Here is a 60,948-nt window from a genome sequence, read left to right on the forward strand (position 1 = left end):
TCACCTTTAAGAAGATTTGTCTCAATGCTATCCCGAACGAGTTTCCAGTGGACACCAGAGGGTTTGTACACACAAAACAGACCCTCTAACCCACGAAACATCCGAATAGCTGAAGTTGCCATTACGTCAGTGACATCAGGTCGTCCCTGATTCTTGAACAAGTGTAACGATATAAGGTTAGCGAGGTTACTTCTTTGATACTTCTCATGGGTTGGAGTTTGTTTTCGGTTGCATTTGCTCCACTTGAAAGCATGCACGGTAACCTTCGCGCATGCGTACGTCTTTGGTAGATTTACGTTTTGATGGTTACTTTTTTAACATACTGTCGCCTGCTGGCCTGGATGTATAAAGGCAACGCTACTACTACTACTACTGCACAACAAACCACATACAAGCAATCACCGGGATAACAATTAGCGGAAATATGTGTTTGGTTGGAATAGGAGAGGAATTTAATTGACTAATTTTGGGGAGGGTTGCTAGGAGAATAAACTGTGGAAATGACACTGAAAGAGCTAAAACTCCAGACCACTGCAGACGACGGTAACAGCTGCCGTAAAGAAAACCAGCGAAGAAGAAGACAACAGGCTCGCGAGGAAGCTGGTTTACGACACAACCGTTGACAGTTCTGAAGATTTGACTTCGGTAACTTTAACGCTACGTATTAACCCTCAAAACCTTCGTAGTGTTGTTTGCTTGAATAATGTTACCTTTCTGACAGCTTTCTCTGCAGGAAAGGCCGACAAGTAGCTACAATGCCTCCCGTAACGAATACAATGTGAGCTAGTCAAGTCAATCAAGTCGTAGCACCAGTGTGTGTAACAATGAACCTGTGACGTCCTGTCACGTCTGCATAGCTCAGGGTTGCATGGTTCACTGTCAGTTCAGTCACAACAGCAAGACATTTCCATTTAAACCAGAGCACCAAGTGTCGTGAATGGCCGGTAGGGGTCAAAGACTGTAGTAAAACACCACAGGTGTAAATGATATGTATGGTGGCTGAATTACTTGCAGCTGCTTCATTTTCAGGGTGTTGGTTTACCGTCAGACTAATATTACTAGGACACCTGGGTTAAACAGACATCCTTAAAACCACTAAAAAGGAATGGTCCAGACACGCAGGTGTTTTCACTTAATGTGCAACTCTAGATCCGAGCCTATCTCGCTCACAGGTAAATGGGGAAAAGAATAAAGGGCTAAGACGAGGTGTGGAGTTTCTCAGTGACATCTCCTGACCTTTTATTACATGTTATGACATGCATAAGTCCCAACCGGTCAACTCTATCTCAGCTTTGGCCATGTAAGGTTCAAGGTTAATTTAAAACAGCAGATGGCGTGTTGAGCCATTTTCAACCCATGAAATGCCGATTTATCCAATGAATTTGGTTAGAATTGTCAATATTAACACCAGCATTGATGTTTCATCACAGTACAGTCATATAATTAAGCTTACAGTTGGATCATTTTGTTCAGTGTCACTTTAAGATACCTGATTATATAGCACTTTTTATAGAAGGACAATTTACACCGTTATTTGTATTGGTACTTAATGTAGTATCAGCTTTGCTTTTCCTAGTTGGCCTTGAAAAAGGTCTCTTGTTAAATTGTGATAATTTGACTTCACTATGTAGAATTTGATTAACACTAGAAAGTTGGACAACATTTAAAATGACAATTACAGATATTTGATACTATATAGTGACCAATCAACAATTTTACACACAGGCTTTTATCTAAATCACTTCCATCGAAATAACCCAGTGAGGAATAATTTGATTTGTTTTTGCTTTGACACTAATCTGGTCTGTGGTCTGTGGTGTTACCTCCAGGTGTAATGCGAGCTACTCTGCGCTGGGTGATATGGGATGTGAAAGACACACTGCTGAAGGTGCGTGCATCTGTGGGAGAGCAGTATTGCAAAGAGGCTGAACGAGTGGGCTTGAACCTCAGCCCTGTGGAGGTTGAAGCTGCTTTCCTCCAGGCATATCGACATCATTCCAGCAGATACCCAAACTATGGCATCACTCAGGGCCTGGATGGACGGTCTTGGTGGATGATGGTGGTGCGGGACACTTTCTGCCAGTGCAGGGTAAAGGACCCAGCCCTGCTAAATACAATGGCTCACAACCTGTATCATAACTTCTGCAGTGCAGAGAACTGGGAGGTAAATTACAGATGGCATGCAGCATACACACAAAATAAATAATAATTAATGAATAAGTAATTACTTTTGAAACTAACAACTTATTTACGATTACAGTAATTGTCAAACGATTCGTTGGTTGTGTTTTAAAATTGTCTTTTTGTAAAGCATTTTGTTGTGCATTACTACCAATGTTTGCTTTTTATATTAATGTTTACTGCAGTGAATGAAGAAGCACAGAAAATGTAAATTTACAATTGTTTGTCGCTTTGTTTTAGGTATTTCCAGACTCAAAGAAGACCCTGGAGAGATGTTCTTCTCTAGGACTGAAGCTGGGTGTGGTATCAAACTTTGACAGCCGCTTAGAAGAGATTTTACGCGTTTGTGGGCTGCTGTCTCACTTCAGGTTTTTGATTACATCAGAGGAAGCAGGAGTAGCAAAGCCGAGTCCAGCCATCTTTGATCAGGCACTGCAGAAATGTGGAGTAGTAGCAGCTAATGTAGCTCATATTGGGGACCACTATGTGAACGATTACCTCGCCTCTAGGTCTATGGGCATCCACGGGTTTCTTTTAGACAGACACAACAAGCATAACCAACCTGACGTTCCTCAAGAGCATCGGCTCCGCTCCCTGGAGGAGCTGCCGTCACTGCTTCAGCAGCACATGCACTAATGCCAAACAGTCATTGGCTCAATGCCAATCTCCACCCTCAGGGACTCACAGACTTTGACAAAGTCCGTGTGGGTTTAGGGCTGTCCCACTGTCAAATTGTCGAGTGTTTGAGGGCTCTCTGGCAGACATGTTGAGCCCTTTATGAACCCTTTCCTTAAATCAGCATTAGATGCTGACAAGGGAATTACCCACATTTCAGACGTTAAACACAGTTACCAGTGGAAGCATGGAGATGTAAAAAAAACAAAGAGGACGGCACGTGGGTTTTCAGCCTTAACAACATTAAGGATTAAAGATGGAATTATAAAAACACATAAAATGAGAGGAATGCAAGCAGAGATTATATTACACAGATTTACATTCATCAAACATTTAAATTCAGACATTAACATTTGACAAAAACGAGTAAGTAGATTATTTGAAACTACCTCTCCTCTCGTGAGGAAAGAGCCTGGAAGACGTTCAAATTAGGGAGTAAAACGTATAAAATAAATACCCACAATTGGACACAATATGCAAAGTGCTGTCCCACTTATATTTACAGCATTTCAAGTCCTTCCAGCCTGTCAACCTCTTAACGGGTGACGTCGGTGAGTCCCCGATGGTTCAGGGTTTGAGGCCGGAGGGGGGACACTGGGATTGGGCCATGGACTCAAAAGCTACTTAGCCTGACTGGTTTAGTTACTGAACTCATTTCTGGGATGTAGTCATGTTGACCTGAGTGGGCTGTCAACCACTTTAGAGCTTTATTTAAATACTCCTGGCTACTGTTGTCAAGAATATGGATTTAGCGATATTTAAAATGTCATTGTCACAATATAGATTTGTTATATTGATCTAAAACTCCTTGCTCTCAATGTTGTTGATATTGACAATAAAATGCAATCAAATATGGATTTTTTTCAGGTATTGTATCAAAGTTAGAAATTATAGTATTCTGACAATGATATAAAAACTGTGTAATTATAATGCTCTTTTACTGTAAATAAATTGGGAGTAACGCATATCAATTGTTGAGTTTGTCTTAGAACTGCACCTTTCAATGTTTTCATTTGATGGCAACATTAAAGGGTTTTGAGACAAAGTGGATATTTAAAAACACTACAATATTCAGTGCTAATACATTTCAAGCACTAACAGAAGATTTGTTAAAAAAAACACCTTTTACAAAAAGCGCAAAAATCTGAATCACAGCCGTGTAGTGTAAAACATTAGGCAAGAGTTGAGATTTGGTGGCTCCTGAGGTCATAGCATATGATTCACATACTTGTCCTACTCATCAAATCATTCAGTCACCCCCGGTGCTACATGGATGGGTGCTACCCTGAAAAGAGACGACTCATCAGGATAGACATGTTTCAACATAGATCACTCTGAACAGTGTTGTATTGCTTTGTGGTGACGCCTTAGTTTAAGGGAACAGATGAAACTTCCGGTGTGGAGGCATTTGTTTGATGGTCTTCTAATTTATTCAGGACCTTTGGTTGTTATTCTTCAATAGTTTTGTGGTATTTTATACTTCCAGTACAAGTGGATAGTAGAGAGGTAACAGCAAATGAGGGGGTAGAGAGATGGGGAAACCATGGCTGTTGTAATTTCATGATTAGCACTTAATTTGTCACCAATCTGTCTTTTTCCAGCCTTTCATTCAATTAATATTGACTGGTGCAGTTAATGAGACATTTGTGGCTGCAGACCTGTCCACGTTTTCACAAAAGGTCTCCAGAAATTATTATTTTGCACTTTTTATCAAAAGGTCAAATGACTATATATATTTTTTTAAATCAATGAGATTAAATATCTCTACCCTGTTTGCTTGTACATTCCTTATCCCAGCTCAAAGGAACAGGGAGGTTGTCATAATTAGTGGTTTAAAACTATAATATAAATTCAACTTTTAAGGACAAGATCACTTGATTTTTTTTTTAATCTGTCTTAAAATAATATAGTATTATTATTGGCTAATTTAATTGTTCATCCATACTGGCCCTGAAAAGGTCCCCTCGACAATGGTCGACAACGTTCAGTCCTCGTTCTTTATACAAAATAATAAAATACAGGTCAGCTCTCGCTAAATAAGGCTTTAGTTGCCTGAGGTAGTCAAACTAGTTTTTTTTAGAATGAAATTCCTCTCAACAGCAACTCAGCAAGTAAACACTGTCCAGCGGAAACACAAAGAGGGAAGATTGTCCTCCTAAAGCTGTTACTGGACGATATCAACTGCTGAAGCCTCATATTGTCGAGAAAATATAATGGATGTAAAACTCTGTAAACATATGCAAACTTAAGTCATCAATTTGCAAATAATGAATACAAATATGACATCACATTCCTGCTGCATGTACTGAAGTAAGTTGAGCTGCCCTTGAGGATCAGCTCCCAATGTAAAATGACCTTTCCATGCGATTTGGGTGAACTGACCCTTTAACTGAAGTTCTGAGCTTTCGTCGTGATTCGTGTCAGTGCTTAGCAGCAAAGAGAACAAGGCAGGGTTGCTTAGCCCTAATACCTTTGTAAATACTCTTATTTCAAACCATCTGGTCAGAGGCAGATACTGGGAATGTTGGGCTGAGGATCAAAAGGGACAGAAGAGGAAGCCGAGGAAAAAGACCAGAATGTCATTGCAATTCAAAGCGGAGTTCCAGCCACTTATGGGAAATAGGGATTGACGCGTGTCCAAATCAGATTTAAAGAGTTCAAGAGAATTTCCTGATGTTGACAACACATCCTTCCACTTTGTGTCACAACATGTGAATCAACAAAGAGTTTTACACGTTTTGATTGAAAGTCTTTGATTTTTCTTTACTTTTCTTTCCCGGTTGATTTAATTTGTTTCCCCTTGCTCTGCTTTGTATGTTAAAGGCTATTGTGCATCTTTAGGGCAGCGCCCACAAGAGCTGCTTAATTCAAAGCTGGTTTAGTAGCTCAGCCAGACGGCTCTGAAGAGCTCCACAGAAATCCTATTGCAGACATAATGGGATTGTAAATCAAAACGAAGCTCCTCGTGCAGAGAGCAAAAGGGAAAGCGCAGAAGGAGATGCAGCATGTCCAGAGGGAAGACCTCAACCAAATGACATACAATGGACATTTTAAATAACAAGATGTATGTTGCGCAGTCCTGCACATTGAACAAAGGCTTTAACATGAATAGGTGTAGATTCTGTTAACTCAAAAAGACAAATACATAAACTGAATGGCAATATGGAAGACATAAAAACAGTTCCTTCAGCTATAAAAGCACTCAAGAGTTCGGCTCTTTGTTGCAGTTGTGCCCCAGGATCAGAGTTGCCATTTCTGTGTCTTGAAATATTCAGTGAAAGAGAAAAATAGAGGAGCAGAGAGACAGAAAATCGGGGTATTTGAAGAGAGAGAAAGAAAAAAAGAAAAGAGCTTCAGAAGTGAAAAGAAGGTCACGCAATGAATCTGGTAACGGACTCAAAAGACAGAGAAGCAGTTAATAAGCACATAAATAAATACAAAATATGCACACCTACGCACTTTCATTTTTAATTTATCATTGGAAAACAAACACAAATTGTAAAGGCTTTCCACCTGTGAAAACATAAATCTGGCAAAGTAAAAGTTAATGCATGAGAAGGTCACCCTTTTTAGAGGATTTCATATTGCCACCATAATTTATATACACATTTAATATTTCAGCTTCTTCAAGATATTTACATAAGATACATACACATAAGAGCAAACAAAAACATATCCTGAATGTAAATATCTTCACATACTGTAAACAAAGACAAGTGTATCATCCCTCCGAGTCTTTTTGGCATATAAATACCATCACAATCATTTTACATCTTTTTTTGTTCAATCTTATCTCAAAAAACACATGCACACTTTATATCCCAGTCAATTTGCATTCATTATTTTGTATTCCCTCACCGATTATTATTAAGATTATTCATTATTATTAAATATTATGTTTTAAATTAACCCTCAGAGGTGTTTTCTCTCTTTAAAAAGTGTTTAAATTCAAAGCGGACGCAATGCTATAACACACCACTCTTGACATTTAAAGTGTTTTGTGTTCTTTAAAAATATAAATTGTGATTTTAGAGCATGCATGCTTCGGTGGATGTGTACAAACTGCGTGCCTCTTCCCTTCAGTGCTCATTCAGGCAAAGTTAGAAAGTGTATTTGGCATCTCTCATTATGTGGTCACTTTTCAAGTGTCTACATTATACAATAAGTGCAGTTGTTGTATGAACAGTGAGCGTAGCTTGCAGAAAAGTGAAACAATACAATAGGACTGTGGAATAATGTGTATGTGTCAATACAGTTATAGCTTGCAAATCAAAACACCTCTGATGCATGAACACGTTCAAATACAGCTCAGGAATAAAACAATTAAACTGACACATATTTCAGCTTCAGTAGCAACACTGGAGACATCAAATCATCAAAACCATATTGGATCAATTTGAAGTTGTGTGTGTTCAATTATTGATTGAGTCCATGGATTGTAATCCAGTCCGTCCATATAACAATTCCTACTCCTATCGCGTGAAGTGAGTTCCTTCTTTAAAAACAGACACTAAAACTTGTTTATAGCATCAGTTTACCCCCACCATCATTTCTTAGAAATGTCATGTGTGCTTGTAGAGTTCTGATGAAAAGTGTTCAAAGTTACTAAAAGACAAAATAGGAATTGGGGTCTTCCGACTTAAATGAACGATTGTTGTCCCGCAGATCCCGCAGGATGATTAATGGCCTCAGATAGAATTTCTTGTGTCTTCCAGGTTAGCCATAACCAATAATCAGGACACACACCGCTCTTCCTGTGGAGGATTTGGAGGCAGCTTCATTCTCAGAGCTTCAGACCAACTGTTCTGTGTGCGTTTCCACAGAATCACAGAGTGAAGTAAATAAGTCCCCACAGTGCTTTTGGTCCAAAGTCCCAAGTTGGTGGACCATAATGTTTCTTTGCCATTTGCCAGGGCTGCTTGATCTGAACACGTGTACCTCTTTGGATGCAATCCTGACGAGTTTTTCCAGCAAGATGTCTTTTCAAACCACTGAAAGAGAAATAATAAACAGGTACGTTTGTGGTTTTCCGTAAGAACCACAAAGCCTTTTAAGAACAGAGCTAACAATATTATAGATTTCTATTATTGTCAACAAAAATCATCTGTCTCTGTGTAGCCAACACATAGAGCTTCATTTGTTCTCCAACACATTATGAAGAAAACTCATAAATTAGATCCACAATTACACGAGCATTGTTATACATTCCTTCCTTATGATTATAAAAAATGTGCAGTGTAGTTTATTTTGAATAAATCCCACATTCATCGCCCTGCTGCTGTAAATACTCACTAGCGCATTACATATGGATTAATCCGCAGCTAAAAATAGTCCCCAACACATGCACTATTTACTCCCGTTTAAGTAACGTTTAGAGTAAGTCTGTTTTTAAATAATGAAACAATATATTTGTAACCTGTTTCTTGAGAGTTACATCTCCATTGGGATCAAATGGTCTTGGCACTGAGAGAAAGACCAGGGAAGTTGGAAAGTATTGAGAAATACTTTTAGATTTTTCCTGCGAGATTTTCTGACAACCAGTAAATTATAAACTAGCCTTACACCTTAATGTGTATATCATAAATATAGTACCACTCTCAGAAGGATGGCAGGATGCTCCGTGCTTCTCTGGGATGTAGTGATGTCTGTGGTTCCGCCGGCGACAGTCCTGCCTCCACCAGCAGCTGCACAAGAGAAGACTCACGCACTTCATCACTTCATCCTTTAGATGAACAATGTACTTGTCTCATATTGTTGCATGACTGTTCCTGCATGGATTATATTTGGTAAAATATAAAGATATGCCATAATCTGTTACTCACTGTAAAAGTGTACACAACAGCATGATGAGAACACACCCAATCACACACAACACCAGCAGTGTGGCAAGTGTATGTTGTCTGTGATTAGTTGCTACGACAGCAAGCAAGTCTGCATGCTCACACCTCATCCCAATAAAGCCTGCATGACACCTGTAACAAGGAGGGAAAATAACATTTGGCCAGCAAAGTATTAGAAAAAATGTAAAATTAGCAATTCATATATTTTAGTAGCTCAAACCACAGTAGTATTGTTTGAGAAGGGAAGTCCCAACACTTCTGGTTTGTTTGTAAACATGCAATGTTATTATATTCTCTCTAATATCAGTCTAACTATGTTGATGTCATGTATCTGAGAAATAGAACTGCTTTAATTTGAGTTTACTTTTCCAGTTGATTAAATAAAAGATCCACAGATAAAAGAGTCCAGTGAAAAACCAAGGGGAGCCGTTTCACTCAAGCACACTGCAAATTAACTTGGGCCAAGAATGTCTAGATATGCATTATATATTTATGACAACAGTCATCTGTTTATATTGAAGACTAAATATATTGCAATGATTTAAGGAGTCAGTTGAACCTACTCAAACATGGATGTGATGTCACACGGTTCCTGATTTCTGTATGAATCATTTAGAAAATAAAACAATGACTTGTGAAAGAAGGTGTCCATGATTAATTTTTCTCCTTGCTTGTATGCGGCTTCTCCAGAAACACGGAGATCGCAATTACAACAATTCCAGCCTTCTGGCACTGGTTACTGTCAAAAATAGCTTTAGATTATAAAATCTCACTAATGTCTCTTTTGGAGGATTGCTCAGCAAAATCCAGTCCAAAATAAAAGGACAGAGTCCTTTAAAATGTAAAAATTACAAAAAGATAATTGTAGTGCAAATGATAAAATGGGTGAAAAATATTCTTTCACGTATGTGAAATGGTGCCATTACTATAACTTTACAGTGCAGTCTCTTCGATTTCATTATGAGAACAGCTTCACCTATAGCAGCTGCTTAGTTTAATCTATCAGCTTTCATGTCAAGTGAATGACAACACTCAACACTGTTGGTATTTTATATTTAAGACAGTAACGACTTACACACATGCAGGCGTCTCCTCTAATATCAGGAAGCGGCATGTGCCGTGGAAGCAGAAATGGCGGTGGGAGTCTGGACAGTCATCAAAATGAGACCGAACAGCCGCGGCCACAAACTCTGTGAGGTTGGAAGACGAAATATTGTTGACATGTCAGAGACGTACGTAGGTTTTTAAAAGACCATAAATCACTAATAGTTCCCACTGAAACCATCGACTAATGTGTAGGTGGGTTACATGAAATGACAGTACAGTTGTTAACTACAAGTAGAACACTTTATAAACCATCAACCAAGTCCTTCTTCAGAGCATGAATTCTACCATGTATTACATTATCAAATATAATCCAAGTGCACTTAGTCAGAAAACAAAATATGACACAGGTGAATATCATCTAAAAATAACCTAAGCCTGCAGAGACCTGAAACAACGACATGTACTAAATCCTAAAGCTGACACCCACGCCACCAGCGGTAGACTGAAGCCTTGTGTTACCAGTTGCGTGTGGGTTTGTGGTAGCTTTCATCTATACTGTACCTGGGAGGGACAATTACAGTCAAGAAAAGTGCTGGTGAGACGCTACAAACAAAAACCTCTGTCAATCAACCCTGAATATTATGCAGGTCCCTTTGACAGAAATTAAAACCTGACTCTCTTTTTTTAAGCAGCTATCTCAGTTTTCACTCTGACAAAACAACAGAACAATCATTTCCGATTAAAGAACCCCCCCCCACGCTCCCCTCAAAAAAACAGGACATTTCTTCCACGTAAGTTGTACAGTCAGACAAATTCCTGCATAAGTGACTCAAAATAAAGTCAGTGTTCCTCGAGCAGTGGAAACAGATGCACAGTGTTGCATTCAGGGTGGGAAGGAGGATGAACATGCAGACAGATCGCTGCATTACAGCCTTCGTCACACACTCCATTCCAACGGTAAATGGCCTTTTGGATTGCAGCCTACATGTATTGTCTCCTTCTTTCAGGCTCTGTGAAAGCCCTCTGTTGTCCCTGAGGCATCTGTCTACCAAGCCCTCTCCCTTTCCATGTGATTTTGGCAGTGGAACGAGAGGAACATTGAGACAGAAACCAGCTTTTAAGGGCGTGTAAAATGCTTTTCAGGTCATAATTCAATCGGCACATCTTTTGTGATATTGCAGAGTAGACTGCCCATCATTTTTAATTTACCGCAATTTCTGCCCTAACTCACGCTCAGAGGATCAATTATCAATAAGTGCCACACTGTCTACATGTGTTGATGCACTGCAGCTCAACTGGAAGCTTCACAGTGTTGAGAACTCCTGTTGTGCCAAGGCTGAAGTGAGAGCGCCCGCTCTCACTTCAGCAATGAGGACACGTTTTTATCTAATATTTGTTTTATGGTGACTGTGCTGAGACTTACTTTTAACTGGATGGATAGTAGTTGTTGTAGTAGTCGTTGTAGTTGTGCTTCTGCTGCTGGTCGTTGTAGAGCTGCTTGTTGAAACGTTCGAAGCACCGGTAGAGTTTGTATCAATGGATGGCATCAAGCTCGGTCCTGCTCCAAATGTAAAGAGGAAACCTGGAGAGAGTAGAATGAACAGCTCTTAACATATGATATGGTCCCAATTTAAACAAACATAAAAATAAAAACAAGTCGCTGGAGGAACCTAACATCAGATTAAGAAGCAACACAGCAGTGAGAGTAGATGAGCAGTGAGTAGGGAATATGAAATACAGGCTATTTGTTTTTGCTGGAGATGGCTTGACAATGAGCTCTGACCTTCACTTGCTTTTTGACATAACATGACAGTATGATAATTACTTTTAACTGAAGAGATGGTGGTTGTTGTAGTGGGTGCAATAGTTGTGGTAGTCGCGCTTCTGCTGCTGGTTGTCGCAGGGCTGCTTGAGTTCGGTGCATCAGTGGAGTTTGTATCAATTGAAATGCTGGTTTCAATAATCGTTGAATTGCTTGGTCCTGCTCCAAATGTAAAGAGGGAACCTGCAGAGTGGGAAATAAACAGTTGTTATTTATAGAAATAAATCCCTGCAGGAATATAATAACAAAAGTACCAAAGAGCTCACTGAACTCACCATTGAGTACCACAGACATACTAAAAGTACCTATAGGAATATAAAAAATATATATTATTGGATTGTAACTTTCTTACAACATAAGGACAACCAGGTGTCACATATTCTGCGATATGATGAACAACCTGAGGGTTAGTCCCAGTAATCTGCCCCAGTGCAGCTATCATGGGACTTGTTTGATATTGATGCCTCATTGAGTAACTACTAGCCGACAATAGTAACAGGGTCAAGCATTCACTAAAAGGATGAGACCAAAGCTCTATAAATACACACAGCAGGTCCTGTGAAGACACGCAATCACAACCAGAGATTGAAACCTGCTCATAGACACAGGAAGGGTGGTTTGTTGTCAAAGAGGGAGGTACACAAATTACATTTTAAGAAATATGGTGATTTTTTCCTCGGTTTTTCACACCATAATAATATAACACATAACTCAAAATAACACTTTAGTTTAATTATGTAGAGGATACATAAAACACCATCAAGCACAGTAAGGCTAATACATCTAATCAAACTAATATGGAGTACCATCGATTAAATAAATACATTTAGGAGTATTGTACCAATTGTTATTGCAAATCAAGAAGTGATCCAGTGAATTGATAAATCAAACAGGGGACAATACTGAGGAATTGTAATAATAATCAACACAATTTATAGAAATGTTTCAGAATATGGCATCAACAAAAAAATTAAAAAGCGTTTTTTTCCTGCAAAAGGAGTTACTCACCGCTTATGAGAAAAATTGTATCCCAGAAAATCCGAGTCATCATGATGATTTGCGGTCTAAACTAATGTAAATTGACGGGCAGCTTCTCCGAAATGCGGGCGTGTGTTCAGAAACCACATTAGTGTTGCAGCGGCCATCCGCGCAGAAAACATTTAATCCTGTGATCACAGCACAGACCTTTCGACTAAAGTCATTTACACACATTTGATTGTGGTCGAGTTTTTTTTTTTTTTTGTATCTTTCTTTTTTTGGGCCGAAAGCAGGAGAGTCTTTAACAGGATGTCCGAGCTAATTCACTGTGTTCAATTGAGGAAACCCGTGTAATCCTGTCAGACGCTGACCAATTAGAGACAGGGAGGGAGGGGTGAGAGGAGGGGGTGTCATCTCATTATGGTTTTTATTTATGAGGTGATTTAATTCAAGGATAGTTTAATCTGAAAGCGAGTGTGTGTCCTCCTGCTCAATAACTTGTTTTTATCCATTTACAGGACATATTGCAACACACTGACTTATTAAAAAAAAAAATATATATATATATATATATATATATATATATATATATATATATATATATATATATATATATATATATTTATGCAGTGCAGTTTTTATGTCTCGAAAAAAATAGCAAAATTAAATGAAATACTTTAACATAATGTATAACCGCATGGAAATAATACATCTATTGTTATAATAATAATAATGTAATCAGTATAATCAGTATTTGTATGGTCAAATTATATTTATTTTTGCGAAGGTTTTACTTAGAAGATTACCTTCTCGGGTTTATTGAAACAATGTACCTAATTTAATTAACGGTTACTACGTGTATGGACATTGCATTCTGTTCCTTTAATTAGATAGATAACTATGATGCACCTTGCCTATAGTACATGCCATGTGAAAGGTTGTTGGAGTGATGAGGAGGTGATGTGTAACATTTATTGCCAGTGTTCAGTTGACTGACTGTGGAGGCATTAAAGTAGCCACAATTATCCAGAAGACGCTGCATGCTCTTTCTTTATTGACTTCTCAAACATAGTTTTAATCCAGCAACTAACACTACAAATTGCTATTTCATAAAAAGAGTAACCCGGTGGCAGCGGGTTTGTGGTTTTGAGTATTAACTTCCTGTGCTACGGCGTTACGTTTGTTCTCTCCTCGCTGTGGACTGCTGCAAGCTAAAGGCTAAACTAGTGACTCAGTCTTTCTACTAGTGTAACAAAACAAACTCTGTCAGGCATTTTAATCATCAAGATAACAAAAGGACAACACAAGAGTTACAGAGATTAGCAAAGTGGACATATTTTTTATTTGTGTTGCTTGTGAAGCTGTCTGTGTTGGACGGTCGGAAGAAAAAGCTGTTAGTCTGGATGCTATAACAGGCAGAATTAGCAAAAGCCCATCTTGAACTTCAAATTTACCCTTTGCTAAGCCCCGCTTCCTCCCCACAGCTACTCCTTGGAGTTAGCGTGGAGCCTACATTGCTACTAATTGCACTGATATATACTGTCTATTTCTTTTGAAAAATGGATAACATCGATTCTAGAGAGATCCAGGATGTCAAACTGATTGAGCAGCTAAGACAGGTTACAAAGATAAAGATAGAAGCTGAAGAAGCAGAACATCACAGTGTAAAAATGAACCACCACATCACCTGGCGATCTGGTTCCCGTAACAACAGGTGAGTCTTAATTCGGTACAATCATTAACAAGTAAAAGCATTATGTTTACCGTCAGGAGCTTAAGATAAGATAAGATAATCCTTTATTAGTCCAGCAGCGGGGACATTTACGGATTTGCAGCAACAGAAGGTAAAGTGCAAACAAGAGACATAGTAAAAAAGAAACAAGATCAAAACAAGTATTATAAATAAGCAATACAAAAACAGTAATACAAAACTGTATAGAATCCACAATAACTGAAATTGTATACAAACAGAATGATGATCACTATAATTGCACAGTGTATTTATATTGCGCAGGTTTTAAGTGTTTTGTGGTCTACTGGGAGCAGAGCTGGTTGTGCAGCCTGACAGCAGCAGGAAGGGAAGGGCTTGCGGTACCTCTCCTTCACACATCTGGGATGAATCAGCCGGTGGCTGAAGGAGCTGTACAGAGCTGCCAGAGTGTCCATCAGGGATGAAAGCTTTGCCATCATCCTCCTGTCTCCCACCACCTCCACCATATCCAGTGGACACCCCAGCACGCTGCTGACCTTCCTGACGAGTTTGTTCAGTCTCTTCCAGTCAGCTGTCGAGATGCTGCTGCTCCAGAAGATCACTCCATAGAAGATGGCTGATGCCAACATAGAGTCAAAGAAGGTCCTCACCAAAAGACCTCAGTGTCCTCAGCAGAAAGAGTCTGCTCTGTTCCTTTATATAGAGTGCATGAGTGTGATCAGTCCAGTCCAGTTTATTGTTCAAGCGGACACCCAGGCAGCCAAACAAATTGATCAGGAGGCACACTTTATTTTATCACTTTCAGCTGTGAGTGAGAACATTGTTGTTTATGCTTGTATTGTGTGAATTGTCTCCAACAGCAAACTCCACAAAAACTGTATTATAGTCACAATGTTGGTATAGTGACAAAACTGAAGCGCAATTCAAAATGGGAAAGAAGGGATGCTAATCTTTTTTTTATTTCTGATTGATAGCTGGCCCTGGTTAACCATTAACAGACAAGATGATGTCCCTGCATGAATTGCTTGGGGCCTGACAATAAACAGGATTTGAGTTGAAGATCGAAGTGTGGCCTCCCTTTTTGTTGCCAGCCGTGAGCCAGGCGGTAACAAATGGGGGCTCGTCCGGGATATGGCATCAGCCACTGTATTTTCCGTGCCTTTTACATGACGTATATTTAAATGATATGGCTAAAGGAAAAGACACCAGCGCATCAGCCTCTGGTTTGGGTTCTGGAGTGAGTGGAGAAAGGTTATGGGGTTGTGATCAGTATATACCACCAAAGGTCTTACCCCACCACCCACATAAACCTCAAAATGCTTCAGCGTCCAGATCAGTGCCAGTGCTTCTTTCTCGATGATGGAGTAATTTAACTGGTGAGAGTTGAACTTCTTGGAAAAGAAACTCACCGGGCAGTCAACCCCACTTCCATTATCCTGCATCAATACAGCCCCAGCTCCCACCTTGCTAGCATCCGCATACAGGGAAAACGGCTGGTCCATCTGGGGGGTTGCTAAGACAGGTGCAGAACACAACATCAACTTGACAGTCTCAAAGGCTTTTTGACAAGCGAGAGACCACCCAAACTTGACCTTTTGGCTGAGAAGCGAAGTCAGTGGGGCAACTACTGTGGAAAAGTCCCTGCAGAACCCACGATAGTACCCCACCATGCCCAAGAAACGAGACAGTTCCTTCTTGGTAGTAGGAACAGGAAACTGATCCACCGCCAACACCTTTGCTCTCACTGGGCACACTCGCCCTTGTCCCACAACCTTCCCCAGGTAAGTTACTGTTGCCTTAGCAAACTCGCACTTAGCTAGATGGTAATGGGTAGACAAGCCCAGGCAAGACGGTCAAACAACGCTCTGACGCGCTGTAGATGATTCTCCCAAGTGTCACTGTAAATCACCACATCATCCAAGTACACAGCACACCTAACCAACCCCGACACAACCTTGTTCATTAGGCGCTGGAACGTGGCCGGAGCATTACGTAACCCAAACGGCATAACTGTGTAGGAATACAACCCACTGGCCGTGACGAAACTGGCCATCTCCCTAACTCTGGCCGTTAATGGAACTTGCCAGTAACCTTTAAGAAGGTCAAACTTACTGACGAACTTAGCAGAGCCAACCTGGTCCACACAGTCTTCCATCCGTGGGAGTGGAAAAGAGTCTGGCTTAGTCACCCGATTTACCTTCCAGAAATCAGTGCATGGTCTAAATGTTCCGTCTGGCTTCTTAACAAGTAGACATGGGGAGGACCAACTAGATGAACATGGCTCAGCAATGTTGTTTTTCAGCATATAGTTGACCTCTTCCTCTAAACGTTCACGTTTGTCTGGAGACATACGATTAAAGTGTTGCCTCACTGGCTGGGCATCCCCCACGTCAATATCATGCTCCAGAAGATGAGTATGAGAAGGGGTGTCAGAAAACAAGCGGGGATAACCTTTAACCAGATTCACCTGTTCTGTTCGGTTCAGGTAAATGGTCCAATGTTACCTCTAGATTGGCAAGTGATTCAGAGTTGTTAAGACGTCCTTTCAACATGACATCATCTGGCATATAACACTCTTCCTCAAATTCCTCTGTTGGGTCAGGAGGTGGAGATGACTGACCAACTGGAACCACTGTAGCAACAGAGGCAACCCCAGACCCGGGACCTGGCACAAGGGGACGAGTAACGTAGGGCTTAACAAATTAATGTGACAGAGCTGCACAGACTTTCTTCGATCAGGGGTTGAAATTAAGTAGTTTAGGTCTGACACTTTTCTGGTCACGATATAAGGGCCAGAGAACTTAGCCTAGAAAGGTGACCCAATCAAAGGCAAAAGTGCCAGAACTTGATCACCAGCACTAAACTCCCGGCGTTCTGCCCGTCGATCATACAGACTCTTCGTTTTATGTTGAACTGCATGTAGGTTACAGCCGCTGCGTAAGGAAGTCCCTTACCCAGGGTTTGAGTTGAAGATCGAAGTGTGGCCTCCCTTTTTGTTGCCAGCCGTGAGCCAGGCGGTAACAGTATGCACTGCTGTTGTCTTCCACCAACACTTTTTCTTCCTTGCTTCTTTGACTATTGAGCTGCTGTAGCAATTCAGTTTCCCCAGTGTGGAATCAATAAAGGTGTTATCTTATTTATCAATAAACGGATGCACAAAATGATGGAGATTTTAGGATTTTAAACTCAACACTTACAGTAACTTGCACGACTCCATACATTAATATAGTACTGGCTTTTAATTGTGGATTGTTATTATTTTCAAATCAGCACACTCCTATTAACCTTTCTCACTCTGAAACCTTATTTACGTTCCAAATCAGTTGTTTAATTTTCACATTAGGTATGAATTGTGATGTTAAAAATATAGTTATTAATTAAATTTGAAGTAGACGCAGAATAATTCACAACTGATGTCACATTTATTGACTAGAGCTGTAAAAAGTTACAAAATGTTTCCATGTTCAGACATTTACTTAAAAGTAGGATTCAATTTTGAAGTAGCCTTCTTGTCATGATGCTTTATATTTCTACAGTCCAAAATAGGAAAATATTGTACTTTTTGCTTCATTTATTTCATAACTTAAGTCAGAATAAAAACATACATGTGTAGTTTTAGTATTTAAATTACCATTACATTATCTGGTTCTTGGTTTGTGCCACTGGTTCTTTCCATACAGCTGAATACTGGGGGAACAACTGGGATTTTGAGCTGGGAGTAACATGCTGACTAAAACAGGAGAGCAACAAAGTGGCTGAACAACATTGATCAAGCCTGTTCGGCCCCACCTGTAAGAAAATAAAGTCCAGTTTGCTTTTTATTAATTATTTCAGGGCAACATTTGAGTAAATAATATGACATATCTCCATCTCTAAATTCTTGTTCTTCTTGTTCTTCTTCTTGTTCTTCTTGTTCTTCTTTGTTTATTTGGTGGTGGGTGGCAACTGTCGTTAAAGGTGTATTACTGCCATCTACTGGGGTGTAGGCCAGAGTTCTCTACTCCATCAGTATTAAACGGAATTATCTTTATTAATCCAGTTTCTTTGAAAAACTCAACCAAGGCTTTATATTGTCCTTCCTCAATGCTAAATAAATACAATATTTCTTCCATACAATTATTTAATTACTTCTTTAACTTTCCTATGTGTTATACTTCTTGCAGTGACAGATAACAAGTTCAACCTTTTCTTCTTCTAAGTTGCATTTGCACAGACCTGATGCCTATATCTATCAAATACAATTGTTATCTACAGAATTTTTTTCTGGTTATTCCCTTTTTATCTAATTTAATCATATACATCCCTCTTCCCATATCATGCTTTCTCCACATTAAAGAACACTGACATATTTTATTCGTTATTAATTGGGCCATTTCTAATTTCTGTCTCCAAACAAATGAATGGATCCATTGTTCCTTTCCCTTTCCTAAATCCACTCTTGTCAGGAAAAAACAATCCTCTTCTTTTTATATAGAATTTCATCCTCTCTATAATCATCTTTTCCATTATTTTCCTAAGGCGCATGGTAGGCGCTGGACTTAGAATGTTTAACCCGTAACTGCCCCAACACCTCTGCGAACAACTTTGAACAGAAGTTAGACCCCTGATCAGACTGAATTACCTTTGGGATGCCAACAATAGATATAAACTGAGTCAGCGCCTTTACCACAGACTTTGTTGTAATATTCCTGAGAGGATATGCAGCAGGATAGTGTGTAGCCTGATGCATCACTGTGAACAAAAAGTTACTACCAGCTTTAGAGCGTGGCAGGGGACCAACACAGTCAATGATCAGATGTTCAAACGGTTGGTCAGCAATGGGAATTGGATACAGAGGCGCAGGCTTTAATGTCTTATTTGGTTTTCCAGTCCGCTGACATACGTGGCAGGTCTTAATGAAAGCTGAAATGCCTCTTTTCATAAGAGGCCAGTAAAAGTGTCGCTTCACCCGGTCATAGGTTTTTCTTCTTAGCCCTGAGCTGCACTGTCCACGTCCTCCTCTTGCAGAACCTACTTGTACAGGGCCTGCAGTGTGGGATCCTGTTTTTCTCTATAATCATCTTTTCCATTATTTTCCTAACATTTTCCTTGCTCTGTAACTCTCTGGGTCCTCTTCCCATACTTAATTACGTATTCCTAATAGTTTGCTTTCTATCTGAGCTCCTCCTATATGTTTTAACATTACATATCACATTTCGTCTTTCCCTGGAGATGTTTACATAGATTTCGCCATCAGGTGCAACCATTCCACCACCACCTTCTCTGTAAAATCGCATGCTCTGGTTCTCTATGTTTCCCTCTCTCATATGCAGTCCTTGTTGTGACATTTATCGAAAGCTTGTAAGACGTCAGCTCAAAGTTTGTCCATTTGTGCGTTGATTTCTCAACTGTAGCCAATCATAAGAGGCCGCCACGCGCACGCGTTAAGCGCGTGCTCGCGCTAGCGTTATAGGGGATGGTTGTTTAGGTAGTGAGTTGAGCTGTGTGGTGGCTAGTTATCTGATATCATCAAGTCGCTTCTTTCTTTCTTTTTTACCATTTAACTACGTCCTTTAAATGACAATGTCGTCTGCAGGTGCACAGAAGGTAAATAAGCATATTCTACTTTTCAATAAGGAATCTACTTTAGAGTTTAATCCCGGATGCTTGTTTGGTTTGTGGACTCGATAGCAAGTAGGGAATTCTTGAAGAAAATCTGGATTACTTGGTAGCTGTGTAATTCCTAAAAATTGCCGTGCTGTTTGAAGATCTATTGATTTTGTAATATTATACACATGTCAGACAAAGTGACATTAAAACAACCATCAGTGGTAAAAGTACATTTACTCAAGTACTTGTACCTTACTTGAATATGCTAATTTCATGTTTACATGTTTTATACTTTACTTTTCACTCCACTTAATTTATCTGACAGCTAAAGTTAATCAGCAGATATTATTAATGAACAATATAAGTAAACTAATAACTGTTGATGCTTTATTGTATGTTAAATACCTAGCAATACATACAGTAATGAACATGCTCTGCTTTTAAGAGCATAGCATTAAATTACACATCAATGCATCACTAATTATAATCAAGTAATTGAAGATATATTATTTTGAAATGGGTTATTCTGCATCATGAATACTTTAAGTTAATTTAATGCTTCAACTTTTGTATTTTTACTTGAGTACGAATTTAGTGCAGGACTGTTACTTGTTAAGTTTTTTACACTATAATGTTGTTACTTCATCAGAGTGATGATGAAAACATGTGCCCAACAACAGAAAATTAATTGTGCAGATTACATTTTGTGTAGAAATATCAGGAAACCTTTGCAAATGTCATATTGTCATATATTGTTGATGTCATTCTGACATGATCTCTCCTGCGTTTTGGATTAGGTTACAGTAAATCAACAAATCAAATAGAGGAAATGCTGTGATTTTAGAAAATGTATAGGCAACTTGATAAGACAAATGTGTACAATCTAATATGTATCTATCTGTTTGTATAAACAGAGCAGTTCTTTGACATTGGTGCTAATGGTTGCTTCTGCAGCCTGTGGAGGAACTCTTCAATATGGCTACAACCTTGCAATAATGAATGCTCCCACAACTGTACGTTTTTGAGTCTAATTTGCAATTTAAATTCATGTATGTATGTTCAAGCAGTGTTCAGGTGTGAAATATAGGTACATATAGTATATTTACTTATTGACAGAGCTGATAATGTCTTGCATGGTGTGAGAAAGTGTTTTAAAAGTTACATCTACAAGTGTGAACATACATTAACATTGTGTTAAATTGATATTCATGTTTTTATCTAAGAGTGTATTGTGTGAGTGGGCTCACTTTTGCACTGCGCTGTGTTGACCAGCATTACGTTTTTTTCACATTTTTGTCAGAATCCGAATCAGAGTTGGTTTATTGCCAAGTACATGTGCACATACAAGGAATTTGGCTGGGTAATGGTGCGTAACAATAAGCACAGTGCAATAATTCACAGTGTAAATTGGCACCAACAAGAATTAGGCTACTTGTGTCTGTGATTAGTCATTCTCATTGTAACACATTCCATTTATTTATTTATAGAAACTAATTATGAAGGCAGGATCCTCATTGTTTCATAAAAGCAGCTGCACTCACAAATAAAGAGCACAAACTTACATCATCAACAAACAATTCCTGCAAATCAGGATTTAAAGTTGACCCTCCAAGCTTTAAAATCCAGCTTCCCACCACCAAAGACAAACACAAAGATAAATAAGCTGAGGTAATAAGTGTCAGCTTTAACCACCCCGTGGTTCTCTATCTCAGTGAAGCTTTAAAGGTTGACCGTCTTGTCTTTTCACACAGTTTATTCAGACCTTTGTTAATGAGACATTCTTGGAGCGGTGGGACATCCAGTTGGAGGACTACCAGGTGACTCTGGTCTGGACAATTATTGTCTCCATCTTCTCGTTTGGGGGCTTTGCCGGGTCTATTATCGCAGGACCAATGACCATACGCTTCGGGAGGTAATATAAGACGCTGCATCATGCTGATTTGTCTTAATATCTTGATGCACGAGTACAGAGGATGTTCATTGAACATGCAAAGAGTGAATGATTGACCTGTTGATATAGATGGACATATAAATATATGAAGATATTGATCCTTTACTTTCTTCTATCACAGGTGTACATGTATATGACCATGGGATGAATTGTAAACCTCAGAGAAACACATGCATCAATCCTGCTGGCATACTACATCTATAACTGTATAATCGACTTTGAAGCATTCAGTTGGAGTTGTTATTCTTATTGTTGCTGTGAATAATTCCAATCCAAAAGTCCATGTCATACTGAAGATGTATCTTTTAAAAAATGGGGCACAAAAGCAATAATTCCTTTAAAAAAAAAAAAAAAAAAAGGTAAATAATGTCCTAAAACAGCTGGGTAGTGTGTTTTTTTCACACATTTTAATCAAACAAGAGTCAAAAGTGCATTTACCTGGCGGTATTTTAGATGAACACACATTTGATGCTCCATTGAGTTTTTACAGCAGCAGTAATTTGTGTGTGGGAGTGACTCTAAATAAATTAAAGCTTGTTTGTTCACACACTGAAGGAAAATGTCACCCAGTGCAACAGCCATTGATGTGTTTTTTAAATAGTTTTCAGAAAACAATGGAGCTCTATGATACAGATAAATACAATATATCAGACTTTAACTACATAGATAATGCTATACAGACCATTTGATTAATGATTTGGGGATTATATAAACCATTTCCATACAATTAGACGTCTACCAACATGATATCGCTGCCATTTGGCCAAACGGTCCATCAGTCGATAATTCGTAAGACTGAAACTCTCACCAAGAGTTGTGAGCAATCTATTCATTTTGTCCTCTTTTCCATTTCCAAGGAAGAAATGCCTGTTGTTGAACAACATTTTCCTCATGACTGGAGCACTCTTAGCTGTGACAAGTAGAGCTGCCAAGTCTTTTGAGATGATCATAATCTCACGTGTCCTAGTGGGGATAAATGCTGGTATGTAATTTATGTCACTAAATGTCCATGTTTGCATTCAAATACCTGCTAAACTGCGGTAATAATAATTTAAAAAAAAAACTGTGCAACAGATACTTTATTAACTTCAAAGAAAGCCACTGTGTGCTTTTCAGGGATCAGCATGAATGTGCAACCCATGTATTTTGGAGAAAGTGCACCAAAGCACTTACGAGGTGCTATCTCCTTGTCATCAGCTGTTTTCACAGCCTTTGGTGTTGTGTTAGGACAGGTGGTCGGACTCAGGTATGGACGCTGTCAGACTTTTTTTTATTTGTCAAAAAAGACTAATATTTTACTGCAACAAAAATATTTGCTGTAGACTTCAATTATATTCACACTAACACCCTGGATTATTTATTTATAGAGAGATTCTGGGCAGTGAGTCGTGTTGGCAGTATCTTCTTGCCAGTAATGCCATTCCTGGCCTCGTGCAGCTCCTTACCCTGCCGTGGTTCCCTGAGAGCCCCAGATACCTGCTCATCGACAGGGGGGACAAGGAGGCATGTATTAATGGTGGGTATGTAATAATAATAAGTACATTTACAAAATACTGCCCTAAAGTACAATTTGAATGTAGTATTTCCATTGTATGCTTCTTTATACTTCTATACTAGCCAGAAAGACAGAACTACAACTTCTCAAGTCAGTTAAATTGTGTGTTTTTGTGTTTTCTTGGTCAGCTTTGAGACGGCTGCGAGGCTGTGAGGTCCAGAGCAGCGAGCTGGATGAGATCCTGCAGGAACAGGCTGAAACCAAAGGCATGAGGGCCCGTCGACCCTGGGAGCTTTTTGCTGACCGCTCAGTGCGCTGGCAGCTCATCTCTGTCATGGTCCTCAGCAGTACCATGCAACTTTGTGGTAATGACTCGGTAAGAAAAGATAGAAGGTCAGTGTTACAGGATACCGAGCAACGGTATCAAATGTTCTTTTAGCCTCTGCAATGACAGAAGGTTGATTAGAAAATTGAGAGGATCCATCAGTGGTGTGTGTCATGTGTAGTTTTCTTTATGTTCCTGCAGATCGTATTAATAATGTAAAGCGGTGATGAAGCACCATCCCTTGCTGTAATGTGCATGGAATAATTAAGACAACTTATTGTTTTGACAAAAAGGCTTTGTCGTCTCTTTGTCATTTTTATTTTTTATATATGAGAGTTAATAATGAGTCTAAACTTATTTTCAGAGCTGCAACAAGTTGCCTTCTCATTAGAAAATGCTGAGTAAACACTTTCAAGGCTTTTAGCCACATGCTTGGCAGTGGGGCAGGGTGTTAACATAGTTGCTCTTTGTACAAGAAGCTGGTTTAATCCTTTTCTTATGTACTTTTTCTTTCAGATTTACTTCTATGCATCATACATATTCAAAGAGGCCGGAGTATCTGATGATAAAATCCAATATATCACAATTGGCACTGGTACTTGTGAATTCACTGCGTGTATATTGTGTGTAAGTATCCATCATTAAAGCACATGTTATGTAAGCGGCTAAAGGCAGAGAGACTGCTGTTTGTATTCCCCTGAAGGCTTTAACAGAGACTAAGGACTTAACTAAGAACAGTCCAATGTACATACAACAGCTTTTATATTTGATTTCACAATTGAAAACACTTAGACATACTGTAGGATGTTACGCTAACACAATGTGAACAATTTACAATAGGATACACAAATTCCTGAAGAAATGAGAGAAAAAAGGAACAGAAACTAACTGCTTTTTATATCTTTGAATGGACTATGTTTTCTCACTTAGAAGAAGATATTATGTTCAAGGTGCAGTCTGACATTTTGGTAAATATGCTTTCCTGATGACAGTTAGCTGATTAATACCATTTTTGTGTTTGTCTGTTAAATATAAATCTGCATGTAGCTGGTTAACTTAGCTTTACACAAAGATGAAGGCTGCTTAAATGTGTTTTTAACTCGAGGTGCTCGGTAATGCAAACGCAGTGGTAGGCTGCTGCAACACGCTCTGATCAGGCCTAAGAAACAGCTAGCCTGGCTCTGTCCAAAAGCAACTAAATCATAATACTCCCTCTATTAAAAAGTGTTCAAAATTGCATACTAATATACTGCCCCCTACATACTCAATCAGTACTGCATACCGCCTACTAAATGAGCAGTTAATACCTGCATATTGAAGTATTCTCAAGCAAGACCATCATGTGACCTCATCACATGGCTGCATCGCAGACAGCCGGTCTCATGACGACGGCTTTCACATTTCCGAAAACGTTGTGAAAACAGTTGTTAGTTGGATAAACTGTACACATATTGGGAATCCGAATGGATTCTATATTTCCCCAGATAATATATTGAAACTTGATTAAGTGACATATTAGCAGCTTTGGTTGACATTTCACAGTCTGAAGAGATGCAATGCAATTCTTGCTAATCTAGTAATTTCCTGACATTTCTTGCGCGGACAAAAGCCACAAACTATTCAGTTGGAACACACTTTATACTCAATTTGACGTCATACTTAGTATTAATAGTATTATATTATTATTATTATCATTATTATGAAGAGTTATTGATTCCGTTCAAAGCCTACAGGATTAATTATATGTTTTTTGTCTACAGAAACAGAACTATAAGAAATTGGAGTCTCCACTGGTTGCCTGGTAATCAAGGAGTTCCTGCACCTAGCCAAGAAATAGTCCGGTACAACACCCATCAGTGTTTGTGCAGATTAAACAATCAAGATTGAATATGTTAATTAGCTAATCAAAGAGGTGGATCTGAGGTGGATCTGGTCGGTAGATTTTGGTACCCTCGGACAGAGCTGTGCTAGCTGTTTCCCCCTGTTTCCAGGCTTTATGCTAAGCTGCTATAGCTCCAGCTTCATATTTACTGCACAGAGATTGGAGTCAACCTTCTAATCTAACTCTGCACGTAAGTGAATACAAATATTTCCCAATATGTCAAAATCCTATTTTAATAAAGACAGTGTCTAATTATTAGTCTAATGATATCTCTGACTCAACTAACTGAACAGAAAAACTGACAGTAGACCAAGCTACTGTGTTTTTACTGGAAGATAACCTTACATACATACATTATTTGCGTACATTATATGCGAGTCATTCACCAACAGAAAGTTCCTGATTTGTATTTGTTCAGTGTCCATGTACCTTTCTAAAAAGTCTTAGATATGAATTGTTATAATTATAGAAAAACAGAGTCTGATGTCCATGTTTTTATGTTTTTCAGAACCTGCTGGTAGAGCGCAAAGGCCGGAGGTTCATGCTGATGGGAGGGTACATCCTCATGACCGTCTGGGCCGTTGTCTTCACAATTGCTCTGTTGTTTGAGGTGTCATGAATCACTTAATTGACCTACATAATAACCTCCACATTTACATTTTCCAAAGACAAATCATGCATGCGTCTTTGATTTGCAAGGTAACAATGAAACGTAAAGTAATAATTGTGATTATTATGTGAAATTTCTACGGTGAACTTTTAGTAATTACTGAGCATTACAAGTCAATGGTCAATCTATGAAATATAAAAGTGATCTGGTTTATTTTTCTTCTCGCTGCAAACAGCACAATATATCCTGGATGCCATACATAAGCATGGCCTGCATCTTCACCTACATTCTCAGCTTTGGCTTGGGACCAGGTAAGTTTAATGTTTTTAGAGACACAATAAAAAATGTCTGTGAGACTAACATTTTCTTCTAGATTAATCAGTTAAATAGTTATATTTCAGTAATACATATTTAATACAGTGTCAATCATTTTCTCTTTTTTGTCTTTGCTGCACATCAGCACAACAGCTGTTTCTATTCGCATGACAACTCAAATTGTTTCTTCGGTGCATATTTCAGATGATAAACAGGTAAATCAGCTAAAACTAATTCAGTCTAATACAACAATAAATAAATACTACTTCATGAAGATACAAATGTCTAGTTGTTGTTGAAACAGTTTAAGAGGTGTTGATTCAACTGTTTGATGATTTTGGAGGAAGACAGAATAACGCACAAGTAATCATCTTTCCTGTCGGTGTCTTCAAACCTAAACTACTGAAAATCTCAAGGTGAAGTGATTGTGTACTTGTGTTTCACTGTGATAAGTGTGTTTTTGAACTATTACAGAAACACATTGTTTGAAAAGTTTGTTAGCTTTAATACATTTTGATAATGTTTTCATGAATGTCTATTGAACAACTTATTGCTTATTAGGTATTACCAAATATAACAAATCCAGTAGGTCAAGCTATAATAGCTCATGTTTATATTTCTACTGATGAAGCTAACTCAATTAGATGTTTTGTTATTGTTTTCTCAGCTGGAGTGACTGGCATTCTGCCCACAGAGATCTTCAATCAGACGGCTCGGCCAGCAGCGTACACGATCGCTGGCTCCATGATGTGGCTCAACCTTTTCATCATTGGGATGATCTTTCCATTTCTAGTGGTCAGTCTGTCGCTTCATCCACTCCTCCGTTTTACAAACGTACAAACAATGAACAAGCATAAATACGCTTACACCTTGTTAAAACTGTACATTCACCTACCAAATTATTAATAAAACAAAACTAAGGCACTATTTAATTAAAACATACTGTTTTTCTTGGTACTCTTGCAGTGGATTACTGCTGCATACTGCACTCCCTCTTTCATGTCTCCAACTCTACCACATCTAATAATGTTAAAAAGAAGAAAAAAATATTGGTACATTTATTTTTAATCCAACATAACATCTTTCAACAACCTGTCATGAGAAGGGGAACTACAAGCTAACAGGCAGATTGAAACGCAACATAAAAAACTCCTTAAAATAGGAAACGTCGCCCTCTAGCGCCTCCCAGAGTTCAGAGTCTGAAAGTGGGGGAATACAGGACTCTGTCAGGATGCTCATGGCTTTATCGCTGACTCATTACTGATCTTTCTATGATATGGAATTAGAGGTGATGGTTTTAGTTCATTCATTCCAGTTATTTAAATCATTTTGTAAATCTGCACATGTATATGCGTATACAAGAATAGAAAACCCTCAGCCAGGCCTGGAGTCTGATAGCTTTCTGTTGCCTTTCTTTTACAGAGTGAGTTGAGCGAGTACTGCTTCGTGCCTTTCGGAACGGTCAGCTTGCTGTCTGCGTGGTTTGTCGGCCTGATTCTGCCTGAGACCAAAGGGAAGTCTCTGTCAGCCATCACAAGTGAATTCAACAAGCTCAACTTTAAAAGCCAGGATGAAAAGTGTACATCGCAAGCTAAAACTCAGTATCAACTGGGTGAAGTGAGTCATTCTACGGCCTTGTAGACAGTCTTTTCCCCTCAAAACCCATACGGACATGACCACTATAAGCCTCACTGTTCTGTTTGAGCAGGAAACGTCGGGAACAAAGGAACGTTCACTTTCACATCACCGAAAGCAACTTGGATTTATTATCACTCCTTTATTTTGAGAGTGTTTTCTATCAAGAGGATTTAAAGGAATTACCTTTGACATCTTACACTTGCTACTTTGTGTCACTGATTGGCATAAGACAACAGTAATTAAAACTACTATATATTGACAGAAGATAAGTGATCTGCTGCCTCTGAAAACACATCAGCACAGCCTTGCTTTATCCTACCATTTTGGAGGTCAAAGGTCAGAGAAAGCTTCACATGAGGCCTTTCAGTTAAACAACCTTCAGAGTACTAAAGTCTTTGCTGTGTGGTAAATGGTGAACCAAATCACGGAGAATGTATTTAGATGGACAGTGATGTTAATTTGCACCGTATCAAATATCAACTTCATGCATCAGTGTGCACACCTCATTCATGAAAAAAGGTATCATGATATTGAGTATTTATACATTTGGTAGCAACTGAAATCTATAGTTTTTACAGAGTAAGTGCAATTTTTTATGTTGAATATTGATTTTGTTTTTATGCTCTAACACTGCGGCAATAAAATATATTGTATGGACATCCCTTTTCAGAGTGGAGTTTTCAATGTGACCATCAAAATGTGTTTTCTATACATACAACATAAATAGTTTGGAGTCAAAAGTGTCAAAAGAAAGTTATTTTATTCACTGTTTGTTTGGTGAGCACAAATGCTCCTTTTCACCATCAGACACACATTTACTCTGACTACAACATACAACAATAATTAATCTTTCTATTAATTGTATTTAATTTTTTACAATTGACTTAAAAAAAATAATTATAAACATGACAACATATAACATTGTGTATAATATATATCTATATAGATATATATATATCTATATAGATATATATATATTGTCATATGGTGTGGAAAATAATCGGGAAATCTCTAAACCCTAGCTGCGATAACCCTGATGACATCACTAAAACATCATAAGGGTTATTTTCCTGTCCACAGTTGGTGCAGAATGCAGCAGAAAGACTTCTCAGAAACGCTCAACGTCTGCTCAATCTGCTCTGACCCCTCAGATCTCAGATAAGCCCAGGTTTAAAACAAAGTGGAATAATGCTATGACTATTTTAGTTGCAAACTCCTCATCAATATCAGAGCCTCAGTTTAAAAACCGTTGAAATACAATCTATTTAGACTGGCAATATTTATAATACTTCTTTATTTTTTCTCTCTCTATGTTTGACCACTATTGAAATCACTGCATGTTTAATTACATTTTCGAATGTTCTTTCCATTTTTGTTTGTTTTTGAAAAGCACTATAGAAATAAGTTTATTATTTTCTCATGCTCCTCTAGAGCATGAGGGTACATGCAACTTTTTAACTAGATGAGTTGTACTTCGCTCAATGAGTAACCTGATCTTAATGTAAAATCAGTGGGTGTCTTTTTTCTATATGTACGTCGTTTATATTGAATTTACATAAGATTACTAATAATGTACAAATTGAACATGGACTTAAGTATGCTGCATATAATCCTCTCATCTACACACGTTTTAAGACACCTCCCTACCAGTAATGTCTAACTTTACTGGCAGCACTTACTCAGAACAATCACAGAAATCTATGAGGCAGACCAGGTTGGTCATCCCTTTTACACACATTATGATCTTCAAAAACATGAATTTACAACCAAAGTTTCTTGATGTGTAACTCTGGCACCCTTTAAATAAAAGTGTCCTCTCCTGCTCCGTTCTGCAGGCAGCACCCAGAGAGCCAGCATCAAAAAAATGGAATCAAGAAAGGTAGGTGAACATTGTTACAAGAAAAAAGATTCTCTTTATTTGTGATTTTTTTTTAGATACCGGCAAGTCAATTTGTATTTATAAAACGTATTTCAGTTAGGTATACTAAATGTATGTTACTAATGACCTGTCCATACATGCAGTAGTAGAGGAGGTATTCTTCTTTACTCAAGTAAAAAGATACAAAATAAAAATACTCCATTACAAGTAGAAATCCTGCTGTAAACATTGTTTTTGTGTATCCTGATTTAATTGCCTGCTTAACTCTGTTTTGAGCTACATTATTTTACATTGATTAACAGCTTTTTTGTAATTTGAAGAGATCCCCTGCCAGCCCTGTAAACCGATTGTCTCCTCAACTTGTGAACTTGTGTCTCCACTGGAAAGTAAAATAAAACTCATTTAAGCCACAGAATTGGACCTGAAATAAAATAAAGCCCTTCATTATTAGCAAAATGTACTGAAACTATCAAAAATAAAAGTACTTGTAAATCTGACAAAAGGCAGAGTGTTTATAATTATATAGTATATCACTAATACCATTTTATAATCTCATCATGTTATTTATATGTCTTACATATAATTTAAAAAGAAACAAAACAATATACACACTGTGTATATGATGTCCACTTGACATTCCAGCTGCAGTACTGGAGGCTTTACTTGCTGTCTCTGGTCTTGGGAATTGGGGGGTCGTTCCAGTATGGGATTCAAGTTTCTCTCATCGCTTCTCCAGCAGTGGTAAGATTATATTAGTTAGATGCAAAGAATGAATAGAAGTATGGTTTGCTTTGTGAACTGAAACACAACCCTCTCACGTCACAGTTTGTTTCTCTTCTTCATTATGTCCTGTGGTGTCTGCACACAGTTAGGGTAGATAGAGGTATCAGGTCGTATTTTCTTTCCTTCAGAAGAAGCTATGTGCTGTCATTATTCTAACAGGCCTGAGCAGATCATTTTACATAGTCAATATTACGTTTTACTGTGATTCTGTCAAATTCCTATTTCATTGCAACTACATACTGTTGAAGATAATGCCTGACATATGTTTCTTATTTCTATAAATAACTGTAAATAATTCCTTGAAAATGTGCCACCTTTTTGATATAGTTGATGCTTTTATTCTCACTTCAATGGCATTTCAATTGTATTATATTTATTATATGATGCAGTACAAATGGGGTGTGATGTGACACTTGTTATCATTAGTAGTAGTTGCAATAGTATTTTTTTATGAATGCATTATTGGTTTGGCTGGCCAATTACATTATACTTTTTATTTGAGGTCTTTTGTTGTTTGTACAGCTGATAAGTCATTATCATTTTAAGTAAGACTGTGACATTGTTTTTTGCAGCATGTTCAGAGTTTTTGTGAACCACACATGGCTGTTGAGGTACGGAGCTCCAGTGCATGGTGCCACCAAGCAGCTCATTTGGTCCTTCTCACACACACACACACACACACACACACACACACACACACACGCACACACACACACACACACACACACACACACACACACACACACACACAGAGTTGTAAATTATTAGCAAACACCCAACAATTACTTGCTGACATCTCTGATTTTCTGACCTGAAACCAGAAAAACATGAATGTTCACTTTTAGTACATAAATCTGGTCTATTTTCTATTGCAAGCATTTTCACACAATGAAAACCGCCCAGAATCCAGGGACTTTTTCAGCTACAAAAGTTTAAAATATAATAACGTAAAAACGAAAAGCTAATTGTTTCAAGAGCAAAAAAGCAAATATATCATTGTTGGAACTACTAATATAATATTTAACCAATTAAATAGTTTCAGGTTTTGGTACACTCGTTTGCTGTGTTGCTGAGAGTTTAATGAGAAGATGAATACTGCTTACATGTCTATGTGATAAACCAGAATTAACAGCTAGGAGACGTAAAAACGTGCATTTCCTAAAATGTCCAACTATTATTTTAATAGAAAGCAGATGTCGCAGTTTGACATCAACATAAAAAGTATTTGCGTCAACAGTGCGGAAAAATATTTGGTGTTTCTTTTGATTTTGCAGGAAAAAAGCTCTCTTGTTCAATAACGTTGTGGCGATTGTCGCTGCTCTCATCATGCTCTTCAGTCGCATGGCCCAGTCCTTTGAGATGATCTTGCTGGGAAGATTTCTCTATGGATATAATGTTGGTATGTTCTGATAATGTGAAGTGTGTATATTAGCTTTTTTTAAATATTTTTTAAAATATGTTTAATTCTAATTTCTTTTCATCTTGTTTTCCCTCACAGGTCTAGGCTTAAGTGTACACCTCATGTATCTCGGGGAGTGTTCTCCAAAGAACCTCAGAGGTGTCATGACGCTCACAGGCTCAATCTTCATCGGATTTGGAAAAGTCATGGGTCAAATAATTGGCATCAAGTAAGAACTGACTGTTCCTAGTATTCACATAGGTATTTATAACAACAAAAATCCAAGACAAACTGGGCAATACCATGTTTGTCTTACTTATTAGTCAGGCTGAACAGCACAGCGTGCTGTATAAAGCGATCTTAATTACTGTATATTAAGTGCAAATTTGCTCCTGCCACTTATCAGATTTTTTTTTTTTTGCACTCTGTTTAGGGAGCTGATGGGAACAGAAGAAATGTGGCCATACCTCTTGGCTATTAGTGGTATTCCGGCCATCCTGCAGTTTGTGACTCTGCTTTTCTTCCCTGAGACGCCTCGATACCTTTACATCGACAAAGGAGACACTGAAAGCAGCAAAAAAGGTGAGTGGACACAGCAGACTCTGAATCTACATATCCACACTAGATCATAAAGTGTAAAGTAATTTTAGTAATTCTAGATACAATTTGTCCTTAACATTACCTTCCAGGAAAAAATAAAAACAAAACAAATAGTGGCCTGGCCGAGTGTAGTCTCTAATAATGACTAATTCTTGCAACTTGATGATTTGCACCATATTGTTTTATGTGGTAGTGTGGTAGGTCGCTTCAGGCTAAGCATCAACAGGTTTAAAAAAAAAAAAAAAACTCTCACTTCCAGTATGATCCAGGATATGTATGTATATGCATGTAAAAGCCTTGCAGTGGCAGGAAGACAACTTAAAGTTGGAGCTGGACGACATGCAGAAAGAGAGAGAGAGAGAGAGAGAGAGAGGGAGAGAGAGAGAGAGAGAGCGAGAGAGAGAGAGAGAGAGAGAGAGAGCACACAGGGAGAGAATGCAAAGACTGTGAAGGATGTCCTCAGCTCTTGCTGTGTGAGGTGGCAGCTACTGACTCTGATCATCCCCTGTGCTGGAGTTCAGCTCTGTGGCATCAACGCTGTATGTTCATCTCAGCTTTCCCCTTCATAAAATATATTAATACATATTAGCAACTGAGTTTTGTTTCACACAACATGTTTAATGTGTTCGGCTTCATACAGTTTAATGGCTCCTAATATTTAATTCTCTCATCCAGCTGTATTTCTACGCCTTTGACATCTTCCGTGAGTCTGGTGTGCCAGAGGACCAGAGGCACTACTTGTCCATTGGTCTTGGAGCAACAGAGCTCATCACCGTAACACTGTGTGTAAGTGTCTCTTCAAAGTAGCATGCAACGGTATCATGAAATTACACACCTGGGCCCTGTTTCTCGTACCTGGCTAAACAAAGTCAAGCAAACGTCCTAATCTCCATTTTAAATTAGCGAGATGATTGACATCAGGCTATCTGGGTTTCTTTACGGCTGATCCGCGCTGAAACGGTCTCGTTAATTCTAGCCAGACGTCAGTCATCTGGATAAATGCGCGCGCCCGCTCCTCTTCAGAAGGGATAATAATGGAGCACTGACACCATGATGTTCTAACAGTACAGTGGCAAATAAACTCAGAGCAACCTCTTTTTATTTCTCTATTGAGAAGCAGGAGATGATCATGAAGGCATATGAGGAAGTCAATACCGTAATCATTCACAGCAAACGCGTTGGGAATATTCCAACGTTTTTGCAACATTGTTGCCGTGAACGCAACTTTAACAGCGCCCCCGCTGCGAGACATAAGCGTCGCAAATATATCAGACAAGTTAAATGCGTCAGTGTTGAGAAAATGTATCGGCTAATTTGAAGTGCTTCATCACCCAAATCAATCAGATTATATTTACGAGTAAATATATACTTATGAGGATATATGTACTGTATGCATTTATGAATCATGTACTATATATGTGTATATGAGCTTGAATATGTGTATGGGCGGATCAGTATGTATGCATTATTCATAATCAGAAATTCAATCAATTGAAGCAGTGAAAATAAATGATGTGTGATTCTCTGTATTCTCATCACGATCACCTTAATCATGTTCTACAATAATGATATGTATGGTGTACTAATAGCACTGTCATATAATTATGAGTGCTTTCAACACATCCATACGTTTCTTAAGCGCTAAATAAACGGTGGATGTGTTGCTATGGTGATTTATCTAAGCCTGCTTCGAGAAACCGAGAAAGCCTGACCTACGTCATCTTATCCTGACAATTAGCCTGCTAACTCAGTAAGCCAGGTACGAGAAATAGGGCCCTGGTATTTCACACACATCATGTTCAGGTCCTACATGCACAAACACAGGTGAGGGTCATTTGTCTGATGACCTGCAGCAGTTTGCGTCTCTGTTTCTGAATGATCTTTCTAACAGTTAAGGATGTCTTACTTCCCTTTTTACTTTACAGTTTCAACCGTGACATGACACTTTGGGCAAGTCATGTGAATCATAGCTACCCAGACAGGGGTTTAATATATACATGAATATAATGTTTGAGGTAAATGTGAATTAATGATTCATTAACTGTATGTAGACTGTTTGTCTACATATTTCATGTTTTAGTTAAGCTTCACCACCAACACGAAAAGTTGTAATAACTCCCGATATCAAGTCTGGGCCAAGATGGAATAATCGTTTCATCATCCACAAGTAATAACTTCAAGAGAAAAATTGGGAGCTTTTCAATTGCAATTTATTTGATTCTCATCTCTGTACCAACAAGAATGGTGAGACTCAATGACAGAGTACAAAAACAAATATCTATAGAAAAGTATGCTTATATTGAAATATGTCCAAAGACGTTATAACAAAACATGTAGCTCATATTTCTTAAGAGCAATCTTGTTGAGTACGATGATAAAATACCAAGTTAACATATTGTACATTTTCTGTGTGTTTTCATACAAAAGTGTCAATGCAAGTCACTCTGTACAATTCTTAACCTTTAGAAAAGAGGACCTTTTTTAATCCACTGCTGTGCACAATCAGTATTTGGAAGGCACTTTGCAACGGACCAAAAGCAGAAAGCAAACACATTTAGGCCTAAATAGTCAATGAAAACACCTTTTGCACTCGAGTACCAACATGAGTGAGACAAAAACATACATCTCGGTGAAGAACACAAACAAAGGAACATTATTTCCTTACAGCATCTTCCACTCGTTTTCAAATAAACAACAACAAAAAAAACCCTTATCACTTTTAAGGAGTAAATACTAGTGCAGAGTGGATCAAAAAAGGAGAAGAAAAAAAACTTGGTCAAGACGTGGGTTTTGCAGCTGGCAGTGTGAGCGCTACCAGAGCAGAGTGACAGTACGGTGAACAGTGAAACCATTACTGCCAGCAACCAGTGATCGACATTCAGCCCCCAGCTCAGCTCGCAGGCCAGAACATCCAGTTTACACTTTCAATCAAATGGCCATAACTTAACATCCCTCTACATGATAGACAAGACAGAAAATCTATATATGTACAGGACCACCCTTGACAAACACTGATCATATTGGTTGGTTCATATATATTTATATATATATATATTTATATATATTTATAGAATGTGTATATGAATGGTATATACACTTGTTACAATCACAACATAACCATAAATAATACAGGAATGTACTGAATTTAACAGCCTAAATTACACACAAATAATAATTAAACAGAAAGCAAGAAACACAGGTCAAAAACACAGAAACAGACACACAGGCGGCACACATATACACTCTTTACAAACCATCACCACACATACACACACGCTCACACACACGCTCACACACACACACACAGCTAGCCCCTTCACTGCTGGACTGGGATTGATTTGCATCATGATACAGGTTTTACAACACAAGAAGAAAAACCACCAACCTATTAAAACGATGTGAATCAACCGATGTGTGAGGATTTAAGATGATTACATTTAAATGTATCTTTGCACAAGCCAATTGTCTAACAGTTATTGCTTATTTTGTGTTTCAGTATATACAAGAATAAGGGGAAGTACGTCATGATTGTGAAAATGGTCCGTTTTACTTTTTAATTGTTTTAACCAAAATCAAATTAATCTTAACTGACAGGGAATTGATCTTCACACACATTTGTTTTTCCTAAAATCAGTGACCTCTTGTTTACTATTTCAAGATGCAAAACTAATCAGCAGCGTAGAAATGTTTTGGCGTGAAAATGGAGCAAGATTTTAAATGAAGCAAAGCAATGCAGAAAAGTGGATGAGAAGCTCCCATTGTGTACTGATTTGAGGGAGCTTTTCAATTTAGCCTGCCGTCATCACAGGAATGTCTTGGTTCAACATTTTGGATAAACACATTTTCACTGCAAGACACTCGGATGGATAGCTTACGCCTTAACCTCGCGACCATTAGTGCAAACACAAGACATGTCATCTACCATCAGCACAAGCACATCTGACAGGAGGTTGGTGAGCAATACAAGTGCAGGTGATGAAGTGGAAAGAACACTGCAGAAATAAAGTGAGCTTAATTACTCAAGTCTGTAAAAGTAGCATTTCTTTTGGTAGGTCCAGAGGCTGGTGGATCAGGGTGTGACCCCTTCTTCAAAACACCCCCTAACTTTTGCACAACACGCACACAACCACTAAATTTAACATAATTTAGAGTGAAAAAATTATCAAAACGAGAAAATCACTAGATTCTTTTGTTTGACAATTCTTTTTAAAAAGTACACAAAACTGAGGGCATGAATAAGTTAATAAAATATAATCTACATTTCTCAAAATACATACTGAAAATATGCCTTACCTTGGTCCCTGTTAAATGTACACAGCGGATTTAACACCAAACAAACAAGGCTTGGGAACATTGTCATTGTGTGTGAGGGCGAGGGGTCTCATTCCTAACGAGCTCAAGGCATGTTTCAAGGCTAAAAGAACATTATCCTGGGAAAAATCTTTTTCAAAAGTATTCCTGGACACACTATTCATTTTAGTTATAATGGCTTCCCCTCCTTACTTTTTTTTTGCATAAATAATTTACAAATAATCAAATGAAAACATTATTCAGAACTTTTCCCATCACAAATGAGCTATAAAGTAGATTTGCTTCATTTCGAACATAAATCCCTCCGTGTATTACATCAGGGTACCAACTCTGCTCCCTGATTAAGATTCACAACCGCTCAGGAAAATGGTGAATGACAACACTCAGAGGCTTTGTTCAAATACAAAAAAAAGCTCTGTATCTGAAAAACTAACTAAAAATAAGAACATTGTGGTGCTAATGGAGCTTTAAACACAGTTCCTCTTTCAACTTTTTATCATTTAAATCGAACAAAGTTGGCGTAATAACTAATTTAGCAGTGATTCACAATCACTATTTTCTTCAGTGATGAAGCATAATTATTTTTTTTGTTGAATCTGAAATTATTTTCTGGCCAGGTTTTCTGGTGTCAGATGAGTTTTGTGTGTATGCTGTAACCATTCATATTTAAAGTCGTATCAAAACATGATTTAAAAGTGCTTCTTCACTGTAATTCTGACAATAATTATTCATTAAGGTCCTTGACAGCTATCAGTGCTACTCAGAGGTCAGCAGCAAACTGATAGAAAACAGTTTGATAAATGTGTAATGAAATATGCCATGGGCCTGTTAGGAATGTTTCTCAGAAAACTTGCAGTCAAAAATAAAGCCAAAACAAGATCCATTGTAAAAGAAGCAGAGCAAAACATGATCACAGAATTCAGCCCTCTTGTTGCTCTGAGTTAAAGACATCTGTTTTTTTAAGGGAAGGAGGATTATGAAGCATTAAATTCATTGAAACGGCCAAGGGTTGATTTACCAGTTACATCAGAGCCATTAAAGTGGGCGAACAGACAATAAGTAATTACTTTTTTAAAGGCTGCTGTAAATAATTCATCTCGTGTGAAGAAATGTTTGTGCAGCTAAGAAAGCTCAAAAACACACAAGCCAAAAACAAATGAAAGAATACCAAACATAACTTTAACAGATCCACATCAGATAAAGGAAATAGAACCTTCATGTTGTTTCTTTAGAAAGGAAATTTAAACACTGTGCACTCACTTTTTATGCTCTGGAAAAGTAGAAAAAGTAGGAATCGTATGGCAGTCTGTGACAAAAATATTGGATACACATTAAGTCACGTAACAAAGAAAAAGTAGCCTTGAGGCAAAGTGACTCCCAAATACAGAGCATTGTCTGTGGGCGACCCAGCTTTGTCCTAAGAATTAGAGGATTTGCTAAAACTTTAGCAAATATGTCACTTCCCTCCGAAGTCTATTCCACTTTGACCGGCCTCAGGATCCACCAGTGAAGAGGCAAAAGCAGACTGGACTATCTGAAAGCCAAAAGACTCGAGAAGGGACATGTTTTGTTGAGGGGAGAAGGGAGAGGTTAGGGAGGGGGAAAGCTCATTTAAGCCCGACCCTGAAACCCCCTGGGCCTTCTGGGCTTTGTGAACTCTGTGCTGGTGCTTGTTGAGGTAGGACTTTGTGCGAAAGGCCTGACCGCAGATGCCACAGGTAAACTTCTTCTCAGGATCCGTCTTGGCTTTAGATCCCTCTGGGGAGCCCAAAGCCTCCGCAGAGGCTCCATTGCAGGCTAAAGAGGGCATCTCGAGCTCCGGCCCGTCAGCTTTGTGTGGAGATTTAAGCTCGTCACTGTTGGACAAATCCCCAAAGGAAGGATCTGATTCTTCTGATTCCAGGTGAGGACATTTCCCATCATTTTCCTGCCCGTCTGTGGTAAGCACAGCATGTTGGAAGGAAGAGAGCGAGACAGAGAGAAAAAAGTGGAAATGGGAGGAAAGGTAGGCATGAATTAGGACAAATGGTTAGTCAAATGACAACTTTAATCCAGTAGTTGGTTGGCACCTGCAAAAACTTAAAACATTTAACTTGAGTACTTTAGTGAAAAGGCATCAAGTACAAGTAGAACAAATTCTTGCAATTAATTAAAAAAAAAAAAACTTCACTATAATATGGTAAAAACACATGTTGCTACAGCATTAAACTATACAGTCATCTAACTCAGTCCATGTGCCCGGTGTCCACTGACAGTTCAGCTGTGCTCTTCCAACCAGTGGGCGGCGGTAGCACCCTGCCCTCACCCACCCTCCTGCTGGACTGTACTGACCTGCAGCAGGCCCATGGACGGGGAAGCCAGGCACCCCGCCAGAGCGACAATCCCAGAAATATGGAGCCCCACCTGCCTTCCCCATGAGCAGCTCAGGCTGCAGGCCCAAAGCTGGAGGGCCAGGCTGGGGAAGAACTGGGTGTCCAGAGAGCCCATGAAAGCGACCCTCTGCCTCAGACGAGGTGAGAAGCAGCTGGCGACTGGCGCACAGGTCTACACAACACCCGGCCAGGGAGAAAGGAAGGGGAGGGGGCAGACATAACAGGCCGGCGGGAAACCATACGGATAGAATTACCTTCATTTTGTCACCAGGCATATTTTACTTTGTAAACAAAGTAAACTAGACTTTGTTCCTCTTTTCCCTTCCAGTAAACACCAAATCCCTGAACTAGGTGACTTGTGACGTAAATAATTATTTGAAAAAAATCGACTAAAACAAGATGATATTAATGAAAATACATTAGGAAGTGAATCCTCCAAATTGCTAACGATCCACCTTTATAAAGATACACTTTCAAGTGTGTGTTACTTCAGTGTAGACCTTTCTCACAGTGGATATTTTTGACATATTAACACAGGTGTATTTAAAAACATAACAACTGTAACAATGCCAGGACCCTTGCCACTATGCATACACTGACACACTTAAATGAGAGCGTCATCATTAATGCCGTTAGTTACACCTGTGTGTCTTGTAACATGTCAGAATATCCCTGTGAGAAAAGCCCATACTGTGTAAAGCAAAATATAATGTTCACACATACTTATTGTTCTCACAAATGAAATGACACTTAATGAAAACTACAGTGTAAACTGTAGTATTTATAGTGACAGTACACACTTCATGTCGTGGCCATCTCCGAGGAATTTCAGCTTAAAAATGCAGCTGATTGTTTTTTTAAATCACTCAATTAACTAAATCATTAAAACCAATGATTGCCAACTCCATTGAGTTCTCAGCTCTTTCAATGTTCAGTAAATTTTTACAATTCAAATATTTATGCCCTTTAGCTTTACTGGAACTGGTGTTCCTAAGCCACGCTGAGCAGCACGTTGGTAACTGCTTAGCTGATATCTATCTGCCATGTGACAGTCAACTGTCCACATTGCTGAAGGAAAACACATTTATACTACTGCAACAAGAGGCCTGTTCATTCCATGACACTCATACCAGGAAGGAATTTGGGAAGATCACCAGAGTATTAACACCAATCAAGTCCACTAGTGCTCTCACAACTTCAATAATGCTATTCCGCAACTGAACCATCTTGGAAGAAGCAGAAAAAAGACAATTCTTGCATAACAGCATAACCAGAGTATGTTAAAAAAGTATGTTGCCCAAAGGACCTACATGAAAAAGATGCTGAATCTTTTGACACCTAGTGCAGGAATAGGTTGGCCTGGTATCTGTGGGTCATCACGTAGTGTAACATGATGTTCTCTTCTCAAACCTGCTAATGAACACAGCCAACATTGATTTTAACAAACCAACTGCTAGTTAGTGTATCAAGTCTCAAATTGCTTTTCATCTGTGAGGCCAGAAGGTGCATATATGGCTAATAAACTCTGATTAATTGAATGATAATACCACAAGGAAAAAGAGGCTTGTACAATTTCTCTATATTACTCTAGCTCAAAAAACAATAAATGGCAAATATCAACCTGTGTTAATGCACCTGCAACCACATGCCTATCATAAACAAACAAAGTGACCATGATTGGTTTTAATGATTTACTCGGTGGCTAATAGTTTCACCTTATCAGTTCTACAAGCAAACGCAGCCCTCATGATAATCAATAACTTTGATAGCCAACCTCAGTTTAGTAATTAGCCAAATAACATATTTTTCAAATGCTCTGCACTCATGCGTAACTTACATAATTCAGTCAGTCGGTTAAGAAGTGCAATCAACAGATGGTAAGATCGTCTTCCATAATGTTAATTGCGGCTCACAGTTCGCTGTGCACTGTCTCTATGCAACTGGTTCTACAATGTTTTCAATGAATCCTGGGCAAATGGAGCACACATTAGGACACTCATGCAACACTGCATTACTGAACTGCTGATGGACCAGCCAAGCAGAAACAGACACCACTTGATGCCATAGCCATGCTGTACAGACACACATAAAAAAGTGACCCAGCACTCCAACATCATACGTGGCCATGTGTAAGAGAACTGTCAACTATGAAGTCTAGACAACTTCTTCATCTTCAATTATGTGCATGTGGTGATAGGTACTTAAAATGTGTTTGTATTACAGTCCCAATTTCAGACTTATAAAGAGCAAAGTTTTGTACAATGTAGTGTAATGGTAACAGAGATGCACATGGTAGCAGGTATCCTTACTTAAACTACAGAAAGATTGTTGCCTCTGTAGTCTCACTTCTATATGTGAGTAAAGGAGTTGTCTGCCTTTTGACTTCATTCTATAGTAAGAGATGCTCATTGATACAGCAAACCTGCAATGCAAACCTTTGACACGAGCCAGTGAACCTTCTGAGAACACACTAGTATTTCCAACACTCCTCTAGCTCTTAATGTTCCAGTATGTTGAACGACCCTAACCCTGACTAATCGTATACTACTTAATTTGCAGTCTAAGAAGTTAGACAATAATTAGAGGGGAAAAAGCCTTATAGGAGGTGTGAAATACTTCAAGCTATGGTTCTATATATTCTGCCCCCTCTGGATGAAAGATGTCGACAGTTAGCGAGCAGAAAGACAACCAGCACATGAAATTGCACAAAATATTTGAGCGCAAAGCTTGGCGGCAGAGGGTGACAGATGTTTGCGTTTTAAACATCCACAAACAATAGAGCAGCATGTTTCTCCAAGTAGCAGCAGAACAAATGAAAGCCAGAAACATGAGAGTTTGGGGTGGGGCGGGCGGCTGCTTGCCTTCCACTGAGCACTGGCGTCCCATGTGGTAAGGGGTGCCGTTGTGCATCTGCAGCTCCCCCCTTGGCTCAGGAAAGGTGTGCATTGTGGCAGAGGGGGGCAGTGGAGAGCCATGGTGTGTCTTTATATGCACCTTAAGGTAGGACGCAGTGGAGAAACCTGGGACCAGAAGAACAAAGAACAAGGCAGTTGTTTGACACACTGGAGGCCTTGACTATGAGGAGGGTCCCCCGGCTATTTGATGCCGATCATCTGTCAGATACCATGATGGGTTTGACGAGGACAAGAAAACAAAAAACAGAGCGCAACCAGGAGGAGACCAAGGGTGTGAGGTGATTTTGGTGTAGTGGCCCCAGCCAATGGTATTGGACTCTAGTGTGCAGGCTATACGAGCACAACAAATAAAGAAGCCGGAGAAAGCCTAACAACATTTTTCAGCATGTAGAACCCAGACTGAATGTAGGGGCCGACTTTTACACTGATTTTTCACATTCAGTATGTGCATTTCCTCTCGTCTACGGACATGACCTGCCTGGAAACAATTATGAATATGTTGTACAACTCAATGCAACCTATGCCTGAAAGACACAATTGTACGGGTTTAAGCTTCCTCATGTGGCAGAAAACGAAAACAGAGTGGAGGTGCCAACACCGACAACCCCAGGAAAAAAAAAAAAAACAGAAAACAGCACACTTTGAGGTGTGACTTTCTATCTCATGTTCTGTCTTTCGTGCTAGGATGTATTTTTATGTCCTCTGTGCACTTACACATATTTGAATGGTTGACACATTGCACCAACAGATCGCGGATCAACACTTAGACTTTAGTCAACTTTGGAAGCTTTTTAGTTGTTGTTTTACACTCATGACAGTCTACCTTTACAGTGTTTGTACTTACGTGTTTTGGACATAGTAATAATTTAACATGACAAATAAACAACCTAATTCAATAAAAATGTAGTATATATATATATATATATATATATATTATAATGCTTGTATAACTTCAGACATTCTTTATTTCTCTTCAAACACAACGCAGAGCCAGCCAAATACCAAAACCGGTGTACATCCATTTCTTCCTCCTCTGAATGTTCATTACCAACTAAATATTTGTCTGGACGAGACAGAAGTGTTTCAGAGGAGCCTGTAACAGTGAGGTGCATGCTGATGTATTTAAAATAAATACCTTTGTTGCAAATGCCACAGTAGTTATGCGTCCCTTCACTGTGTTTCTTGAGGTGGTCTGTCATGTAGGCCGCTCGCAGAAACTTGCCACAAACTTTGCAGGGGATTTTGTCTTCATGGCATGCAAGGTGTGAACGGAGGCGATCTCTTGTAGCAAAAGAGGCATTACAAATCTGAAATGTAGAAATAAACTTGTTAATACCTTTCTCTGTATCATAGTTGAATTTCATATATATATATATATATATATATATATATATATATATATATATATATATATATATATATATATATATATATATATATATATATATATATATATACATACACACACACACACATACACAGTATATATATATCGTTACCTGGCACTTGTGGGGTCTCTCTGTTGTGTGAACCTGTTTGATATGTCCATTCAGGTGGTCTGGTCTGGAAAGGAGAAAGAAAAATAATATTTGTCGTCATCTAAATTTGAAAATATTTCCACATACACACCTTTTTGCAATTAGCATGTGACTTATTAGCACCTATGACTTATTCACATGTATTATCTGCATGTCTTTGAACCTCCAAAGCAGTAGATGGTGACAGTGAGCCTGCAGCAGGGCCTGAGAGCACTGAGCCTGGGAAACTGGTGGTTTAAGCCAAGATGACTCAGATGATAAATCACTTTGTAACAGTTCAACAGTTTTCCAACAGAAAGGTTTGTGTATGACAACACTTAAGAGTGTGTCAGACAATTACACAAACACTTTGGGGTTTGAACTATGCCCTCTCTCTCTATCAATTAGTACCAACTCAAAAGAATGACTTCAGATAAAGTTGAACTAATTTACTCCTGTTTGTACTGGTGATAAAGTAGCCGACTGCATTATGTTTATTTGCATCTCAAAAGCTGACTAACAGCTCTCTGAACAGCAGGACTGACGTACAATTATTCCATCCGTTTTTGCTTTGTTGCAAAGCTGTGCTTTTACAGCTTTGTTCACTTAATGCCTGCGTCTCACGTGCAGGTATAGAGTGGCACCTGTCAGAATCAATGTCCTGGGTGATTTGAGGGCGGGTGACAGCACTGTTTTTCTACAACTTCAAAAACGCAGTTTCATAATGTCAGTGTTACTAAAGGTCAACTCACCTTGAAAAACCTTTACCACAGCTTTGGCACACGTAAGGTTTGCCGACTGAGCCGTCATGGGAGCGCACATGGTATGACATCCTGTCCTTGCGTTTGAACCGGAGCCCGCACACATGGCACGCGTACGGCTTCTCCCCAGAATGGGAGAGCTTGTGTCGGTTCAGGTGGTACACGTCTCGGAAAACTTTACCGCAAATGTCACAGCCGACGTGCCGCCTGGTCCTCTCCCGCTTGCGGCCGTTATCCATCGTCAACCCTCCGTGTAACTGCACGCCGTTTTCCAACAGCCCAGACGGAGACATTAAAGAAATGCCCGCGGTTGACAGGCTGTCACCGACGTTGTTTACATCGCCGGTGTGGGCCCCGTGTTGCGCTTCGTGGTTCTTCAACCGGGAAGCCTCCGTAAAAGCTTTCCCGCAAGTCCCGCAAGGAAACAGCACAATGTCTTTCTGGGTGCTGTTATTTAAGTGCACAGCCTCCACGACCCCACCAGCTTTCTTTGGTCTCCCCCGGCTCCGTTTCGACCCCGGGGAGCCAGCGTCGTGCTGAAACGTGTTGCCCAGCATGTCCGTTGTTGGGGAAGCGGACAGTCCTTCGACGGGCTCCAATATCGGCATCGACGACTCGCCGCCGTCCCCTAACAACACGACGGTGGTGTTTCCACTCCCGTCCACATGCATCTGTGCATTGCTAGCGAAGCTTTGGCCGTTCACCAGCATTCGGGTTCCGTTAACGAGATCCTGCTGCGCCACCGGGAAACCCAGCTCAGGGGTCCCCGTGGCCTGGAAGAGGCTGGCGTCTCCTCCCCGTAAGGTCGGGACGAGGATCTGAACGTTTGACTGTTTGATTACCTCCTGACAAATCTCTATGACGGACCGCATCAGCAGAAACTTGGCAGCTGTCATCAACTCGGGGAAGCACTCCAGTCGCACCACAATCCTGGAGGTGTAGGCGAAGTCCAAAACGTCTTTAAAAACTTTGGGGCTGATGGTGTGCATCTCCAGCTCCTTGGTGTCAACGTCGCCCTCCGCCTGGCGGCTGAAGACCGACTCAAAATACTCGCTGCACGCCGCCAACACAGCTTTGTGTGCGGGGAAGCTCTCCTCGCCGACGCGTAAGATCACATCGCAGAACCTGCCTCCATCTTTCCTCTGAATGTTGAGGTTGTGTAGCATCTCCGCACTGTGCTTGCTCACCTGATAGGTGTACGAAGAAGTCCAAGACGGCTCCGCTACCTTCTCCATGCCGAATGCATCCAATACCGATGGATGTTAGGGACAACGGTCGGAGAAATTACGGTTTTCGTGGAACGAGTTCGATCAGTTGATGCCAGCTAGCTACAGAATCCAAAACCAACCGCCCCTCCCCGTCGCTTTAGCATCTAACGTTAAACGTTAGCAGTAGCAAGGGAAAAAAATGGCAGCCCCCCAGCTTCCTGTGAACTTTGACCCTGGTTTCTGGAGGGTCGCTCTTGTTTGGTGATACATGTTTCCTTCGGGGTTTATATTGACGGTGTATTTTGTTTTATGGTTCTCATTGTAATGGCTGACAGTTCGAGTAACGTTCGAGGCCCGGCGCCGCAGGGGTCTCTCGCGTCTTCAAGACGAAACGTTACCGCGCAGGTCTCTTCCTGCCTGGTAGGTTTGTGAAACCCCTCCCCCAACCAAACAAATAACGACCCCCCCCCCTCTACTCCCTGCGAGAGCAGTCTGTACGCATGTGAAGCATTACATACTGTACAAGCCACTGGGGTAAGCTCTGGATTGTACAAGAACAAAAGGTGTCCCATGAAACGCAAAGACTTGCATATCGACGCCAGTGTAAATATGAATCTGTAGAAAGTATTAAACACATTATCAATTTGGAGATCATGGTTGAGTGTTTGGCATTTTTTAACATTCTCAAAGGATCAGAGTGTGTGAGTGTGTGTGTTCTCCACTCCAATATACACAAGGGGGCACTTTTAACACTTAAATACAATATTTAATCATTAAATCCATTCCACCACTACAGGCTAAAAAATAACCATAAACACCTCTCAGACTGTCTAAGTGCTTTACTGCAGCCCACGGCATTAGACCAATGCCATATTTCAAGGTAGACACAAAACAACTTTATAGTTTTTTTTTTTTACGCAAATAAATAATTGTGACCAAGAAGTTATAAATTATATTCTGCAAATTAAAATCATTCTAGTGCATTAGACTACAAACTTAAACCAAATAGGCAGGGAACTCTTAAATCTCTCAAATAGCACAACCATAATTGCTGAGTACCCTTACTGTTTAAATTCAGATTTACACAGTAGCCACTTTACTGTAAGATACACCCGATTTTAATTTAAATGAGTTTCTTATACATCTAATAGTCCAGTTTAACAGTAGTTTAACACATTCCGGACTGTGTAAATAACCAAACAAGCCTTTCAAAAGGCAGAATTTATGTACATCTAATAAAGTAGCCACTGTGTGTGTGTGTGTGTGTGTGTGTGTGTGTGTAAATACAAAACTTAAAATAATTAAGCAAATTGTGTTTTACCGACTTTTATTTATTAATTCTATTTGTGCTTTTTATAACTTAATAGCACATAAACAAACTGAATCCCAACCACCCTCAAAAAGTTGACAGTGAGCAGTGCTGCACCCCTTCCTCCCACCCCCCTCAGTGACAGGATGGATATAAGGATACAGTTTAAGGAAGAAAAAAAAAAAACACAAAAAAAAAAAGGCACAACCAGCGCTCGCTGCATCCCCCGGTGTCGTCTTGAAATGTTCCAGCCAATCATATCTACAGAAAAGGGCCACAAAGGTGTTGAGTACACACTGAAGTTACTCATCAATTCGATATTTCTCACTAGCAGTCGCCCCTTCTTAGAGCAGTTCAGCGAGGGAAATTAAATTTGGACAAGACAAAAAGGAATGCTACCAGCTCTTGGGGACATTGTCTCGCAGTTTTCAGTTGAACTGCAGGATAGTTTCATCTTCCCCATTCCAAGAAAAAGAAAAAAAATAGCTATATACAGGGAGAATACGATTATTTCCCATGGTCTGTACAATTGGGCCTATACATTATTTACTGCGCGGAGCCTAATACAAAAAAAAAAAAAAAAAAAAAAAAAAAAACACACACTCAGTCACAAAACATAGCACCAGCATTTGTCTTCCCTTTTCTGCTGATGAGCCTCTTCAAAAAACAGTGACTTCAAGGTTAAAGACAAAGCATGGCAAGGTTAGACTGTCCAGGTCTGCGCACCAACTTTCAAATTAAAGTTCACATTTTTATGGTAACAAGGAGGTGGGCAAAAAAGGAGAAAAAAAAAATCTCTTGCTTCCAGCAGTGTTTTTTTTATGGCAGGAACTCCAATTCATCAACACTTATGACCTTGGCCGGCATGGAGGGTAGTGGCTGTTCCAGCACGTCCGATCCAAACCACTTGGAGAGGCCTAGAGGAGTGCCCCCATGTTGCTGGGAGCCATTTGTCCGGTGAAGGCCTTGGCTCTGTGACTGAGGGCCGGAGATGCCTGGATGCACTGAAGACGAGAATAAGAGGACAGTTTAAACCGAAATGAGAAAAAGCATTAAAAAAAAAAAAATGTTGTCGTCCCTTGTAGCTTTAATATTTTTGCCGTCATTGAACCTACCTAAATTTAAACACTTTTATTTTAGATTATTCTCTGCGGCAGTAATCAGTTATAAAAATCTTTCAGAGGATGTAATCCACTAGCTCATGAAAATTCTGAGTCGTAATATTTTACTTCCACTCACTTGGTCTCTGTTGCTGAAGTTGCTGCTGCATTACTGCCAACTGCATTTGAGTATTGGCTCTAGGAGGTAGAAGTGGATGCCCTGTTGCACTTAGAGGGTACAGCTGTTGTCCAAGCAGGGCAGGCGGCAAGCCTTGAAGTTGGGCAAGGTCAACATGTGTTGGAAATATACCTGTGTGTACAATTAAGACTTCCATCAGAGGTAATCAAGGTCAAAGGCTTAATAGTTGAATAAAAATAGTTTTAAAAAGATTAGAAAGTGTGGATAAAATAAACAAACCAACACTAACCTGCCTGCACAAGAGCAGGTCCTAGTTGCTGGGGCTGGATACCCTGCGCCAGCATTCGCTGAACCACATTAGGGTGGAGCTGGGGAGGAGGGCGCACCATAGGTACATGTGATAGCAGCGGTACGGGATAAATGGGACGTGGGAAAGATGAGGGTCCTGGAGGTATCATGGTGGGTGTATGGTGTCCAGGCCTGAGACGCTCATGGTCCTTGTTTGGCAACGTCTGTGAACCAGCCTTTAGCCCCCCAGAATGGGCAGCACTACCATCCATCAACTCCAGGTATAGATTTGGAGAGCTGCCGCCTGTAATCGCATAACAGAAATTGCAATGTTACAGTGTTGGAAGCACATATACTAATCCTTAAATTGAGTAGTTGTGGGTAACGTAATGCTCTGTACCATCTCGAGCGTGTCCTGCTGCCTCTTCCTTCATCTCTAAACGACTTGATTGTTCATCTCTGCTTTTCTCTTTTGTTGCATACATTTTGCGGATCACAGATGTAGGTGTAAATGACGGGGACAACTGTTGGGGAAAAAATAAAAACATTTGTACGGGCAGTTCAGGTTAGTGTTGCAAGATTATAGCCAGAAGTCCAACTTCATATGACAAGTCTGGCAATGGCAGGTGGATAAAGCATTTGCTCACCATGCTGGTGACAGCGTTGCCTGGAGAGTTTCTTTCAGCAAGCTGAGGGCCGGGACCATTAACACGCTGCAGTCTGTGGATCACAAGCTCATCAGCCATACGCAACTAGAAAATGCTAAACAATCCTTGTTATTGAGTTTAAGTACATAAATTCAGGACACTGATGTATGCCAATACGTAGAACATTTTCCATGATTGTTAAGAGATTTATACAAGTTAAACGACCAAAGAAAAGCTAACTGTTTCAAGCAGTTCCTTTATAACATGTATTACATACACTAAAATGTAATTTGTCATCATTCCAGTTGCTCAAATTAACAAGCCAAACACCCCAATTCAAATGCGTTTTTGATACATTGATAACATTCAATTAATTATTTCATGATAAGATACCGTGAAGTATCTAAATACTTAAAAAAAACTAACCTATTGCGAAAGGATTTGTCTGGTGGTGCCTTGTAGCCAGACTGGAATGAGTGATGAGCATGTAGAGCAAGGTCTTGTTGAAATGCCAGAGCTTCCAGGTCTGTATGATTCACAGGCATCGAGATCAACCGCATCTAGTAAAAAAAAAAATACAAACAAAAAATGTTAAACATAACACTGAAAATGAAGCCCTTTTTTAATAGAAGACTAACCTTATTTTATAATGTGAAATGTACATATCCATTGAAATAAAGACAATTGATTGTGTGTAAAATATATTTCAGTCAAACAGAAAAGCTATTCATCCAAGTTCATTGTGTCCAGACATTTAGGTTACCTGTTGTTGTGCAGCAGATCCAGGGCTGATGGACCTGTGAATATGAGCAAACTGTTCTGGCATCATGGACTGATGACCAACAGGAAAACCTTGACAGAGAGGGAGAAATACTTTAAGATGTTGAAATGACTACAGCACTGTTTAGTTGCAGTGAGACGTCCATATACTGGCGTGACATTTGACCCTGCTGAAAACTAAAGACCATAAAAACATATATATATATTTTTTTTTAAAGGTTCACAATGTTCAGCTGTTACTACTTTTGTAGCTCCTGTGTAACATAGCCTCTGAGATTGGTTTCACTCCTACATCTATGTTACTTCTTCTCACAGACAGGGACGATGCCATATGATCAAAGCTGTATTAAAGTTTGGATTGCATTATCATTAATAAATTGTTAGAAGCAGCACTGAGGACAAATGTTTCATAAAAAAGAAACATTCGTGATCCCACAGGAGTCCAAACACTTATGGGGCAATTTCAGTTTTTGCAATCATGAAATCTGTGGGTAAAGCCTATACTGATGGAGAGAAAGTCAATGCATACAGTATGTATTCTTTCCAATTCCAAGGTGTCTTGCCTGCAACACGTCAGTTTTCTAATTAAATTACCTGCTGAAGGATGCATCCGACTGTTGAAGTAGTCAGGTGAGGGAGCCCTCTGTGGAAAGAGAGGGGGGGATGGGCCCTTATGTAGCAGGCCATGTAGAGGGGCAGAGTTTGTTGGGCCCTCAGAGTTGGCCAACAGATTACCAAGTAGTGTAGGAGAGCCACTTCGAACAGGACCTCCCAAGAGCTCCTATAATACAAACATGCATATACATTTCCAAATGCGTCACAATTACCTTTACTGTTATTGGTTTGCCAGTTAAGATTTAAAAGCAAAGCTATCGTCCATCAAATGTGGTATGGAGCATTTGTTTTACCCTCAAACGCACCCTAACAATTTGCACACACACACAAATAGTGTTCTTAAACATTAAAATCTTTAAGTTTTGGTCTTTTAAAATCCTGGCTGCCCCTAAAAAACAAAAACAAAAAAACATTGAAATTTGGTATGGACTGTATATACGACAGGTATGGCCTCTCGTTTACATATAGTATTCACAGAATGAGTTTAATTTAAAGATGCAACAATAGAAATGTAATAGTCGATATCAATACTAGTGAAAATTCCATGATGAAGAATAACTCATGTATTTAAAACATGGACTCCCCTTACTACAGTTTACATTACGCTGTCCTTGAATGAAGAAAGCACGCCACGTCTATTTAATGTTTAAGATCCGATAGGCCCGGAGGAGAGTCTGAAAGCTGTAAATTAGAAATAGACCTGGGGACACAACTCAAAATCAAGTCGCCCCAAAAAGATTAATATAAATATAAGTCTGGAATCATAATGATTGTGCAACAAATTAATAAGCACCCGCTGTTGAAAAGAATACATATATTTTCCCCCACCACTTCAGTTTACACTCTGTATGGCGCACCATATAATTATAGAACCAGAGGCCTGTAGTAAAATATGGCCTACTCTGGACCTGGTTGGACTGAATTATACTTCACCCACCCTCTGTTAAAAATAACCTAATGAAAATGTGAAGACCTCTGGCCTTCTTAAACATTTGTCAGCAATAGCCGGAGAAGATAGTCAACATACACACCTGAAATATGTTTTTCTGCTGCTGATGAGGCACCTGAGCTTCAGACCTCGTCACCACAGCTGGGTCTGAAGGTTGCTGCATTGTACAGGGAGGAACAATATGTGACAGGTGCAATGCAATCAAAAACAACCATTTCCCTGTAAAAACTCATCTCAGTAAGCAATGTAGAGTGTGTTGTAGACAATTTTAAGCGTCAAAACATAAATTGGCACAGAAACTGGTATCAAGTATCAGTGAACCCCATTAAAATGTGGAGATGAAACTAATACAGAATTTGGTGGAACCTCTTCGAAGTGCACCATTGAAAGCCAACCGAGATGAATTTGTACCCAAGTTACAATCAAAGTATCCTTCATGCAAGTCAGGTATGCCTTTGGATACGTATACTGTTGTGTTCCTTAAGGAGCATTTATACAATGACAGAGTCGACATTGTTCTCGTCTCAGTACAAAAAACAAATTCAGAAAGTGACTTGCATTAAAGAAAGACACTTGCAGCTTCCATACATAAAAAATAACTGCAAAACATTTAAATACATTTATGCGCATCACTTTCTCGTTTGTCCATGAATTTTTCAAAAGTGGGTTTTGTAGGTTATGCTGAAAAATAGGGCTGCAACAACGAATCGATAAAATCGATTATCAAAAGTGTTGGCAACAAATTTCATTATCGATTCGTTGTGTCGCGCGATTATTACGGCGGGCAATAAATCGCGGAGAAGAAAAAAAAAAAAGAGCGGAGCAGAGCAACTGACCGGCCAGCGTTTCTGAGATTGGAGTGAGACACGAGAAAAGCTGAGGTTGTGATGTTCTCAAAAATAGAAGATCTTTGACAAGTCGAGTCTTGGCCAATCAGCGTCTTCATGTTCCTCAAACTTGTTTTTAATGGAAGCTAGTCAGCTTGCTATCGCGTTAGCTAACGTGTTTGGGTTGTGTATTGTCGTTAAAGTTACGTTATGTTCCGTTACAGTTCAGTCTTGCTTGTAAAAAAACATAACGTGATGAAACATGCCGTCACCCCCCGGTCTGGTTCAGTTCACGCTGTCACTCGTTAACATTAAACCGGCACACCGGCGGATCTGGCTGCAGGTTTTTTTAATTTTTTTTACTCAAAGTAAAATGAAGCAAATCACGTCGTTGGGCTTAGCCAACAACGTGACGTCGTGGTCATAAGAGGCCCAGAATGAAAGAGTTTAAGGAAGAGGACGCTCTATATGGAGCAGTACAGCTTCCCTCTGTCCCAGTATTTCATACATATTGATAAAGCAGGGTATGTAAATGCAGCCTCTGGAGGGATCAATTACAGTAAAAAGGGCTCACATTTGGCAGATGTAAAGCATAGATGTGTATGTTTTTAGTGTTAGTCCATTTTATTGTTTTAATTAACAGCTCAGGGATGTTCAAGGAGCAACCAGTTTGTGCACTTTCTGAAGATGTTTTGCACTGTCACTTCTGTTTTTGAATAAAGGGTTGGAAATGAACGCTTTTTTGATAAAAACATTTTCTTATCCGATTCATCGAATAATCGAAAAAAATAATCAACCGATTAATCGATTATTAAAATAATCGTTAGTTGCAGCCCTACTGAAAAAGCTTGCATGCGGTGTCACACTGGGATGGATTTGTATGAGTATCTGCTTCATTGCAACATGCACATCTTGTTTACTTATCAAGTAAAGGCCTGTGTCACAATATAGATTAAAAAATATAAATACTTACACTCTCTGTGCCGGTTTTGGGTGGAGTTGGCAGAGTTCCACTTGCCTTCATGCTGCTGACTAGTTTATTAAAGGCCGACATATCTGTGTCACGCGAGTGTGGACGAGCACTGGAGCCACCAGTTAAAGCCTCCTCTAAATGTTGAGCCATGAAGGGCGTGCCATTTCCTCTTTGAGGCGGCGGCACTTTTCGCACCTGTGGTTCCGAGCCCAGCTTCATCCCCTTCATTTCTCCCTCCACTTCCTCCAGCGAGAGCACCGCTCCACAGTTAGCTGTGGACAGAGATACAATTAAAATGTATTTAGCACAGTTTAAAACAAAAACAAGGCAGTGCTATAGAAGCAAATAAAAATGCTAATCAAGAGAATGCCATATAATATAATTTTGAGATTAATAATGACACCGACTGCATACTTAAACTTTTAGGTAGGACTTCCATGTTCAGATTACTGAACAGCAAGCATCTGGTCACCCTTAACAGATTTTGGGGTTTCATTGATTTGTGGTTCGTTATTACAGGTATTGGCGAGACTACGAAATAAAAAAAAAATAAAAAAATCTGAAAGTCCAGTTTCATAAGTCAATTAAAATGTATGGATCTGTCTCTAAAAACAAACAAACGCACATTTCATATAACCTTTTAGACAGGATTTTACAACTCTGCATACAGGGACAGTCTTTTCATTTAGTGTCGATTATGAGGTTAGCAGCGATACAGCGTTCACAGTACGAGAACCAAGATTGTGCATCGATTGTCTGCTCGGTGTGCATTTTGTATTTATTTTTTATGTCGTGCTAATGTTGGTCTGATCAATTTTCATGAAGTAGTATAATCACCATGTACTGCTATTACAGACTATTCAATATACCATGTTTAAATGTATCCATTTAAATGTAATGTATTGCCTAACAGTACATGAACAACATTTCTAGTGCACAGTATATTCCCAGTTAAAGTTGTGTCATGGTATACTTCGACAACGCAATTGTAGCGAGCTGGCACTCACTGCTTTCCCGAAGCCGAGCTTTGTTGACAGACAGGGTGGAAAGAAGGGGCTTCAAGTCTATTTTGGCCTTGTGCAGCAGCTCCAGGATGTCCACCTTCTCCTTGCACTCCGATGATTGAATAGGTGTGAAGTATGAGGCAGGGCCTTGGCTAGAGGACGTGCCGCGGGGCTCAAACCCTTCAGAGGAGCAAAAAAGACTTAGTACATCAACACAGAAAGTGTTTTGCGGCATGAACATTACAAAGAAATATTGTAACAGGCTAGTAATCAAATGTAATGTATTGTAATGATTGACTGAATAAAACACACAAACAAAACAAATAGCACTGGAGTGATATGGTAAAGCAGCAGTTTGGCGTTGACAAAGTGTAAAGCCTCTTTTATAAACAAGATATACCCGAAGGTCAAGATTTGAATGCCACACTGCCAGACTGAGGTTCAGTCAAGATAATATGCCTAAATGTCACATTCGCATAGCTTCAACAAGAGAACAACTCAATCTAGGGGATTGTTCAGTGAAGCATATTTCCATAATCTGGAAGATAAAAATACATTTAATATAAAAAAAATTCATGTATAAATGAAGAATCTTATCTTTCAAGAGTCTGAATTGATCACAACGTCCAAAAGATTAACATTTGAACAATACAGTGGCTGTCTGCCTCCCACACATAAAATGCACTGCATGAGTCACAAAACATCACTTTCATTGATTGAAAATGAAATGTAACGTTAGATCAAGCTGAATGAGGAATAATTCAACAACGAGAATTGAGCCGCAGAGAGAGAGAGAGAGACACACCATGTCCTAACAGCAAGCGCTACATCATGTAAAACATGACTGAGTAATCAGCTATATGCTCCAGATCAGACTTGAGCTACCCACTTAAAAGATGGAGTTGTACTTGGCATCTTCCTATGTTTGTATATTTCTTGCGACAGAAAACACATTTAATGTTATTTAGTAGGAAATTTCAGGCAATCCAGCCAGCTGCCACCTTATTCAGATTTTTGAGGTGACATTAAGTGGCATCGCATAGATAACCCCTTATTTCAACATTATCTATAAGCCATTCCCACGTCCATTGAAGCACTTTCAAAAGGAAGTTATCCTAATAGTTCTTAAACCCCAGTTTAAAAAGGCCCCCAATCTTGACGTTTTTATACAAACTTACTTGCCAAAACACAGCTTCACCAAAGAGTGGTTTTAGGCTACATGAAACTCCGTTGGGGAAATCGGATTATTACCTGCAAGTTTTTCCAGCTCCTCATGTGGAGTGGACCTCAGACTGCTGGAACGGCTGCCTGAAGGGCTCAGGTTACTGGAGAACCACTGACTGAAGCGACTAGCCGATACAGGACCCTCCCCCAAAACGTCCTCTATCATCTGCAACACAGAAAAAGGAGCCTGTGAAATAGAATGAGAAACTAAAATAACAGCAGGCCAAAAGGTACAAGGACAAAGATCGCACTTACGTTTAGGGTTTTTTCCCCCCATTGATTTAGCACAAAATGTGCTCGAAGATGAAGGGCAGTGTCATTAAATGCACAGCTCTTTTACACGTGTTGATTCAATGCCTTAAACCATGGGTGCCCAATATGGCGATCGACGTATTGGGCAGGTAGATTGCATGCTATTAAAAAAAAAAAAAGTAGACTTTTTTTTTTTACTTAAAAACTGACAAAACACAGCTCCCGGTGGGCAAATTAACAGGCTTGTTCGAAAGAGCTGCGCCTCGCCTGGAATCCAGACGAGAGCAGGCGGGGGAGTCAAAAAACTGCTGTCAAGTTGGACAGTTTTCAGCTGACTTCAAAGTAGTCAGTAACAGAAAGTCACAGAAAAAATGACTTTGTTAGTTCCAAACTTTAGGCTTCTTGTTGTTAACAGATTACGTTTGGATCTATTCATATGTGTTTATAAATATATATTTATGTAGAAATGTGGGTCTAGCTGCATCCTTGGTCCTTTTTAATGTCTGCCTGTGAAATACATTACTGGTTTTGATATGTGTTGTATAAATACGATTTGTATTATCAACCACACAAGATATGTTTTTAGATTAAACATTACACATAGTCAACAATCGAGCATTAAGTATTACAACTACACATAAAATAAGGATTTTCTACAACACGTGTTTGCTGTCAAATCTAAGAGCTAACTAAAATTCGACTGGCATGCATTGCGCAGCGATCGATTCTGCGCAGAACTGGCTCATCTCGAACAAACCTATTATTGTCAATCACCACAGACTGTGTGCCCGCAATGGTTGGCAGCTTGAATGGATTTATTGCCAAGTACAGGGAGGACGATGTTTTCCCCGACTTCCTTATTTACCACTGCATAATACACCAACAAGCATTATGCGCTACAATGCTAAACGTGAAAGATCATGACTGTGGCAACGAAGATCGCCTGTTCTGTTCAAACAAGAGCAAAGACGTGCGCATCCGTGTTCCGTGCGCATCTGGAGAAGACCGACTGCATAATAAGATTATAAAAATATTAAGTCTAAACACTGTTCCACCATGCACCATGACTGATGACCATTTGGAAGTCTGCCTGAGGCTGGCTACCAGCAGCTACTGTCCGGACTATGCAACCCTTCTGGTTCCATTCAGTGAAGTCATCAGAGTAAAATGTAATGACCAAAAATGTACAGAATTGTATTGTGTCATAAGGGTTCATGCAGTTATGCAAGGTACGCCAATATTGTAAATATAAAGTATACTCTGTGTGTGCGTGCGTATATAAATAAATATTTACCATTATTAATGTAGGTAGCTCTTTTTGACTTGGTCATTTTAAAAGTAGCTCGCGAGCCAAAAAAGTGTGGGCACCCCTGCTCTAAATAGTTCTTAATGATTGTGTGACATGAAGAAAATGTTGAGCAAGTTTGTTTGAGGGGGAGGGACAAACACTTGAAAACTCTACTGTTAAAAGTCTACACCGATTAGAAAACTGTCCGGAAAAAGGATTTATAGATGCCATCCAATTTGTGACATTCACGCTTTCAAAACAAAACCACACAGTGCAACCCAAAACTTACAGAGGCCAGTCCTGGTATGGTCTTCTCCAGATTGAAGAATTCATTGAAGTCAAAGTCTCCAGTCGTCTGCTCAGGCAGAACATCAGGGTGGGGAACCTCTTGATCAGCAGTAGACTGCAAACCTGCATCTCGCTCATCTGCCTGGCCACCATTACATTCCACTGCTGCACAACAAAAATTGCAATCTTAAGTATAATCCTAGAGTGATAGCAACAGCAATACACCGGTTAACAAAATAATACCATGCAGTTAAACTGATTATACAAAATGCTTTAAAACAAAATTAAACTGCATTATGCTTTGACATGCCTTCTCTTATGGACTCTGCCCGCTTCCTTGACCGCTTGGACCGGCGCTTATCATCCTCCAAGATTTTGTCGTCAAATCCAATGAGTTCAATTGTCTCAGACTGACTGGTGGGACCTGCTGAGAACCACTCCGGCTCTTCCTCTGCATAAGAGTCATTCCTTCTCCTTTCACTAAACACCCGTTTGTCACCAAAATCCCTCTGCAAATGACGAGACAATATATTATCAGTGTCAAATGGATAATGAAAAAAACTTGCATGCAAATAATTGATTAAATTAATGGGACCATTCTTGAGGTAAACTGTACAGAGAAAGCACACTGATTAAGCAGGAATCTTATGTTCTTCAAAGAAAGTAAATATTTGCTTTTATATAATTTGATACACACTAGAGTAGTGAACTAAAACCAATTCTTGTGAAAAACTGTTTTAAAGTTGTTGTTTTTTTACTGCATCCTCATTTCTTCATTACCTTTATAATCATTACAGGGGGGTTGTGAAACAAACCACAGAACATATACATTTTGTGATTTTGCAAAACTATTTCTTGGCAATCCTTCTTACATTAACATTCAAACAAAATGCCAACCTCAATGTACTGAATGCCTCACTGTCTAAACACTATACAACTACATTATGGATAGACTGAAAACAATAAACACCAACCCTGCTGAATCTTTTATCCTTAAAGTCTCTCTCACGTTCCCTCTCTTTCTCCACACGGGCTTCTCTTTCAAAGGCTCGGGCAGCAATTATGCGGCCACTGCCAATTCTGCGTGCCCCTCCTAGACGAAGACTCTCATTCTCCTTATTTTCCAGGGGGCTAGTTGGGCGACGAGGGTGGGGTGCAAGTGCAGCAATGCCTTGACATCCACCTCCGAAGCTGCGTCGCTGTGGGCTCAGTATGACATCCAGATCGTCCTCCTTTAACCGCTCTCGAGGATCTGAATACAATGCAGCAAACAAGATAAGCTTCAGATGTTTAACACCGACGATGTTTTACGTCATACCCAAAAGCAAGCCTAGATTAAAGAAGATTTATCAATCAATTATATTTCTGCCTCATTTATGTTGTTGTCCTACAATACCAGGTAACTCAAATACTTGTTTAGCCGCTGAGTAATCAGCTGTGAGCATTACAATTACAGAAATATTTTCTGGATAAGAAGTATGATGCACCAATAGAACACCCGACATAAACATCCTGCTAGAGAAAGTAAGAGTATTTTATGACCCATGTTATGGTTTAAACCTTAATCTTTAGATTTCTGGCTTTGGGTTATTTACCTGGAATTCTTCGTTTCAAAGGAACTCTGTCGTCCACATAGTCCTTTTTAAAACCTTCCACTGGAGAGTTACGCTCTGAAGTGGGATACAGTGAGGCATGCCACTTCTCAGGGTCCCAGACACTATCACTGTATCAAAAGATGATTTGACATAATTAAAAACACATACTCAATCAGCTGACTAAAACATGACAATTTACTAAAATGATTCACAAAAATGTAAAGATAATTTACAATAAAAGGCTAATGCAAGGCACAGCTTATACGGAAAATATAATTGTAGTTTCTGGTCATTATAAAGACTCATTATAATACGATCCAACAATTGCATTTAGTAAAAGTTAGCATGGCCAACATAATGTAAAACCAACTACAACAGTGGATTTTAATCTTTATTCTGTTAGCAAAGAAGAGGAATGCTCATTTCTAGTCATACCAGCTATTTTTCATGATATCTGTCATCTATGTCTACAAATCACTCCCTGAAGAATGAAAAACAGCAGGACTCTACAGGAATGACAATAATTTAACACTAGTTATGGAATAGGAGAGGGACTACGCTTCTGAAGCATTGGTTTCTTTGATTTAGACACTGCGAAACTATAATAAAAACATACAAGTGATCTGCAAACTAAACACTTGTTTGAAATGCTTTTTTCCCCTCAAGAATACCGTAAACCGCTCACATCAGAACCCATCTTTGATTAGCCACGTGGCACACTGTTATGTCAATATTTCCTCTAGAAATATAAAAGGAGCTTCACTGAAATAAATGCGACAAAATAAGCAGATCCTGAGGATATTCAGGGATCCTCAAATTGAGCGAAATAATGGTTTCAGGTTGCGAGTAAAATACTTCACAACTTCATAAGCCCATTCATTCAAAGTAATTTTAAAAATAGGAAAAAAACATTTGATCAGACACCACACAATTCCAGCAGCACATTCAATTAGACAAAGTCTTACTTGATTTATACTTTGATTTGTATGTTAAAATGTGGTCCAACTTCAGAGGCATGCAGGGACATATGCTTTGTTCTATATATTGAACTCGAGCATCTGTGAAATGTAACCGTTTTTGCATGCTCCCTCTACCCCCCAGGACATTCATGCTTACCTGTCATATTTCTCAGAAAGACATTCTGGCCTTTCATTTGAGACTGGCAGTTCTTTTATTTCCAGAAGCTCCTCCTGTATAATAATGAATAATCAGAATCAGTTTTTAATGGCCAGGCGCGAGTGCACATATCAGGAACTTGACGCTGGTTGTCGTTATTACCACAGACACATGCACACTTTGGTAAATTGCAAACAAAAGTGCGTAAAGAAGAACGCTGTCTGGCCTCTATAAGATATCGTTGGTATGTCTCGTTACCTTTGTGTATCTGTAAGGAGCTGTGGCTGCTGGCTCTTTAACTTGGTCCACAGCAGCGTCACCATCATTCTGCTCGACACAAGCATCGTTCTCCATGACTGATTTCAGACAGAACAAACTCCCAGCTTCCATCCCAGCAATTAATGTGTTCCTGTTGGAAACAAATTGAACGTTTCTAAGTTGCTCAAGCAGCGCCATTGAGTTAGTTTAGAAAAGGTCAGGACAATAGAGTCTTGATAATAACCGTATTATTTTAAATAATTAGTTTAATTAGAGTTTTTTTAAACTTGTTTGGAAGAAAACAAAAGCAACCCTGCCGCATACATGAACATACTGTCAAAATATTATAATAATGTGATCAAAAGACTCCACCTCATGTCGGGTAAATTCACATACGGTTTTAGCAAACGCAGCTAACCAATTAGCAAGTTAATTGACAACAGCCATCGACCGCTGACATGAGACGTGACACGTCAATTACCATTATTTACC

General features: G+C 39.3%; 5 protein-coding genes and 1 pseudogene across 6 annotated transcripts in view; 3 read left to right on the forward strand and 3 right to left on the reverse strand.

The window, feature by feature from the left end:
• The window catches only part of trub2 (TruB pseudouridine (psi) synthase family member 2), a gene marked incomplete at its 5' end in the record, with an annotated part of 2,993 nt that extends 2,871 nt beyond the window's left edge, over positions 1-122 (reverse strand). The window contains one exon of the mRNA XM_079217903.1: positions 5-122. Within this exon, the coding sequence (XP_079074029.1) occupies positions 5-122 (118 nt within the window). The remainder of the gene's footprint in view (positions 1-4) is intronic.
• Positions 123-1,831: 1,709 nt separating this feature from the next.
• On the forward strand, positions 1,832-2,817 carry hdhd3 (haloacid dehalogenase-like hydrolase domain containing 3; the record flags this gene model as incomplete). The annotated part of the gene is made up of 2 exons (XM_079218318.1): positions 1,832-2,164; positions 2,422-2,817. Exons 1-2 carry the CDS (start codon positions 1,835-1,837, stop codon positions 2,815-2,817), a joined length of 726 nt encoding a protein of 241 aa, XP_079074444.1. The 5' UTR covers positions 1,832-1,834.
• Positions 2,818-19,816: 16,999 nt separating this feature from the next.
• On the forward strand, positions 19,817-28,062 carry LOC306736283 (solute carrier family 2, facilitated glucose transporter member 11-like; the record flags this gene model as incomplete). Its single annotated transcript, XM_079217901.1, has 12 exons — positions 19,817-19,840; positions 20,758-20,856; positions 21,595-21,755; positions 22,652-22,776; positions 22,911-23,040; positions 23,162-23,310; positions 23,478-23,665; positions 24,131-24,241; positions 26,005-26,106; positions 26,342-26,417; positions 27,089-27,216; positions 27,844-28,062. The coding sequence occupies 12 exons, from the start codon at positions 19,817-19,819 to the stop codon at positions 28,060-28,062; spliced, it is 1,512 nt and encodes a 503-aa protein (XP_079074027.1).
• A 1,431-nt stretch (positions 28,063-29,493) lies between these two features.
• LOC306736668 (solute carrier family 2, facilitated glucose transporter member 11-like) lies at positions 29,494-33,527 on the forward strand (annotated as a pseudogene). The gene is made up of 9 exons: positions 29,494-29,499; positions 30,581-30,679; positions 31,294-31,374; positions 31,996-32,120; positions 32,220-32,349; positions 32,554-32,702; positions 33,016-33,061; positions 33,127-33,259; positions 33,396-33,527. The product of its transcript is annotated as a solute carrier family 2, facilitated glucose transporter member 11-like (transcript).
• A 4,960-nt stretch (positions 33,528-38,487) lies between these two features.
• Positions 38,488-45,840, reverse strand: patz1 (POZ/BTB and AT hook containing zinc finger 1; the record flags this gene model as incomplete). Its single annotated transcript, XM_079217897.1, has 6 exons — positions 44,588-45,840; positions 43,818-43,881; positions 43,454-43,625; positions 42,265-42,423; positions 39,363-39,575; positions 38,488-38,966 (listed from the first exon to the last, which is right to left on the reverse strand). Exons 1-6 carry the CDS (start codon positions 45,829-45,831, stop codon positions 38,488-38,490), a joined length of 2,331 nt encoding a protein of 776 aa, XP_079074023.1. The 5' UTR covers positions 45,832-45,840.
• A 1,880-nt stretch (positions 45,841-47,720) lies between these two features.
• On the reverse strand, positions 47,721-60,552 carry eif4enif1 (eukaryotic translation initiation factor 4E nuclear import factor 1; the record flags this gene model as incomplete). The annotated part of the gene is made up of 18 exons (XM_079217892.1): positions 47,721-48,117; positions 48,353-48,523; positions 48,642-48,944; positions 49,041-49,164; positions 49,288-49,360; positions 49,714-49,847; positions 50,051-50,139; positions 50,662-50,848; positions 51,714-51,788; positions 53,432-53,703; positions 54,439-54,615; positions 55,687-55,825; positions 57,489-57,652; positions 57,798-57,996; positions 58,462-58,739; positions 59,083-59,210; positions 60,199-60,272; positions 60,457-60,552. The coding sequence occupies 18 exons, from the start codon at positions 60,550-60,552 to the stop codon at positions 47,933-47,935; spliced, it is 2,868 nt and encodes a 955-aa protein (XP_079074018.1). The 3' UTR covers positions 47,721-47,932.
• Between the last annotated feature and the right edge of the window lie 396 nt (positions 60,553-60,948).

This window comes from Taurulus bubalis, assembly GCF_910589615.1.
Source record: "Taurulus bubalis genome assembly, chromosome: 5".
Lineage (NCBI taxonomy): Eukaryota > Metazoa > Chordata > Actinopteri > Perciformes > Cottidae > Taurulus > Taurulus bubalis.